This window comes from Gambusia affinis, linkage group LG09 (assembly GCF_019740435.1).
Source record: "Gambusia affinis linkage group LG09, SWU_Gaff_1.0, whole genome shotgun sequence".
NCBI lineage: Eukaryota > Metazoa > Chordata > Actinopteri > Cyprinodontiformes > Poeciliidae > Gambusia > Gambusia affinis.
In genome coordinates, this window is record NC_057876.1 from 2,402,266 (window position 1) to 2,459,276 (window position 57,011).

Sequence of the window (57,011 nt, forward strand, 5' to 3'; positions counted from 1 at the left end):
CTAGGAACTCCAGTTGTGATTCTGACTTATCACAGCAAGTAAGATTAAAAGCACCTTAGCATTGCACCAGGATATTGCAACAATGTATTAGGTGTCAGTATGTTATGACTCACAGGGTCATTTGTAACTTTGACATCCTTAAATTACTTGGACTGAACATGTTTATCATTTGTGGTTGAAAATGTGACTTGGAATTGGCAAGTATCTCAACTGATCCAGTCATACTGTTTCACGACACTCCTAGTTCTTAATATTCCAAAATATAACGTCCAAACGTTAAGATTTCATGATATTTTCTCAAAATAACAAAAGCTGCTTGTTTACATTTGTAATTTCCTTTCTTTTTTTTCTTTAACTAGACTTTAGATGCCTTGTTTGAAAAGCAGAATCTGTTTCTGTGAGGTGAAGGTGCGGATGTGTAGCGTGTGTCGCTCCTCAGAGTGGCTGAAACGCATATTGGATGTTTAGGAAAATATTTGCATCCATCAAGGCGGAGTTGTTTCCCTGACGACGTTCTGTTCCCATCCACTTCCAGCAGCGTGGCTTCATAGACGCAGTGCGTGTGCACTTGACTGGCCCGCCTGCAGACCAGATGCATTTCCTGTTGAAAATGTGTGATTCACCGTGAATAGAGTCAGACATAATGTCCACATCCTGTTGAGCTGCTGAAATGATCAACTGCATCAAAACCCACATTCATCTGGCAAAAAGGAAAATAGCAGCCATGAATCCAAATACAGAGAAAATCACAGATGAGCATTTTCATCCGCAAAATAATTCAAAAGTCAACACTGCAGTCTTCTGCAGTACTGCACTCTGAGTAAATGCATTGTTAAAGCCATAAAGACAGTCATTACTTTAATGTGTTTATCCAGCAAACTGCTATTACCACATTGGACATTAATTAATCACTCATAATGTGTTGTGTATTTTAAAGCTACTTAATAAGACAAATAATCTGCTTGACCTTTTTACCTTGCCTCACTCAGGAAAAGTGATCAGACGACAGAACTGCAAAATGTCAACTAAAACTCCCATCAATTATTATTATTATTATTATTATTATTATTATTATTATTATTATTATTATTATTATTATTAAATGTGTCCTGTCTGGCGGTGTGGAGCTCAGAGTCGTTGTCCTTCCAGGCTCCACTCCATGTGATGGTGAAACTTTATTAGCAATTTGACTTTAAGTTTATTTCAAATGTAACAGACGAGAAAAAGAAAGGAGAAAAGAAAGAGAGGTAGGTTTAAAGAGGAAAAATGGAGAGAAAGACAAGGAGAACACAGGTCAACGCCATAGAAATCTGCCACTAGAGCTGCAGAAAGAGACAGAGATCAAACAACATTTAGTCAGACCGCTTTAGAAGATGTTTATCATTTATTAGCACTTTCTGAGGGGTAAAGGCACAGAAACTGTTAATCAGGAACTGCATGTTTGCTTTCAGACCGACGCTGTGATTTATTCTTGCTGGCGGTTTCACCATGCCACTGTATGGAAGATCACTAGTAAGGAAGATGATGGATAATATAGTCTGAGTTTTGTGCTTGATGTACATTAAAGGACTTCATGATGTTATGAAGTAATGACACAAGTTGCACACGATCAAAGAAAGACAAACTGCGTGAAAAACTACAAGAGGCAAGCTGCACGTAGCATTTTTTCAGCTAAATAAAATTAAGGACAAATTTTATGATGTGAGCTCAACATAAATGCATAAAGCAACACAAAGACACAATTTGTAATTAAATTGTAAACATGCTGTACTTACCTCATTCGGCTGACACTAATGAGAAAACAGTGTCTGCTGTAAAGAAACGGCCTAGAAAAGCATCTCTACATACAGTTAGCTATTCCAGCCTAAATAGCATCTGAATGCTAACCAATTAGCAGCAGCACAGACGCTAACACTAATGTCAGAGGTCACATTTCTAAAGACGTTCAATGAATGATCAGGAGTTCCTGAAACTCTGGAAAGATAAACGGATAGAATAACACTTTGACCCAATTTGATGGTGGAAGAAGCTCAGTAACGACATATTTGTTATTGAGCGAATATGTCTATGTATTAAATAATTTAGCAGCAAAAAAGGTTTTTAGATTTGAAAATGTTTATTTTGTGGAAATTGATCATTTTGCTGTTTTTTATTTTAATCTGCTTCCTGTCTTTTACTTTCAGATTTTCTTTCTTCTTGTTCTGTGTTGCTTCATTGAGGACCTTTGAATAGTTCTCTGTATAAATAGTGCCGTACAAATGAAGGCAGAAATGCTGAACACACATGCACATATGGAGTTTTCTCACAAGGACCAGAAGAATGCAACATGTTTCCTGACAGAACAGCTTTTCCTCCACACTCACACCGGCTGAAAGGCTCCAGGCTCTGAGCTGTTTTCACGTCGAGGTGCAGAAACCACTTTCATCAGAAACAGTTTTATGGGGTAATAGATAAACAATGCTACAGCTATTGTTGATAGCCAGTGATTGCGCTTTTTGAAACAATCTGTATTATACTTAAAACACAATGCACTGCCTCACTAAAGTGTCCACACCTTTAACAAATTGTGTCCAACAAAGTCAATTTATTTTACTGGGACTTTCTGAGACAGGCCAACACAAAGTAATGCGTAATTGTGGAGCGTAAAGTAAAAACTCACACATGGTCATCAGACTGTTAAGCTTATAAACGTCCATTTTAATGCTTGTGTAAAATGTGTAAAGAGCACATTGTAGTCTGGTTGTGTCAAAACTCACAAATGTTCAGTGGGTCTGAATACTTTTGTAAGACACTCGTCCTGTGAGCTGTGGCTTAAAGCTCAGTGATTATGTTTCCTCATCTCTCTGCACCAAAAGTCACCAATAACAGTGGGTTTTGTCTTTCATTAGGGGAAGGTAATGTTAGGATACCTGGAACAAACAGAGAAAGGAGGTCACACAGGAGGAGGGAAGCTGCGCCTCCTTACATTCAGACATACAATAGATCTAAGCAAACAGCAGGTTACACTGCAGATTGTAGAGCAGAGAGCAAAAACAGCTGCTGCTGATGTACGGCTGCTCCGAGGTAAAGCCCAACCCTTCCCTCCGCTCGGTGTGCACTTCTGTCAGAGAGAGACTCCACACATCAGGGGATTGGATGAACTGCAGAGAGGAAGCAGAGGATGGATGTGACCGCATTGACAGCGGATAGACAGCTTCACTACTTTGCCGCAGCTGTTTGTGTTGTAGGAAAGCGGCTGATTGTGCACTTTTCTCCCCCACAACAATAAAAAAATAGAAACTTAAAGCTAATGAGGCACACTCTGCAAGAGGTTGCCACCCGTTTGCACGAGTAGGCCTTGGAACATGAGTGCCGGTGACAGACAGTCCTCAATATTTCACTTTTCCTCCTGGTGTCCGCACCGCTCTTCACGCCGTGATTGATGGATTTGAGCCCGGAGTGCAGACGGTTCGCCTGCAAACCGCCGGGCCGCCGCAGCTCTTGTCACCCCGGCATCACCGCCACGTCTGACTCACTCAAAGACTCGTCGTTCAGCTGGACGTTTTTAATCACGCTGCGTGACAGTTGCCTCGCGTTGCATCAATGGCGCACTTCAAGACAGAGACTCGACTGTTGTGAGTCCATGGAGTTAAAAATAATGAGAACTTGCTTTTAGCCATAATCGACAAAACAATGAGATTCATACTGAATTCAAGTTGCTCTGCAAATTAGAGTTTGAGAAGACTCCACTGGAAAATCTCCATTCCCACAATATTAGCGAAAGGACGGCAAGCTGGTAAAAAAGGTAAACACAAATAAATGATTAAAAGAGTCTTAGCTACGTACGCATCAGTTCAACACTTTTTACTTTCAGTCAGTCTAACAAATGAACAATTCATGTAAGATTCATGATTTATTTATTTATTGTTTTTTTTTGAAGAACCGCTAAGAGTTCACGCTGTCTTTGTTGTTGGCCTGCTGTTCTGTGTCCCTTTGTTTGGTGGGCCTAAGCCGACGGGTGGGCCGGGAGCCGAGCGAGCGTGACACATAACAGAGCAGAATATTCTTTTGAAGAAAACCGTATGTCATTAATTATTCTGGGTAAATGCTTGATCCTGCATGGTGTTATTGTTAGCACTGAAAGGTGGCGAAGCCTCGAGGAAGAAGCTGAAGCAGAATGCTGATTTGGGAGTTTAATTAAAGAAGAAGGATCTGGAACGTGACGATGGAATCTGAATGAACACAACACCCGCTGGCGTCTTAGAGACCAGACGTTTACATGCTCTGAGTACAAATACACACACCTTTTCCCTCAGCGTCTGACGTCCAATCAGACCAAAATTCTCTTTTGTTTAATTCAGTTAAAATTGTTTATTTGCCAACTGCCAAACTTTCTCTGAACTCAGATGGTTACATGCAGAGTTATTACCGTCACATATGGTGATGGTATCACAATTACCATATGTGGTGATGGTGGTAACATTACCATCACCACATAGCATTTTTCTTCCTGGTTGATGTCTAAAAAATGTGTGTATCTTTTTTATTATTGACATTGTAAAGTATGGAAACTTCACAGCATTCTTGAAGCAACGTGGATTCTGTTCTCTCCACTATTCCTCTGGACTAAGTTTTAAAATAAAGAATAAAGTAATAAAAAAATAATAATTTCTAAAAGATGACTTTGGACACTGAGCTTCTGTCCAGTCCTGTTCAGCTCAGGTAAAGACTCAAAACTGCAGTTATTCCTGTTATTTCACTTTTTCCTACCATATTTCATCCTCATCATACCACTATAATGCCAGGATGCAGCACTCTGAGAACAGTTAGCATTTTCAGCAGTGACCTTTATGTTGGTGAGAATCTGTAACGATGCAAATCTACAATATGTGTATTGTGATACAGTGATAATCAGCAAAACTATTTAAATTATTTCACCTTAGCAGTAAATGAACTTCAACTCCATGATATTTATTAAGGTTCACTGTCATGTTAACTCTTTTACAATCCTAATCACACGTATGCCATCTTATGCATTTGATACAACTGGGGAACAATGAAAACGATGCTTTAATAACAAAAATAACAAAACTTTCAACTTGATGGCTCCACAGTCTTCAGAAAGGTTTGAAACTACTATGGAAAACTGCACTAAACTGCATTACCTTCACTTGATGTCACAAAGTAATGACGGCTTCTGAGAATACAATAGACATCAGGGTTACCTATTAATGTTGCTTCATAATTAAACAGAAATGAAAAGACTTTCACAGGGAAAGCATGCGGGACTTCACAGAGTACTCCACTGTAACTCACCGGCGCATGAAGTCGTGTTTAATTGGCTGGCTGTGACCCTGAAAATGTTTCCCCTGATTAAGCCCACGTGTTAAAGGAAGAGTCAGAGCGGGACACAGCAGACTAATTGAGACGAGTTACTGAAACGATTCGCCCTGCATCTTACATCATATAAATGAAGCAGTAGCAGTACTCGCTGTGATCTGCACGTTCTTTAATTAATTTAGTCAACTTTACAACAATTATCTTTAGACTTCTGCAGCAATTTACTGTTTTCAGTCGAATGTTCACGCAAAACCTCCGGAGGAGAAAGAAAGGTAGGTTGTGAACAAACAACTTTAATTTCAAAATGACTCCTCCACCTGGTTGCACAGATACAGAAGTGTTGTTTATGTTTATAGGAAACAATCACTTACTTTAGTCAAAGCTATCAAAGAACATCCAAGACAAACCTTTTTTTTTCCTTTCATTATCTTTATGCTGTTGGAATTAAAAGGGGCTGCTTGAAGTCTCGGCTGTGTTTCATGTGCTTTGGTCTTATTTCTCAGTGTGCATCTCTAATGTGGAGTTAAAAAATGGAGTTCAGTTAAACAGGTGTTTGATCTTTATGTCCAGTCTCCCATCTCTGTCAAGCGTACATTCACTCACAAAAACAAATACCCATTAACCTGAAGAATGAGTGGCTCTGGAACACAAGCTGCTGCCTCTGGAATGGGAGGAGAGACAAGTTTTATCAGTCAGTTTCTAGAAGATCTGGCAGTGAGTCAAAATACTACACAGGGAACTGTGAACACCAGCACAGAAATTCATCATTTGTATATTTTTTAAGTTAATGCATAATTGTGAGCTTGCAGTAAATGTTCAACAAAAAAATGGTGAAATGTAAAGTTAATCTTAACTTTACCAGAATAAAACCCCATTGAAATTAAAAACTCCTTTTTCAAGAGCGTCCTGTCAAATTGTGTTCAAGTGACTGCTAACTCCCACCTGTCTTACTTCTTCTAATTCCTGGTAAAACCTCTGACATCAACATTATTATCCTCCTGCTTCCTATAACACTCACCAGCAGGTTTGTCCTGCAGCGTTTGTCTGGGGAGTAGAAACGTTAATAAACACTTTTTAATCTTACCTGAGTTGTGGTCTTGAGTTTTGTGTCTGGAACACCTAAAACTGGCTGGACTGACCTGATTCACATGTGCCGAGCTTTTAGATTCTCAGGAATACTTTAGGTTGTGACTCTATCACCGAATTTTCCCCAAAGTGCTGAGCATATTTATCATATTTAGTAATCAGGTTACAAATTACGTTATTTTAGTTGGGTCAGTAAAAGTGACTGGCACAACAATTACACATGTTCAATTCACATGTACTTATCCTGATCAGTGTTTATTATTTAATTATAGAGATCCAAGTTTCTAACATTTATTTAAGACTTTGTTAGAAAACTTTTTTTTTCCCTCCTAAAACATTTTTTTGGATGAGAAATATTAACGGAAATAAATTGATAAAGTCACAAAAATGTCATCAATTTAGTCAAAAGACAGAATTTTTCTAGATCAAATTCGAGTGAAAACTATTGAGAAAAATGGATTTCATTTTAAGTGCAAAGGAATCCCAGTTTAGTTGAACAAACATAGAAACTTTCAAATATAATGTTTTTGTTACTTTGTGGATTTACTCCTCCACAGCCTTAATTTACAGTCCAACATTTCCTGAATCAACATTAACTGAAATTGTTCCCTTTCAGCAAAATATTTTCTTATTTAAAAGTGCTTTCCACCGTTCCATTCAGAAAAAATAAAAAGATTATAAAGTTCTTTGGAGAACATCTGGAGCTTATGAAAACCCCAACATTTCACGTCTTTAAATGAATAATTTTAAACAAACCAAATTTCATGGTCTATTGAGAAGCAGTGTTCTCCAATAACTCTGAATGATGTAAGCTGTTGCAATAGGCTCTAGTGATTTCCACGCCTCACTTTTCAGGACTGAGGGAGAGTTTTCTGCTCTTTGAACTGAAACCGGCTCGGTTTCCTCTGACTTCTCAGGCCGGGCCTTTCTGCTCCGGGCAAAAGTCGCTCTCCGTGTGAGTGTAGGTCTCTCTCTGTGTGTGTGTGTGTGTGTGTGTACTTCACAGTTTCACGGCTGTGACCAGGTTCTCACAGCACTGAAAATACTTCACTTCCATCATCACAGGCAAATAGAAAACAATATTTTTTATTGTCTGCAGCAGACAATAAAACTAGTTGCTAAGTAAGTAAACTTTTATCACCTCAAGTCAAATGAAGGAACGTGCCTGAAACATCCTGACAGTAATCAGCCTCAGAGAGTCCAGTTACGTTATATGGATGAAGCTATCATCCAAATAAAGTAACCGGTATCCGCTTTATCCTCACTGTAGTCTGTGAGAAAACTTCAGCTGCTTGTTTAGTTTATTGACCTCGGATGGATTTGTTTCTGTCTGCGTTCTTTAGTGACACTAATGAAGAGCTCTGCAAACAGATGATTCTTTTTAGTGTTTTCCTTCTCTGAGTTTCTTCCTGACAGTGAATGAACTTCCCCAGTTGATTTTTCCTACCAAAGAGCTAAACTGATGGCGTTGCTCAGTGGTGGCAGGAGCACTTTGAAGATTCCCTTCATCCATTTTCCATGAGGTCTCAGAATCTGACACCTCAGGGAAGATGAGTCCATTGCCATGGTACAGGTTACAGGAACACCATGCTACTTTGGCAACTTGCCAACGTAGCCAGGTCTCTAGAGAGCAGAACTGATTTGTTTTCATTTCTCTTGTACAGTTCATCGCGAGTTCAGCCTGAGCTACGAGCAAGGAGTCTTTGTCCAAATGGAAAACGGGTCACACTGCTTCTAGAAGACAAAACCCTTTGAGTAAATCTTGAGATCCAACGTCAGGCCTCAACAGAATCATATTTGTCAGATCTCAGATCTGACTGCGCCTGGAGAACACTGGCTGTGTTTCAATCCGATTGTTATGCGAATTTTAAGAAAACCTTTGAAATGTTGCAAAAAGAACAAATAAACTAACGGAAGTCACAAAGAAACCACTCCATGCTTCAAAGAACCATTTTGAAAGTTTCAAAATGTTAAACTTTGTGTTTGAATTCAGAGTAAATCTGACCAGTTCTAGGAGGTCTGGGAGGAAAGTCAAAGCTGATTAACACACCAGCTTTTATTGGCCAGTCACGCTTCTGTTATTAGTTTCAGCCAATAACAAATGAACACATGGCTAATTTGTGTCACTAACTCTTTGCTGTAGTTGGGGGAAAAACATGTCAGGCCAGGTTTGTTCACAGGTTTAGGTGAATGCTCAGCTATATTTGGCCCACAGTTGGCACAGATAACTTTTATGATAAAGAGGGAAGGAATGAGAATTTGTAACATCGTGCAACTGAGTACATTGCATAGATGGATTCTTTAGCAGAAAGAGAACAGCAGGTCTTAATGCCAACGGGAGTAAATCCTTACATTGGAGACGACATCATCCCCCAGGAAGACATCTGTGAAAAGAAAACATGGCAGGACTACTAATATGACCAGAGGAATTAAAGTCTGCAGGAATATTTTTCAGTTTCTCAGGGCGTATTTCAGAGTTTTTAGAACACTATTACAAAACATAGCATGTCAGACCTATTGGTCTGACTGGTCTAAGAGACTAAGAGTGGAATATGATGGTAACGAGGCGGTGAGCAGCGCTGCGCCCCACACTGACAGGCTGCATCTAGCAACTGTAAAACCAAAAATAAAGTAATTATTTACATCAAGCTTTCTTTGGGCTGATAGAAAACATTGTCCAACTGTTTGGAATTATTATTTTCGTCTGCTTACCTGGATGGAGGGATAGCAAAGTGACCTTTAGAAAAGATTGGGTTCTTTTGAATGGCTTTAACTGGAAATGTAGGACTGGAGTCTCAGCAGTTAGAAAGTCCCATTTATTGTTTTTTACAATGTTGCCTGACATTTAATGTAATGTAATGTATAGCATAATAACATAATTGATCAGGTTTGGGGGCAGTTTTCTGAAACTTTTCCTCCATCATCGCATTTGCAGTGTCATCATTCAAATGTCCTAAATTTTTTCATTATTATTCTTATTATTATTAATTATTATTATTATTATTATTATTATTATTATTATTATTATTATTATTATTATTATTATTATTATTATTATTATTATTATTATTATTATTATTATTATTATTTCTATGTGTTTACTTTATTAGAAAGTTTGGGATCCATGCTCTCACAATGCTTCTGGGGAGACTTGTTCCTGGTTTCATGGCTAATGTTTCTATAAAAGAACCAAAACAGAGAGAACTGCATATTTAACATAAAACTAATCAAAAATTCAGAGCTAAACTTTAAAATGCTGACCACTGAGCTTCGTGTAATGAGATAGGTTCTGGGCCAAAGCTGTCTACATTTGCCTAATTGAGAAAAGAGTGTGCATGCTCCCTCACAGCGGGGGTCCGCTAAATTAGCCCCAAACAGTTCAGGTGATATAACAATGAAAAATGTATGTATTAATTAAGTAGGAAACAAATTGCGAAACAATTTAAATTAAATGCAGCCGACCAGTCAAGTTTTCTGCCTCATTTATCAGGATCGTTCTGATTTTTTGTGATCATATTTTTAATATTAGAAAAATTAAAAAAATATGTGTGCATATGTTTGATATTAAAAATAGGCACACATATTGGTTTAAAGTTTCTTTGTCTTAAAATAGGAATGAATTTCCAGTAAAGGTTAGAGAGAAAGGTTTCATAGTGATTTTACAGCTCTTGGAGCCAGAAAGAGATTTTTAAAGTCTGTTCATGTTCAGGTGTAGCAAACTGAATAAAATGCAATGTTTCCTCCCTCCAACAATCTAGCAAAATCCCAGTTGCCACATTTCACATCTGAACTTTTTCACAATTTTTACCTCAAGAGTAATATTATTATAGCTGTACTAAAGACATTAATAATTGTGTTTGGTTGCATTATCACTTATTTCATGATGGTGCAGCCTTCAAAGACTGCCAGGTACCCAAGTTCTAATTCCAGCAACTGTTTCTGAGCAGCAAAGCATTGAGCAGACAGATCCTCCTGAAGAGGGGCAGCACATGACGCCATAAAACACTGAGGGGAATCTGGATGAACTGCATTCAAAATACAATCAGACAGACTGTGTGACCACACCATCAGAGGATCAATATGCTCCGCTCTCAGTGAGAGACAGAAAAGCAATGTCATCTCATAACACGGAACAGAAGAAATCAATCAGCCGAGGTCCTGTCATAGACTGTCTGGCTTTAGTCACTGAGGATGAGTAGCTTCTGTGAAGCACTCAGGAGGAGGAACATGGCCAAATCCAAAACGGTTAGCAGTGATGTATGGGTGTTCGGTTTTAACAGAGGAATCATCTCTATGTGACGGAGAAGTTTGGACTTCTTCCCAAACGAGCAAAAGATGGAATTTCAGCATTAGGGTTACGTGTACAGAGGCTCCCAAAAGTCCTTTGGTAATATTCCTTACTTGTCTCTTCACTTGCACCTTTATTTGTGATTTTTTGTAACAATAAGACTTCGACCATGCAAATGTGGAAAATACGCAGACATCAGCTGAACCCTGTCTCAGGTTAACCAAAAATGATGATAGATATGAATTTGAAAAAAAAGTTACATTTTAACAAAATCCATATTTGTTGACTACAAACCTCTTTCAACAGTCGGCATGCCCTCCAATATTGGTGTTTTTATTTATAGAATGTGTGTCAACAGTGTTAATTTGACATATTGTTTTCTTATTTGTGTCTGTGGGTGTAGTAACCAAAGGCGAGCAGCAGGGGGAGTATTGCATGAGTCATATAGAGCAAAGAGAAAAAGCTGGGTTTTCGTAAGATAATGCAAAGCTTTGACTGACGTGTTCAGCTTCGCACATAATCTGGGGTGTGATGCTAATTGTGTAAAGTTTTATACTAAATGTGTGAAGAGCTAAAAAAAAAAACAAAACAAAAAAAAAAAAAAAAAAACACACCTAACTGGAAATAAACTGGAAATGAGAACTTTCTTCTCTCAGGCAGAACAGTGAATGTGTGTCATGGGACAAGTTTTCTGCATGAAATTAACTCCCACCAAGGTAACAAGCAGTAGCATGTGAAGGTATGAAGAAGAGAATACAGTCTATGAGCCTTAACATCTGCCAGTTTTCAACATGTGAGATTTCATGCTGTAGAGTCAAAAGGACTTTTTTCTTTTTATAACTTTAGTTAACATCAAATGTTTAAAGCTCATGAAGATTTCAAGAAGTTTCTTTCTCCCTTGTTATAAACTATTTTAACATTTGTTTTGTTCTGGTTTTGAAGCAAAGCCAGCTCCTTTTGACACAGACTCAGTAATTTTTACTTCTCAGTAAAACTCAAACTGCATTGTACTTCAGGCTCATGCAGAAACAGAATCTTTACCTCTCCAAACCTCGCAGCACTGCTCTGCTGGCTGCCTGTCCTGTCTTTATTTCCCCACAGCACCTCAGTGCCCTCAAAAGCCACTGTGTGTGTGTGTGTGCGTGTGTCTGTGTGTGAACTTGTACATATAGAGGACCACTTTCACCATGTTCACCCACAAAGAAAGGTCATTTGCCGAAAGTGAGGACATTTTTCTGATCCTCAGGTTCTTTTTGTGGGTTTTCTTTCCAGTTCTTCTGCGATCTACTGGTTAGATTTATAGGTATGATGGGAAATAGGTTTCGTTAAAGTTAGAAACACCCTAGTAACACTTTGAGTTACTAAAATGAACAGAAGACAATTCAAAGTTCTCAGTTTAATAAAAGTACCAGGATGTGTGTGTGGTCAGCCCACACATCTGAGAACACTCTTAAAGACTCTTGAAGACTCTTGAAGACTCTTGAAGACTCTTGAAGACTCTTGAAGACTCTTGATGACTCTAAGCCTGTCACAAAAAGCAACGAATCAATTAATTGCACAATAAATTAAAACGAGCTTGAAAATTTCCAGCCTAGTGATGAATGTTTTTTGAAGGAAAATTTTGTATTTTTGTTTTGAGACGTCGAGTCAAGAAGAAACCACCCCATGCTTCACATGGCAGTTTTACAGTGTGTCTGAATTCAGATTGTTTACAGTGTAGATCTGATTGACAGGCGGTTGAGTTTCGGGGGTAAGGCAACCACACAGCTGACCCACATACCACCTTTGCTTGGGTAGTGAATACACCTTGACCTTCCCAGTCATGGCTGGGAAGCCAAACAAATCAACAACCTTTGACCCCTGTAACATTAATCAAGTTACAGAAGAAAGTTTCTTCTGAAACTTTGAGGCCTGTTTTCTCAAAAACTTTCTTTCCAGAGTGTTGACATTCTAACAACCATATAATCTTGATTTTTCATGTCTGTGTTTGACATCCGAATCCACACTTTCAGAATATATCAATAGGTTTTGTCGTGGTCACTTCCATTTGTGTGAATGGTCAAACATGTTTCAAAATTTTCTGCAAATTTGCAAAGTGTTAGAAACATTTCCACATTGTCATAATGAGGTATTTGTTTTTCATATTCTGAGAAAATCTGGAAGAAGGCTGTAACACTGTAAAATGTGAAAAACGTGAAGCATTGTAAATACTTTCTGGGTGCACTGTGTGGTGGCTACCTTTTCTCACTGTGAAGCTTTAAAAAGCAGATCTACTGTCATAACTAAATGTATCCTGTTAAATGCCAGAGTCATTTTCTCCATTGCTAAGAAGCTGAATATGATCTACTTTTAGCAAGAGAGTGTGCAAGTCTCCCAGAGTACTTTGTTCATTGGGAAGTCTCATCCATATTGATTTTTCTATTCACAGATATGAGGAGGAATAATTGCCCCCAGAGCTGAGTACTCAGATGTTTTCATTGATTGCTGCAGTTGTGCTCATATTCAGCCTCAATCTCTGCCATTGATTTCATTTTCTGTTTCCACCATGACTACGCACACACTTTACATTAACATTAATTTTTCTCTATCAAACTATATTTTTATTAAAATGTTTCTCTCCATTTAAAAGTTTCTACATCTATAAAGAAGCTGAAACTTGACATCATGCCTCCTTAAGCTCAACGTGTGTGTGAATGGAAGCTAGAAGAAGCTTTACACGTTGAACCTTAATTAGAGGTACAGTCTTCCAGGTATTTAACATTTAAAAGTTTTTAAACTTTATCCAAATGCAAAGAAGAGCTAATTTCTCAAACAATGTTATGCCTCCTCATATTTGATGTGACATGTCAGCCCCTGAGGTCAGAGAGACAGGAAGCGTAGACGACAGTTTTTCCCCTGAATGACCAAAACAGCATGGAAGGTGTAAAGTAACAGGACTTTCCCTGGCCGGGAATCAAACCCAGGCCAGAGCAGTGAGAGCGCCAAATCCTGACCAGTAGACCATCAGGGACCTACCAGGCGACAGAACAAGATGCTTTTCCATCCTCTGCTTGACTTGAAACATGACATTGTGTCTCTTTAAGCTGGATGTGCATGTGAGTGGATATAAACTCAAAAGCAGTTTTACACTTTGACCCTTAAGTAGAGGTAGAGTCATGGCAGGCTGTCTTCTAACCTCCTGAGGGATTATCTTTCACTCAAACGTCAAGTGCAGTTATTTTTCTCGTCCATGTCCCATGCACCGCTTCTTCTCAGGTGAATAGAAAGGGGCTGGTAGTGTGGCCCATTCTGTTTTAACACTTTGATAGTTTGAGCACCATCAGCGAAAACAGCAGCTCCATTCAGGAGTTTTAATATCTGTGAGAAGGATAAATGAGTGTGACCATTTTAAAAGCTTTCTGTGATATTTATAAGTTGCAGGCATCATGGCCAGCAGGTCTGATTCGGTCAGCAAATGTTCTGATTACAAAAAGACCATTGCAGGTGCTAACCACTGTGGATTATCTTTATTTATTTCTACTTTAACTGTCGAATGATGAACTTGATGTTCCCTATGGAAATCTGAGATAGGTGAACTTCTTTGAACAGCCTTTATTTGCACAAGTCTCACAGGGAATCACAGATAAAATATGTTGTGCTTTTAGATTAAGAATCACAAGTGAGTCGGTGGCCTTGAAACTAGATATTATTAAACCTGACTTCTTATTGGGTTTGGTATGCCTGTGTGTGAGAAGCTGATGGAGCTGTGAGGCACACACTGTATGGAGTGGCCTCTGGTTGGGTGCGTTCTGAGGTTTGCATGCATTCACACTAAGTGAATTGCATGACAGAACAAACACATGGAGTGTTTGTATTAAAAAAAATTAACTCAGGAAAAAAACTCTAAAATAAGCTCAACAAAACAGAATAAACATAAGACAGGTATGTAGGAAAGTTTTGACGGTTGGATGATATTTTAAATGTGTGTGGAGAGCCATGCCTCAGACCCAGGTGACTGTTAAACCACAGAACAATCAATCAAATGAGAATAAAACCAGGCCTGTCAACAGCTCTGAGATTTATACACACACCTCTCTCCCTAGAAACCCCATCTTACTGTCTCCTATCCTTTCAGGGTAATATCCCTCAATCCATCATTTGGCTTCTCTCCTCCATGCGTCTCCCAGCTTTTAGCTCCTCTCACACCAAATGTCAATCCATCATAGCTCCCTGTTTCTCTCCTCACTCATTGACTTTCTCATTGTCTCGCTCCTCTTTTCAAACCACCTCATGTATAATCAATCCCGTTTTAGCGCCTTACCCACACTCCAGCATCTCTCTCTAGTCTGGTGTTATTGACCAATCAATCAGGCCAAAGTTTGGCCTCGCTGACATCCAAAAGATGGAAAAGCACTTTATTGACCTGCTGATGAATTTGATGTATACATGTACCCAAACCTGTAACTTAGTGAAAGTTCTCACACCAGGATAAGTCAGCATTTTTAAGTGGGACCACACTGTTAGGTTACTGCGGCTGTAGCTGATAGAATATGTTGCACTATGAAAGTTCAGAAATGTGACTATGTGCATACATAGTTGCACAATTACTAGACATCATAATGAAATCAGATGGAGCTACAGAAATATATTTATCCAACAGATGTTCAAGAAAACTGCAGCATAAATGTTTTTATCACTAAAGGTGAACTACATATTAAGAAACTAGTGATTACATGTCAAATCACGTTCTTTAAAGGTATATTTATCTGTTAGTTTAGAATTGAGGAAGCTTTAGGAATGACTATAATCTTGTCTTTCCCCTTCTGTAGAAGACTCCAGTGCATGTTTGCAGCTGGTAATTTACTGGGTTTGTTTTGGAGCCTGGCCTCTCGCTGAAATGTAGAGTATGATGATAGAAACAGTAAAAGCTATTGTTTTGTTGTGTTTTCTTTGATTTGTGTGTTGTGTTGGAACCTTAGATTCTCAGAGACGAGCTCCCAATTCTGAGTTGGAAGAAGGTAAAGTCATTTTATTTATATAGCACATTTTCAGCAACAAGGCAATTCACAGGGCTTTACATGGATTAGAAGAAAATACAAAAAAAAAAAAAACCTACAAACCAAACAAAGACCAAAAACCAAAACCAACATCAGTCAGAAACAGTTAGAAAACCAGCACCTTGAACACATGATGTGTGTTACATGATGCAGCTGCATGGTCCAGTGTTTTTCTTCTGCCAGGAGAGACAATGTCAAGGTTGATGGGAAGATGGATGGAGTTAAATACAGGACACTCCTGGCTGTCAGAGGTTCATGGAAAACAACGACCCTGAATACACATCCGGAGCTGGAAGGTTTAGGTCAAAGTGTGTTCATGTGTCAGAGCCCAAACCGTCCACAACTAAATCTAAATGAGAGTCTGTGACAAGACCTGATGACTAATGTTCACAAGTGTTCTCCATCCAGTCTGATCGCAAGGAGACAGAAGACAAATGGATACCACAATTTTCAGATTTTTATTTTTATTTTTTTTTATGTTTTTACTTCTTGCAGCATGATTGTTTCACTCTAAAGTTAAAATTAATGTTAAGTCAAAAGCTACTCAACAGAAACAAATTTGTCATCAAAAATGCGAAGAATAGTCCAGCAGTGTTTCCATCTAACCATCACCAAATTAGAAAGAGTTTTGTAGCAAAAGCCTTTTCCTTGAACACATCTTTATGTGCACAATGATAAATGTCCTCACTTTACAAAAGAATTATTTCTGTTCCTCCCTGGAACATTCACACAAAAGAATGTCTTCTCTGAAATGGCCGTCGACATTAAAATAGCCTCGGTCCTTTTCTGTGCCGCCATATGGGAACCTCACAAAAACGCCTCCAGTACAGAAAAGAGCTGCAAACTCCTCACACACAAGGTGAAAGAGTCAGCTGCATGAGGCCACACAAACTCCAGGTCGGCAGCACCAGTCCCATCCAGGAGGCAGCTGAGCATCATTCATCAGTCAGAGGTCTTGCTAATTAGCTGACACTGCTCTGTAATTACTGTCTGATACCTGAAAAGAATAGCTGCTTCTCACAGCAGCCGTTTGCCCTGCCTCTGTGTGTCTTCGCCTCTGCATGGCAAACCTCATTCATTATAGTGCACAGCTCTTTTTGTCCCTGTCAGTCTCTGGATGTTCCATGTAGCTCAGAGCAGCGCTGTGACTGTCAAACGTCATTATTATTGACCAAGCTCATTGCTTCCTATTTATGCTATCACTTTTTTTTTTCACAAAAAGACCACACTTTCCATTTGATTTTTCATATTTTAGTCCTGCTTGTTGTTTTCCTGCATAACTCTGGTTATCAGAACATTAATAGTTGATTTGTAGTGTTTACCCTGTTACAGCCTGGCGACCTGTCCGGGGTGAACCACGCCTCTTGTCCAGGTACCTCCACACGCACAACTCTCCAAGGACAAACAAGCATAGAGAATGGATGGATGGGTTCTAAGTATTTTAATAAAAATAATTTAGATAAAATTTATAATTAAATCAAAAGATCCCAGAATGTTGCAGTGGAGATGAAAGTTGGAGTGTTTTTAGTGGTTTAGGGGCTTACAGTTCAGCATTGGTACAGGCTAACTGTTGAAAACAATGTACAAATATAGTTTCACTCTTTCAGATTTTAATTTCTGACATTTTTAATATCTTCCCATGAACTAACATATGATAAACATTGCATATGAGATATTTCCCCTTTGGTCTGTCTTCTGTCCTGTGACCTTCTGGTTGTGGCGCCCATGACATCGTTGTGCAGGTTGCACTGTAATTAGCTGAGGAGGAAACATTTCCCACTCCATATATATCCTAAGAAATATCGGCAATATAGTAGATGAACCTATTTTGAACCCGTCCAAAAGCCTTTTTTTTGCTTGCGCATTACTTAAAGTGATCTCATATTTTTTGTCCATCAGCAGTCTGCACGCCAAAAGGCCTCCGCAAAGAAATCAGATATTTTTCATATTTTCTCTTCTCCATTTATCTCTATTTGCACAGTATTCTCCTTTTCCAACTGGCCCTTCGCTTCGGTTTGACCAACTGCTTTTTCCACCTTTTTTCCTCCTTCGTTTAAAGCTGAAAAGTCTGTTGTCTGCTCTTTAAAAGGGTCCATAATGTAACAAAAACCACCTCCCCAGCAGTAAAAATTGTTGGGGAGGAGAAAATAGACAAAACATAGATCCCTCAAAAAGAAAAAGAAAAAAATAATTCAAAAAACACAAGAACGATGAACGAGGCACTGCAAATGAGGCTACTCCCTCTTTAGCATTTAGCTTAGTCTAAATAAAGTGACTGACCCACAGCTAGAGCTGAAAGTTACAGCAAACCCCAAACATCACAGCACGGATCAAACCTTCAAATACACACTTCAAATATGTTTGGCCCCGAGGAAACAGTAGAAAAGATCCTGATGTTGAGCGATCGGCCTTTAGAAAACATAATCTAACTTCATTTTAATGAGATGTTGAAAATGACAACATCCTTTGTCTTTCTTTGTTGACTGGCTGTATTTGAGTCTCCAGGATTACACAGAGTTCTCTCATTGCTGTGTTTGTTTTTAATTCTCTGTTTGAAGGTCAAATCCAAACTTCATTTGTAAGTTCATCTGGAGATTCAATCATTTCTTTACTGTTTTCCACCAATCCAACTAAAACAAACTTTCTGTTCTTTTCTGCGTGCAAACACTGTAAAGATTATAATATGTGTTTAGTTTGTGTTTATACAGCTTTTTTGGGGGTCTAAAAATGAAAACGCAACAGCAGTAAAAATAAGCAAGAAAAGAAGAGGACGAAAAATAATGATTTTTTTTCATTATTTGTCTGTTATTTTCTGTATATAAACTGCAGTTGTTTGTTAATGAGAGTCCTGCACATCAATTATGAGGCAATGCATGCTGAGATTAACACTAGCCACCGCTGTCAGCTGGTGACAATACAGAGTCACTTCGAAAATAAAACAGGAGAAAAGAACGGAGATGGAATAGAAATAATAAGGGAGCCTGGGAAACAGAGTATGCATCATTTTTTTTTTCCATGTTTTTTCTCCAAAGAGTTTTTGTGGCGCTAGTGGCTCGTATTTTTGCGATAGTAGGCAGACAGGAAGGAGGGTATTTAGAGGGGGGAAAGCATGCGGCAAGGGTCGCCGGGACCAGGAATTTTAAACTCACACTTTCAGCACCAGCAGGCGGAGACAGACGGTTCCTGTTTGAGAGTGACAGCAGGTCGTGGCGGTGAAGTCAGGTCACAGGCAGAGGATGCCTCACACTGGACAGCAATACAATCACTTCAGAAACATTTACACAGCTTGCATTATGGGTAACAATGAGGTCAAGAGGTGTTTGCTGGTATACAGGTTGCAGAGTAGGTTGATGTGGAGTGAGTGGGCATTTAAAGGTGTGTGTTGTGGACAGGATGTCCCACGTGTCTGTCAGTTGGATGAGACAATACAACGACATGGTCTAGTATTACAAGTCGTGTTTTAAAGTCATTTTCCAGTCGGAAAAAAACACCAGATGCACAGAACTAACTGGCTAGCATCAGTTAACTTGGATAGCAATCTGTTTCAAAAATGCATGAATTAAATTTAGTGTTTTTTGACAGTTTACTGGCTTTTGAGAAGAGAATATGGATTTTTTTCTTATTTTAACTGCATTGATTAAAATATATATTTTACCATGCTGGTTAGTTCTGCTTAGAAGCTTTGCTTAAGTTTTGTAGCACCAACCAGACCTTTGCCTCGGGCAGCTAGCTTGTTAGCTGCAGGACACAGACACCATTTTCCAGACACTCACAGATGGAACATCTGCCACGCAAGCTGTATCTGACTTCTCTCAGATGCACACAATCTAAGAAAACTCCATCAAGTTCAGGTAATGCTAAGCTGGATTTCCATATGGCAGTGCTTCTCTATTCCGGTCCTCAGGCCCCCCTGGCCCTGCATGTTTTAGGTGTTACCCTGCTGCCACACACCTGGATTGAATCTATGAGTGATTAACAGGCTTCTGCAGTACTTGATGCCTGCAGAAGTGGTGATGCAATCATTTGGATCAGCTGTTCTGAAATATGGGCACATCTAAAACATGAAGAGCTGGGGGGCCTGAAGATTGGAAGTGAGAAACACTGACATATGGCATAGTCTGTGTCTAGCAGCCTTCATTGAACATTTTGATTGTTTCATAATGGGATCACCATCACACCACTCATCATCAATTATGCTTTGGTGAAATCGTGTTAACTTTGCGCGGCGGTGGTGGTAAAGCGCAACCCCATGTCAGGAGGCCCCGGTCCGGGACACATCTGTCACGGGTTCAAGTCCCAGCCTCATGACCTTTGTTGCATGTCTGCCCCTCTCTCTCTCACAACCTGCTTTCCTGTCAGGAAAGCTGTTAAAGGTGACTAGAGCTGACAAAACATTTTAAAGAAGAATGCTAACTAAATGTTTTGAGTGTGAAGGTTGGTTGGGACTTTCTCTAGTATTTTTGACAATCCCCTGAAGAATGATGGGTCTCATGGGGGCCAAAGCTCGGTCCTAATGTCCCATTACAAAGTAAAGGATTGGTTTAGACGACATGTGTCAAACTCAAGGCCTGGGGGTCCAATTCTGGCCAGCCATAGCTGTTGATGTGGCCCCCTAGACTCCAAATTACATCAATAAGTCCCTCCAGTTTTTCACAAATTCTCAAAATTCATACAAAATTCACACAAAATCAGCAGATTCCCACATTTTTTTTTTTTTTTTTGGTTTTTACTGCAGATTTTTCTCCAAATTGGCCAAAAAATATTGGCTTTAAGTGACTGCTTTCTCATCCTTACAGAATGTCAAGTTATAGGCTGTGATTGATAAGGTAATTAATAAAAAGTCACATTCATTAGCGCAGATATTGTAAAAATTCTGTAGAAATGTTTCTAAATTTGCACCACAAAATCTTTGATTGCAAAAGACCCCACCAAAGCAATCACAAAATCCTGCATGGACGGATCAGTGTGAAAAGATGTTAAATATTGTTTAATTTGAAGAAGCACTTATTGAATGCTGAAACAGCTATTTATTAATGTTTTTTAAAAACCTTAATGGGTTTTATCAATACATTCTGTCACATCTGGCCCTTTAAGAACATTCAGGTTTTTGATATGGCCCAAAATGAAAATGAGTTCAATGCCTCTGGATTAGACGTATGAATTAACCTAAGGTTGAGGTTAAGGGTAGGAACATCCTGGTAATACGTTTGTGCAAATGCTAGAAAACAAAGGAAATACAAACGTGTGTTTAAATCACTCTGGGAGCATATTTGTCTCTCTTGCCTGCCTTTAATGTGCACAGAGGCCCTGCACTCCTTCCTCTCTCGTGATTTTTGAAAGCGTTCCAGCCTCCATGGGTTTCATCTATCATTTGAATCTGTGTGAATGGGTGTGAGGGAGAGTGTTTTCATAATCCATCCATTCAGCCTAGAATGTGATTAATGCTAAGTGATGCCAGAAGCATTATCCGGATCATGACAGAGCAACACAACACCTCCGTCCTCCCAATGAGCACCCAGTGCTCTGTGTGTGTGTGTGTATGTGTGTGTGTAGTTAGAAAGGTTTTTATTGTAAAACAGTCAAGAGCTTTGATCAAGTTTTCCTAGAACTGCAGAGGGAGTAATTTAACTGAAATAAACTATATCAAATGCTCCACACTCAGCTGTACCGAGTTGCTGCAGCAGATAGGAAGTGGCAAATAGAAGTTATCGGAAAAACATTTCATATTTGCTGTTTTAGTTCATTCATTAATAATTCATATTAGGCTATTATTACAAATGCATTGATAAAATACTTTTTTCTGTGGTGTCAGAATGAGTTATAATAACCTCTTACAAAAACATCTGAGAGAAACGCAATAGCTTATTATATGGTTATATCAGCAAATTAATAGCAGTACTTTTATTCATATCTATGAGTCAAGAGCAAAAGAATAATTCTAAACCAGTTGACAGAATCCCAAAACCTGTGTGTGCAGGATATGGATTGGCAGAGTTAGGCTGTTTTTCATGGAGGAATTTGTGGAGAATAAGTTAAGTGATCATTATAAGACAAAAAAAGAAAATAAGCTGACCTTGAAAACAAGCTGGAGAAAGATTGTTTTCAAATCTTTCCCCAACTTGCTCTGGTCTTTGGATTAGCTTGAGAAAGATATACATATACCCCATCTAACCAGACATCACTTCTGTTCATCCTGTTCATTTAATTCACAATCCTTGAGCTGTGCAGATAATTACCCAGAGAGCACATCCCCTCCTCAAAACAAAACAGTCTCCAAACTCTGTAAAGTAAAGAGTAAACCTTGACTTACAAACATCAGATTGAGCAGCTCTGCACTGGCCATATTCAGAGCTTTATGGGATGAAATATGCTTAGTCACAACTGTTTGGTTTTCAGACTGGGGTTTTAAACCTAAACACATGAGAAACAAGTCCTTTATGAGAATACTGGAAACTGATGATTAAAATTTCTGCTTGTAGCATTGATTCTAAAATTTGTGGTCAAATCACATTCTATACAGATTCTTTTATTTAGTTTTTTATTTCAGTTTCAGCCGCCTGCATGCAGGATCTTGTTCGTTCAGTCATGGTTCACATCTTGTTATGTAGGTCAGGCTAGAACAGAGACACAAGAAGATTAGATACAAATTAGAAATTTATATAGATAAAATTTTTACTTATACTAATTTATGCAAACTATGGACTGAGAACCTTTAGAAATGTAAAATAAATATAGCCAAGATGCAGTTAGACAGTGGTGGGAAGTAACAAAGTACAAATACTTTGTTACTGTACTTAAGTACAATTTTCATGTATCTGTACTTTACTTAAGTAGAATTAATAATTGATACTTTCAACTTTTACTCCACTACATTTTACAGTAAGTATCTGTACTTTCTACTTCACTGCATTTCTACAAAACTGTCGTTACATCCAAGTCGTACTGCGCTTTTTTTTGGTTGTTGTTTTATTGTTTTCAGTTTAATGTGAGGTTCAGGGACTTAACGTGGTAATGTAAAATCCAAGCAAACCATAGGATATGGCGACATGTAAGTTCAACAGCGCTTCACTTTCACAGACGATGGGGACTTCGTCCAAATTTTAGCTTTACTTGGAAAGGAAGCTTGAAGAAAGGTAAGCTATGTGGACCTTATGTTAGCAAAGATAACTGTAAAGACACTTATGGTGCATCTGCGATGACAAAAAGTTGTCAGTCATGCGCTAAATTATTGTGCAAAGGTGCTGACTGACAAGTCACATATATGGGACAACGGTGTGACCAAAGTCCGCTATATAGTGATATAACATTCACAAACGATCCAATTATTCTGTATAGATTTTTACTAAGTCCTATAGGACTGAAGCCTCACTGAAAGCCGTTCTTTATTCTTGTGTTGCTCTGCGTACACTGCAGTAGCTATTATCATTTTATTTAATTAATATATATATAGATTTATTTAATTGGTGAATAAATAAAACAAGAATGCAAAAACAGAGAGCATGCTCATTGCTCTTTGATTGTTTTCGTCACCATTCATGGTGGCATACAGGGTGAGAACAGTCACGGTGCTCCTTCTGCTTGGTTACTTCTTGCTTGTTGCGCCTTGGACAGTGTTCACAGGTGAGCGTTGTTTACTGTTAATTCATTGTCTTCATTGCTATGTTTAATGGTGCAGACAGTTGTGGTTTCTGACATGGGCAACAACTGAGGGCATTATCTTTTTAGGGATGGCAGGAGACATCCACAGACTGTGGCACAAAGATGGAAACAAAGCAGAAGGAAGAGTTTGTATTGATAATGATACTGGTTACATTTATTTCAACTCTAAGTATTTAATACCCTGAATCACATATCAAAGTCTAAACTGTCATAGAGAGTAAACACAATAAAAACATGCTTTATCTGTAACATTGTTAATTAAAATGGCACATTACTGATGCATTAAAATTTTATACAATAAATACAGTTAATGATATTGCATTAGCAATTAGGTAACACATTCAGCAAGTACTTTTACTTTTAATACTTAAGTATTTTTAAAAGCCAATACTTTTTTACTTTTACTCAAGTAAAACTGTTAATATGGTACTTTTACATTTTTGTCTATGTATTTGTACTTTTACTTACTTAAGTACATTGTTTGAGTACTTTCTCCAGAACTGCATTTAGAGCAAATTGACATTGTTTTTATAGAAATAAAATTCTCTTCAGCTAAACTTCAAAATAATGCCATTCTACTTTCAACTCCAAGTTTAATTTCGTACTTAAAAATGTCATGTTTTACAAAAAAAACAACAACAAAAAAAAAAAACATCAATGACATAGATCCACAAAACTTCAAAGAATAAAATGAACCACCAGACCACATAGCTGCCTGCTATTCAGGACCAGAGTTCTTTGCCTGAAGCATGTTGTGTACCAATCACATTAGTGCCATAATGTTCTAACCACTGGCCCTGGGTGTGTGAGTAATTGTTACCAAACATATTTGTGATTTTATGCGCGTACAATCCCATCACCGTGTGTAGAGCTGTGTGCCCTGCTGTGCAGCTCCGTGGAAATATATTGTTGGTCAGATCACTGTCAGGTCTCATCACTGCCCTCGGGGTGAGCAGACCTTGCTGACCGCAGCCCATGCGCCTGGAAATCCCTAGAGAGGGCTGAGCAAGCAGGTTCAGCCACCGATTTCATTTTCTCTTTCCTCACACGTCTCTCCAAACGGTCAACAAACCAGATGTGTGCCACGCATTCGATGTTGGATTGCTTGGCTTATCTTACAATGTCAAAATATTAGTTCTCTAGTAAAAAAATAAAAATAATTGCCTACTGCCAAAAATATCTTTCTCAAAGCAAGTTTAGAAGTAAAAGAATAAAAAAAATAAATAAATAAATAAAAAATAATCAAAGAATGGAACTACTTTTTTTATCAGAAATAATTATTGACTGAAAACAAGCTCCTGTATGTTTATGAACAGTTACTTGTGAGTTAGCTTTCTCTTTCTTTTAGTATACATCAGTGGGGGTACCGTCGTAATGTTTACTTTTTGTATAGTAAAACTTTAACAGCACATGTAAGTGACCAGGTTCTCTGGATTGTATGTTAATCATAACTTGGGATGAGGTAATTACCTTTCCCTTTTCCATTGCATTTTAGTAGCATGTCTGAATTTTATTTCTCAAAACATAAATTTAACTCAAAGAAATGCAGTCAGGAAACAACATTTCAGATCTGCCTCATACCTCAAACTGTTTCTTCAACTTTGACATTAAACAGACAACATTGACCAACACCAAAGCAGGCTACATACTGTGTCTTTATAGAGCTAACTCAAAGTTATCCACCCTACTGTTTCAGCATCAATTACTTGATCAACACTTAAAGCATGGTAAACTTCACAATTTCATTGAAATGTCAAACTTAAATGAGAATATAAATCAATGTCATTGTGTATAATTGTGTTTTTCAGTAAAAGTAATTACATCATCTTCAGACCACTGAGTACTAGTTCACCTCTGATAAAAGCGTGCAGTGCACAGGACATGGGGGACTGTAGCTGTGCAAAAAAATGTGCTTGACCACTAATCCACTAGAGAGGTAATCAATCACAAGGCTACAAAAGCGGATATTTATGATTTTCATACTCTGAGGTCTAGAAGACGGGACATTCCCTGACAGGGAATGTTCCGTTCCTTTTCACCTGCCATGTTGTTTTGATCATGTTCAATACCTGTTCAGGGAAAGTCCTGGTAGGACTGCACAGTGGCACAGTTGGTAGCACTGTTGCCTTGCAGCAAGAAGGTCCTGGGTTCGATTCCCGCCCCGGGGTCTTTCTGCATAGAGTTTGCATGTTCTCCCTGTGCAAGTGTGGGTTCTCTCCAGGTTCTCCGGCTTCCTCCCACAGTCCAATAACATGACTATCAGGTTAATTGGTCTCTCTAAATTCTCTCTAAGTGTGTGCGTGTGCGTAGGTGTGTGTGCGTGTGCGTAGGTGTGTGTGCGTGTGCGTAGGTGTGTGTGCGTAGGTGTGTGTGTGTGTGCGTAGGTGTGTGTGCGTGTGTGTGTGCGTGTGTGTGTGCGTGAGTGTGTGCGTGTGCGTGCGTGGGTGTGTGCGTGTGCGTGTGTGTGTATGATTGTGTGTCGTGTATGTCTCTGTGTTGCCCTGCAACAGACTGGCGACCTGTATAGGGTGTACCGCGCCTCTCACCCGGAACGTAGCTGGGGATAGGCACCAGCAACCCTCCCAACCCCATTAGGCACAAGGGTGAACAGAAGATGGATGGATGGAAATTCCTGGTGATTTTCACCTAGGACGTTGATTTGATCATGTCTTTAAAGCAGTCTAGGTATTGATCATCAAAGACCTCTTGCAGGCTACTTAGAGACACAAAACGTCCTGATGGTCTAGTGGTAAGGTTTCAATGCTCTCACCACTGCAGTCAGGGAAAGTTCCCTACCTTCCCTACCTGCTCCATTGTTTTGATCATGTCTTTAAAGCACTCTAGGTATTAATTGACAAAGAACTTTTGCTACGATCACAAATACAGAAAAGTCCCTGATTGCCTAGAGTTCAGGATTAGGGACTTTAAAGGTCTCACCGCCATGGCCCGGCTTCAATTCCCGGTCAAGGAACTTTCCATAACATTTTCACTTTCCCCCTTCTGTAGCTCATGTTAAGCCTTGTAGGTACTGATCACCTAAGATCTCTCTATTGTTATAAAGACATCAATATCCCTGATGGTCTAGTGGTCAGGATTTGGCGCTTTCACCGCTGTGGCCGGGGTTTGAATCCCAGTCAGGGAAAGTCCCATTTATTGTCTTTTTCATAATGCCATTAAATTTGTATAGCTATTGACAATCTAAAATCTCCTCCTATTATTACAAAGCGATTAACATCCCTGATGGTCTAGTGGTCAGGATTCAGCGCTCTCACCACCGAGGCCTAGGTTCGAGTCCCGGTCAGGGAACTTTCCATTACATTTTCACATGCCCCATTGTTTTGATCATATATTTTAATCCTTGAAGGTATTGATTATCTAACTCCTGTCTATTGTTACAAAGACAGCAAAATATCTGATGGTCTAGTGGTCAGGATTCGGCGCTCTCACCGCCGCGGCCTGGTTTCGATTCCCGGTCAGGGAACTTTCTCTGACATTTTCCCCTTCCCCCTTCTTTAGATCATGTTTATCCTTGTAGGTATTGATCATCTAAGTTCTCTCCATTGTTAAAAAGACTTCAATTCCCTGATGGTCTCGTGGTCAGGATTCGGCCCTTTCAAAGCTGATACCTGGGTTCGATACCTGGTCAGGGAAAGACCCGTTCATTGTCTTTTTCATAATGCCATTAAATGTCTATAGCTATTGACCATCTAAAATCTCTCCCTATTATGACAAAGCAATTAGCATCCCTGATGGTCTAGTGGTCAGGATTCGGTGCTCTCACCGTCGCGGCCCGGTTTCGATTCTCGGTCAGGGAACTTTCTCTGACATTTTCACCTTCCCCCTTCTTTAGATCATGTTTATCCTTGTAGGTATTGATCAACTAAGTTCTCTCTATAGTTAAAATTACATCAAAATCCCTGATGGTCTAGTGGTCAGGATTCAGCGCTTTCACCGCTGCGGCCTGGGTTCGATTCCCGGTCAGGGAACTTTCCATTACATTTTCACTTTCACCCTTCTGTAGCTCATGTTAAGCCTTGTAGGTATTGATCACCTAAGATCTCTCTATTGTTACAAAGACATCAATATCCCTGACGGTCTAGTGGTCAGGATTAGGCGCTCTGCCCGGGTTCGATTCCCGGTCAGGGAACTTTCTCTTACATTTTCACCTTCCCCCTTCTTTAGATCATGTTTATCCTTGTAGGTATTGATCATCTAAGTTCTCTCTATAGTTAAAATGACATCGAAATCCCTGATGGTCTAGTGGTCAGGATTCAACGCTTTTACCGCTGCAGCCTGTGTTCGATTCCCGGTCAGAGAAATTTCCATTACATTTTCAACTGCCCCCTTCTTTATGTCATGTGTTAATCCTTGTAGGTATTGATCACCTAGTTTGTCTCTATTGTTACAAAAACATCAAAATCGCTGATGGTCTATTTGTTAGGATTCGGCCCTTTCGCAGTTGCTCCCCCTATTATTACAAAGCCATTAAGATTCCCTGATGGTCTAGTGGTGAGGATTCGGCGCTCTCACCGCCGTGGCCCGGGTTCGATTCCCGGTCAGGGAACATTCTCTTACATTTTCACCTTCCCCCTTCTTTAGATCGTGCATTTATCCTTGTTGGTATTGATCATCTAAGTTCTTTCCATTGTTAAAAAGACTTCAAGATCCCTGATGGTCTCGTGTTCAGGATTCGGCCCTTTCATAACTGCTACCTGTGTTCGATACCCGGTCAGGGAAAGACCCGTTCATTGTCTTTTTCATAATGCCATTAAATGTCTATAGCTATTGACCATCTAAAATCTCTCCCTATTATTACAAAGCCATTAGCATCCCTGATGGTCTAGTGGTCAGAATTTGGCGCTCTCACAGCTGCGGCCAGGGTTCGATTCCCGGTCAGGAACTTTCTCTTACATTTTCACCAGCCCCCTTATTTAGATCATGTTTATCCTTATAGGTATTGATCATGTAATTTCTCTCTATGGTTAAAATAACATCAAAATCCCTGATGGTCTAGTGGTCAGGATTCGGCGCGCTCACTGCTGTGGCCAGGGTTCGATTCCCGGTCAGGGAACTTTCCATAACATTTTCACTTTCCCCTTTCTGTAGCTCATGTTAAGCCTTGTAGGTATTGAACACCTAAGATCTCTCTATTGTTACAAAGACATCAATATCCCTGATGGTCTAGTGGTCAGGATTCGGCGCTCTCACCGCTGCGGCCAGGGTTCGATTCCCGGTCAGGGAACATTCACTTACATTTTCACTTTCCCCCTTCTGTAGCTCATGTTAAGCCTTGTAGGTATTGATCACCTAAGATCTCTCTATTGTTACAAAGACATCATTATCCCTGATGGTCTAGTGGTCAGGATTTGGCGCTCTCACCGCCGCGGCCCGGGTTCGATTCCCGGTCATGGAACTTTCTCTTACATTTTCACCTTCCCCCTTCTTTAGATCATGTGTTTATCCTTGTAGGTATTGATCATCTAAGTTCTCTCTATAGTTAAAATGACATCAAAATCCCTGATGGTCTAGTGGTCAGGATTCAGCGCTTTCACCGCTGCGGCCTGGGTTCGATTCCCGGTCAGGGAAATTTCCATTACATTTTCACCTGCGCCCTTCTTTATGTCATGTGTTAATCCTTGTAGGTATTGATCACCTAGTTTGTCTCTATTATTACAAAAACAACAAAATCGCTGATGGTCTATTTGTTAGGATTCGGCCCTTTCACAGTTGCTGCCAGGGTTCGATACCTGGTCAGGGAAAGACCCGTTCATTGTCTTTTTCATAATGCCATTAAATTCGTACAGCTATTGATAATCTAAAATCTCCCCCTATTATTACAATGCCATTAAGATCCCTGATGGTCTAGTGGTCAGGATTCGGCGCTCTCACCGCCATGCGTCTGGTTCGATTCCCGGTCAGGGAACATTCTCTTACATTTTCACCTTCCCCCTTCTTTAGATCTTGCATTTATCCTTGTTGGTATTGATCATCTAAGTTCTTTCCATTGTTAAAAAGACTTCAAGATCCCTGATGGTCTCGTGGTCAGGATTCGGCCCTTTCATAGCTGCTACCTGTGTTCGATACCCGGTCAGGGAAAGACCCGTTCATTGTCTTTTTCATAATGCCATTAAATGTCTATAGCTATTGACCATCTAAAATCTCTCCCTATTATTACAAAGCCATTGGCATCCCTGATGGTCTAGTGGTCAGAATTATTGGCGCTCTCACCGCTGGCCAGGGTTCGATTCCCGGTCACGGAACTTTCTCTTACATTTTCACCTGCCCCCTTCTTTAGATCATGTGTTTATCCTTGTAGGTATTGATCATCTAAGTTCTCTCTATAGTTAAAATTACGTCAAAATCCCTGATGGTCTAGTGGACAGGATTCAGCTCTTTCACCGCTGCGACCTGGGTTCGATTCCCGGTCAGGGAACTTTCCATTACATTTTCACTTTCCCCTTTCTGTAGCACATGTTAAGCCTTGTAGGTATTGATCACCTAAGATCTCTCTATTATTACAAAGCCAATAAGATCCCTGATGGTCTAGTGGTCAGGATTCGGCGCTCTCACTGCCGTGGCCCGGGTTCGATTCCCGGTCAGGGAACATTCTCTTACATTTTCACCTTCCCCCTTCTTTAGATCTTGCATTTATCCTTGTTGTTATTGATCATCTAAGTTCTTTCCATTGTTAAAAAGACTTCAAGATCCCTGATGGTCTCGTGGTCAGGATTCGGCCCTTTCAAAGCTGCTACCTGGGTTCGATTCCCGGTCAGGGAACTTTCCATTACATTTTCACTTTCCCCCTTCTGTAGCTCATGTTAAGCCTTGTAGGTATTGATCACCAAAATCTCTCTATTGTTACAAAGACATCAATATCCCTGATGGTCTAGTGGTCAGGATTCGGCGCTCTCACCGCTGCGGCCAGGGTTCGATTCCCGGTCAGGGAACATTCTCTTACATTTTCACCTGCCCCCTTATTTAGATCATGTGTTTATCCTTATAGGTATTGATCATGTAAGTTCTCTCTATGGTTAAAATAACATCAAAATCCCTGATGGTCTAGTGGTCAGGATTCGGCGCGCTCACCGCTGTGGCCAGGGTTCGATTCCCGGTCAGGGAACTTTCCATAACATTTTCACTTTCCCCTTTCTGTAGCTCATGTTAAGCCTTGTAGGTATTGATCACCTAAGATCTCTCTATTGTTACAAAGACATCAATATCCCTGATGGTCTAGTGGTCAGGATTCGGCGCTCTCACAGCCGCGGCCGGGATTCAATTCCTGGTCAGGGAACTTTCACTTACATTTTCACTTTCCCCCTTCTGTAGCTCATGTTAAGCCTTGTAGGTATTGATCACCTAAGATCTCTCTATTGTTACAAAAACATCATTATCCCTGATGGTCTAGTGGTCAGGATTTGGCGCTCTCACCGCCGCGGCCCGGGTTCGATTCCCGGTCATGGAACTTTCTCTTACATTTTCACCTTCCCCCTTCTTTAGATCATGTGTTTATCCTTGTAGGTATTGATCATCTAAGTTCTCTCTATAGTTAAAATGACATCAAAATCCCTGATGGTCTAGTGGTCAGGATTTAGCGCTTTTACCGCTGCGGCCTGGGTTCGATTCCCGGTCTGGGAAATTTCCATTACATTTTCACCTGCCCCCTTCTTTATGTCATGTGTTAATCCTTGTAGGTATTGATCACCTAGTTTGTCTCTATTGTTACAAAAACATCAAAATCGCTAATGGTCTATTTGTTAGGATTCGGCCCTTTCACAGTTGCTGCCAGGGTTCGATACCTGGTCAGGGAAAGACCCGTTCATTGTCTTTTTCATAATGCCATTAAATTCGTACAGCTATTGATAATCTAAAATCTCCCCCTATTATTACAAAGCCATTAAGATCCCTGATGGTCTAGTGGTCAGGATTCGGCGCTCACCACTTGGCCGTCTGGTTCGACTCCCGGTCAGGGAACATTCTCTTACATTTTCACCTTCCCCCTTCTTTAGATCTTGCATTTATCCTTGTTGGTATTGATCATCTAAGTTCTTTCCATTGTTAAAAAGACTTAAAGATCCCTGATGGTCTCGTGGTCAGGATTCGGCCCTATCATAGCTGCTACCTGTGTTCGATACCCGGTCAGGGAAAGAACCGTTCATTGTCTTTTTCATAATGCCATTAAATGTCTATAGCTATTGACCATCTAAAATCTCTCCCTATTATTACAAAGCCATTAGCATCCCTGATGGTCTAGTGGTCAGAATTCGGCGCTCTCACCGCTGCGGCCAGGGTTCGATTCCCGGTCACGGAATTTTCTCTTACATTTTCACCTGCCCCCTTCTTTATATCATGTGTATATCCTTGTAGGTATTGATCATCTAAGTTCTCTCTATAGTTAAAATTACGTCAAAATCCCTGATGGTCTAGTGGACAGGATTCAGCTCTTTCACCGCTGCGGCCTGGGTTCGATTCCCGGTCAGGGAACTTTCCATTACATTTTCACTTTCCCCTTTCTGTAGCTCATGTTAAGCCTTGTAGGTATTGATCACCTAAGATCTCTCTATTGTTACAAAGACATCAATATCTCTGATGGTCTAGTGGTCAGGATTCGCCGCGGCCCGGGTTCGAATCCCGGTCAGGGAACTTTCTCTTACATTTTCACCTTCCCCCTTCTTTAGATCATGTGTTTATCCTTGTAGGTATTGATCATCTAAGTTCTCTCTATAGTTAAAATGACATCAAAATCCCTGATGGTCTAGTGGTCAGGATTTAGCGCTTTTACCGCTGCGGCCTGGGTTCGATTCCCGGTCTGGGAAATTTCCATTACATTTTCACCTGCCCCCTTCTTTATGTCATGTGTTAATCCTTGTAGGTATTGATCACCTAGTTTGTCTCTATTGTTACAAAAACATCAAAATCGCTAATGGTCTATTTGTTAGGATTCGGCCCTTTCACAGTTGCTGCCAGGGTTCGATACCTGGTCAGGGAAAGACCCGTTCATTGTCTTTTTCATAATGCCATTAAATTCGTACAGCTATTGATAATCTAAAATCTCCCCCTATTATTACAAAGCCATTAAGATCCCTGATGGTCTAGTGGTCAGGATTCGGCGCTCTCACCGCCGCGGCCCGGGTTCGACTCCCGGTCAGGGAACATTCTCTTACATTTTCACCTTCCCCCTTCTTTAAATCTTGCATTTATCCTTGTTGGTATTGATCATCTAAGTTCTTTCCATTGTTAAAAAGACTTCAAGATCCCTGATGGTCTCGTGGTCAGGATTCGGCCCTTTCATAGCTGCTACCTGTGTTCGATACCCGGTCAGGGAAAGACCCGTTCATTGTCTTTTTCATAATGCCATTAAATGTCTATAGCTATTGACCATCTAAAATCTCTCCCTATTATTACAAAGCCATTGGCATCCCTGATGGTCTAGTGGTCAGAATTCGGCGCTCTCACCGCTGCGGCCAGGGTTCGATTCCCGGTCACGGAACTTTCTCTTACATTTTCACCTGCCCCCTTCTTTAGATCATGTGTTTATCCTTGTAGGTATTGATCATCTAAGTTCTCTCTATAGTTAAAATTACGTCAAAATCCCTGATGGTCTAGTGGACAGGATTCAGCTCTTTCACCGCTGCGACCTGGGTTCGATTCCCGGTCAGGGAACTTTCCATTACATTTTCACTTTCCCCTTTCTGTAGCACATGTTAAGCCTTGTAGGTATTGATCACCTAAGATCTCTCTATTATTACAAAGCCAATAAGATCCCTGATGGTCTAGTGGTCAGGATTCGCCGCGGCCCGGGTTCGAATCCCGGTCAGGGAACTTTCTCTTACATTTTCACCTTCCCCCTTCTTTAGATCATGTGTTTATCCTTGTAGGTATTGATCATCTAAGTTCTCTCTATAGTTAAAATGACATCAAAATCCCTGATGGTCTAGTGGTCAGGATTCAGCGCTTTCACCGCTGCGGCCTGGGTTCGATTCCCGGTCAGGGAAATTTCCATTACATTTTCACCTGCGCCCTTCTTTATGTCATGTGTTAATCCTTGTAGGTATTGATCACCTAGTTTGTCTCTATTATTACAAAAACAACAAAATCGCTGATGGTCTATTTGTTAGGATTCGGCCCTTTCACAGTTGCTGCCAGGGTTCGATACCTGGTCAGGGAAAGACCCGTTCATTGTCTTTTTCATAATGCCATTAAATTCGTACAGCTATTGATAATCTAAAATCTCCCCCTATTATTACAAAGCCATTAAGATCCCTGATGGTCTAGTGGTCAGGATTCGGCGCTCTCACCGCCGCGGCCCGGGTTCGATTCCCGGTCAGGGAACATTCTCTTACATTTTCACCTTCCCCCTTCTTTAGATCTTGCATTTATCCTTGTTGGTATTGATCATCTAAGTTCTTTCCATTGTTAAAAAGACTTCAAGATCCCTGATGGTCTCGTGGTCAGGATTCGGCCCTTTCATAGCTGCTACCTGTGTTCGATACCCGGTCAGGGAAAGACCCGTTCATTGTCTTTTTCATAATGCCATTAAATGTCTATAGCTATTGACCATCTAAAATCTCTCCCTATTATTACAAAGCCATTGGCATCCCTGATGGTCTAGTGGTCAGAATTCGGCGCTCTCACCGCTGCGGCCAGGGTTCGATTCCCGGTCACGGAACTTTCTCTTACATTTTCACCTGCCCCCTTCTTTAGATCATGTGTTTATCCTTGTAGGTATTGATCATCTAAGTTCTCTCTATAGTTAAAATTACGTCAAAATCCCTGATGGTCTAGTGGACAGGATTCAGCTCTTTCACCGCTGCGACCTGGGTTCGATTCCCGGTCAGGGAACTTTCCATTACATTTTCACTTTCCCCTTTCTGTAGCACATGTTAAGCCTTGTAGGTATTGATCACCTAAGATCTCTCTATTATTACAAAGCCAATAAGATCCCTGATGGTCTAGTGGTCAGGATTCGGCGCTCTCACCGCCGTGGCCCGGGTTCGATTCCTGGTCAGGGAACTTTCACTTACATTTTCACTTTCCCCCTTCTGTAGCTCATGTTAAGCCTTGTAGGTATTGATCACCTAAGATCTCTCTATTGTTACAAAGACATCATTATCCCTGATGGTCTAGTGGTCAGGATTTGGCGCTCTCACCGCCGCGGCCCGGGTTCGATTCCCGGTCATGGAACTTTCTCTTACATTTTCACCTTCCCCCTTCTTTAGATCATGTGTTTATCCTTGTAGGTATTGATCATCTAAGTTCTCTCTATAGTTAAAATGACATCAAAATCCCTGATGGTCTAGTGGTCAGGATTCAGCGCTTTCACCGCTGCGGCCTGGGTTCGATTCCCGGTCAGGGAAATTTCCATTACATTTTCACCTGCGCCCTTCTTTATGTCATGTGTTAATCCTTGTAGGTATTGATCACCTAGTTTGTCTCTATTATTACAAAAACAACAAAATCGCTGATGGTCTATTTGTTAGGATTCGGCCCTTTCACAGTTGCTGCCAGGGTTCGATACCTGGTCAGGGAAAGACCCGTTCATTGTCTTTTTCATAATGCCATTAAATTCGTACAGCTATTGATAATCTAAAATCTCCCCCTATTATTACAATGCCATTAAGATCCCTGATGGTCTAGTGGTCAGGATTCGGCGCTCTCACCGCCGCGGCCCGGGTTCGATTCCCGGTCAGGGAACATTCTCTTACATTTTCACCTTCCCCCTTCTTTAGATCTTGCATTTGTCCTTGTTGGTATTGATCATCTAAGTTCTTTCCATTGTTAAAAAGACTTCAAGATCCCTGATGGTCTCGTGGTCAGGATTCGGCCCTTTCATAGCTGCTACCTGTGTTCGATACCCGGTCAGGGAAAGACCCGTTCATTGTCTTTTTCATAATGCCATTAAATGTCTATAGCTATTGACCATCTAAAATCTCTCCCTATTATTACAAAGCCATTGGCATCCCTGATGGTCTAGTGGTCAGAATTCGGCGCTCTCACCGCTGCGGCCAGGGTTCGATTCCCGGTCACGGAACTTTCTCTTACATTTTCACCTGCCCCCTTCTTTAGATCATGTGTTTATCCTTGTAGGTATTGATCATCTAAGTTCTCTCTATAGTTAAAATTACGTCAAAATCCCTGATGGTCTAGTGGACAGGATTCAGCTCTTTCAACGCTGCGACCTGGGTTCGATTCCCGGTCAGGGAACTTTCCATTACATTTTCACTTTCCCCTTTCTGTAGCACATGTTAAGCCTTGTAGGTATTGATCACCTAAGATCTCTCTATTATTATAAAGCCAATAAGATCCCTGATGGTCTAGTGGTCAGGATTCGGCGCTCTCACCGCCGTGGCCCGGGTTCGATTCCCGGTCAGGGAACATTCTCTTACATTTTCACCTTCCCCCTTCTTTAGATCTTGCATTTATCCTTGTTGTTATTGATCATCTAAGTTCTTTCCATTGTTAAAAAGACTTCAAGATCCCTGATGGTCTCGTGGTCAGGATTCGGCCCTTTCAAAGCTGCTACCTGGGTTCGATTCCCGGTCAGGGAACTTTCCATTACATTTTCACTTTCCCCCTTCTGTAGCTCATGTTAAGCCTTGTAGGTATTGATCACCTAAGATCTCTCTATTGTTACAAAGACATCAATATCCCTGATGGTCTAGTGGTCAGGATTCGGCGCTCTCACCGCCGCGGCCCGGGTTCGATTCCGGGTCAGGGAACTTTCTCTTACATTTTCACCTTCCCCCTTCTTTAGATCATGTGTTAATCCTTGTAGGTATTGATCACCTAGTTTGTCTCTATTGTTACTAAAACATCAAAATCGCTGATGGTCTATTTGTTAGGATTCGGCCCTTTCACAGTTGCTGCCAGGGTTCGATACCTGGTCAGGGAAAGACCCGTTCATTGTCTTTTTCATAATGCCATTAAATTCGTACAGCTATTGATAATCTAAAATCTCCCCCTATTATTACAAAGCCATTAACATCCCTGATGGTCTAGTGGTCAGGATTCGGCGCTCTCACCAGCCTGGGTTCGATTCGGTCAGGAACTTTTCATTTCACCTTCCCCCTTCTTTAGATCTTGCATTTATCCTTGTTGGTATTGATCATCTAAGTTCTTTCCATTGTTAAAAAAACTTCAAGATCCCTGATGGTCTCGTGGTCAGGATTCGGCCCTTTCATAGCTGCTACCTGTGTTCGAAATTGGTCAGGGAAAGACCGTTCATTGTCTTTTCATAATGCCATTAAATGTCTATAGCTATTGACCATCTAAAATCTTCCCTATTATTACAAAGCCATTAGCATCCCTGATGGTCTAGTGGTGAATTGGGCGCTCACCGCATGCCAGGGTTCGATTCCCGGTCACAGAACTTTCTCTTACATTTTCACCTGCCCCCTTCTTTAGATCATGTGTTTATCCTTGTAGGTATTGATCATCTAAGTTCTCTCTATAGTTAAAATTAAGTCAAAATCCCTGATGGTCTAGTGGACAGGATTCAGCTCTTTCACCGCTGCCTGGGTTCGATTCGGTCAGGAACTTTCCATTACATTTTAACTTTCACCTTCTGTAGCTCATGTTAAGCCTTGTAGATATTGATCACCTAAGATCTCTATTGTTACAAAGACATCAATATCTGATGGTCTAGTGGTCAGGATTCGCCATGCTGGGTTCGAATCCCGGTCAGGGAACTTTCACATTTTCACCTTCCCCTCTTTTTAGATGTGTTTATCCTTGTAGGTATTGATCATCTAAGTTCTCTATAGTTAAATGACATCAAAATCCCTGATGGTCTAGTGGTCAGGATTTAGCGCTTTTACCGCTGCCTGGGTTCGATTCCGGTCTGGGAAATTTCCATTACATTACCTGCCCCCTTCTTTATGTCATGTGTTAATCCTTGTAGGTATTGATCACCTAGTTTGTCTCTATTACAAACATCAAAATCGCTAATGGTCTATTTGTTAGGATTCGCCCTTTCACAGTTGCTGCCAGGGTTCGATTCCTGGTCAGGAAAGACCTTCATTGTCTTTTTCATAATGCCATTAAATTCTAGGTATTGATAATCTAAAATCTCCCTATTATTACAAAGCCATTAAGATCCCTGATGGTCTAGTGGTCAGGATTCGGCGCTCTCACCGCCGGTCGGTTCGACTCGGTCAGGGAACATTCTTACATTTTCACCTTCCTTCTTTAGATCTTGATTTATCCTTGTTGGTATTGATCATCTAAGTTCTTTCCATTGTTAAAAAACAAAGATCCCTGATGGTCTAGTGGTCAGGATTCGCTATCATAGCTGCTACCTGTTCGACCCGGTCAGGGAAAGAACCGTTCATTGTCTTTTTCATAATGCCATTAAATGTCTATAGCTATTGACCATCTAAGAATCTCTCTATTATAAACCATTAAGATCCCTGATGGTCTAGTGGTCAGGATTGGCGCTCACCGCTGGCCAGGGTTCGATTCGGTCAGGAATTTTCTCTTACATTTTCACCCCTTCTTTATATCATGTGTATATCCTTGTAGGTATTGATCATCTAAGTTCTCTCTATAGTTAAATTACAAAATCCCTGATGGTCTAGTGGACAGGATTCAGCTCTTTCACCGCTGCAGCCTGGGTTCGATTCTGGTCAGGGAACTTTCCATTACATTTTCACTTTCCCTTTCTGTAGCTCATGTTAAGCCTTGTAGGTATTGATCACCTAAGATCTCTATTGTTACAAATACATCAATATCTCTGATGGTCTAGTGGTCAGGATCGCCCGGTTCAATCCCGGTCAGGGAACTTTCTCTTACATTTTCACCTTCCCTTCTTTAGATCATGTTTATCCTTGTAGGTATTGATCATCTAAGTTCTCTCTATAGTTAAATGACATCAAAATCCTGATGGTCTAGTGGTCAGGATTTCGCTTACCGCCAAGTGCCTGGGTTCGATTCGGTCAGGGAAATTTCCATTACATTTTCACCTGCCCCTTCTTTATGTCATGTGTTAATCCTTGAGGTATTGATCACCTAGTTTGTCTCTATTGTTACAAAACATCAAAATCGCTAATGGTCTATTTGTTAGGATTCGCCCTTTCACAGTTGCTGCCAGGGTTCGATACCTGGTCAGGAAAGACTCATTGTCTTTTTCATAATGCCATTAAATTTATAGCTATTGATAATCTAAAATCTCCCTATTATTACAAAGCCATTAAGATCCCTGATGGTCTAGTGGTCAGGATTCGCGCTTCACCGCGTCTGGTTCGACTCGGTCAGGGAACATTCTCTACATTTTCACCTTCCCTTCTTTAAATCTTGCATTTATCCTTGTTGGTATTGATCATCTAAGTTCTTTCCATTGTTAAAAGACTTCAAGATCCCTGATGGTCTGTGGTCAGGATTCGCCCTTTCATAGCTACCTGTGTTCGATACCCGGTCAGGGAAAGACCCGTTCATTGTCTTTTTCATAATGCCATTAAATGTCTATAGCTATTGACCATCTAAAATCTCTCCCTATTATTACAAAGCCATTGGCATCCCTGATGGTCTAGTGGTCAGAATTCGCTCTCACCGCTGCGGGCCAGGGTTCGATTCGGTCAGGAACTTTCTCTTACATTTTCACCTGCCCCTTCTTTAGATCATGTGTTTATCCTTGTAGGTATTGATCATCTAAGCCTCTCTATAGTTAAAATTACGCCAAAATCCCTGATGGTCTAGTGGACAGGATTCAGCTCTTTCACCGCTGACCTGGGTTCGATTCCGGTCAGGGAACTTTCCATTACATTTTCACTTTCCCTTTCTGTAGCTCATGTTAAGCCTTGTAGGTATTGATCATCTAAGATCTCTCTATTATACAAAGACATCAGTATCTCTGGTCTAGTGGTCAGGATTCGCGCTCACCAGTTGGGTTCGATTCGGTCAGGGAAAGACCAGTTCATTGTCTTTTTTGATAATGCCATTAAATCTGTACAGGTATTGATATTCTAAAATCTCCCTCTATTATTACAAAGCAATAAGATCCCTGATGGTCTAGTGGTCAGGATTCAGCGCTCTCACCGCCCGGTTCGATTCGGTCAGGGAACATTCTCTTACATTTTCAACTTCCCTTCTTTAGATCTTGCATTTATCCTTGTTGGTATTGATCATCTAAGTTCTTTCCATTGTTAAAAACTTAAGATCCCTGATGGTCTAGTGGTCAGGATTCGCCCTTTCAAAGCTGCTACCTGGGTTCGATTCGGTCAGGGAACTTTCCATTACATTTTCACTTTTTGATCATGTTAAGCCTTGTAGGTATTGATCACCTAAGATCTCTATTGTTACAAAACATCAAGATCCCTGATGGTCTAGTGGTCAGGATTCGGCGCTCTCACCGCAGCGGCCTGGGTTCGATTCCCGGTCAGGGAACATTCTCTACATTTTCACCTTCCCCTTCTTTAGATCTTGCATTTATCCTTGTTGGTATTGATCATCTAAGTTCTTTCCATTGTTAAAAACTTCAAGATCCCTGATGGTCGTGGTCAGGATTCGGCCCTTTCACTGCTACCTGTGTTCGATCGGTCAGGGAAAGACCTGTTCATTGTCTTTTCATAATGCCATTAAATGTCTATATTGACCATCTAAAATCTCTCCCTATTATTACAAAGCCATTAGCCCTGATGGTCTAGTGGTCAGAATTGCGCTCACCGCTGTGCCAGGGTTCGATTCGGTCGGAACTTTCACATTTTCACCTGCCCCCTTCTTTAGATCATGTGTTTATCCTTGTAGGTATTGATCATCTAAGTTCTCTCTATAGTTAAAATTACGTCAAAAGCCCTGATGGTCTAGTGGACAGGATTCAGCTCTTTCACCGCTGCGGCCTGGGTTCGATTCCCGGTCAGGGAACATTCGCTTACATTTTCACTTTCCCTTTAGCTCATGTTAAGCCTTGTAGGTATTGATCACCTAAGATCTCTCTATTGTTACAAAGACATCAATATCTCTGATGGTCTAGTGGTCAGGATTCGGCGCTCTCACCGCAGCGGCCCGGGTTCGATTCCCGGTCAGGGAAAGACCCTTTCATTGTATTTTTCATAATGCCATTAAATTCGTACAGCTATTGATATTCTAAATCTACAAAGCCATTAAGATCCCTGATGGTCTAGTGGTCAGGATTCGCGCCTCACCGAGGCCGGTTCGATTCGGTCAGGGAACATTCTCTTACATTTTCACCTTCCCCTTCTTCTTGATTTATCCTTGTTGGTATTGATCATCTAAGTTCTTTCCATTGTTAAAAACTTCAAGATCCCTGATGGTCTCGTGGTCAGGATTCGCCCTTTCATAGCTGCTACCTGTGTTCGATCCGGTCAGGGAAAGACCTGTCATTGTCTTTTTCATAATGCCATTAAATGTCTATAGCTATTGACCATCTAAAATCTCTCCCTATTATTACAAAGCCATTAGCATCCCTGATGGTCTAGTGGTTGAATTCGCCTCACTGCGGCAGGTTCGATTCCGGTCAGGAACTTTCTCTTACATTTTCACCTGCCCCTTCTTTAGATCATGTGTTTATCCTTGTAGGTATTGATCATCTAAGTTCTCTCTATAGTTAAATGCCAAAAGCCCTGATGGTCTAGTGGACAGGATTCAGCTCTTTCACCGCTGTGAGATTCCCGGTCAGGGAACTTTCCATTACATTTTCACTTTCCCCTTTCTGTAGCTCATGTTAAGCCTTGTAGGTATTGATCACCTAAGATCTCTCTATTGTTACAAAGACATCAATATCTCTGATGGTCTAGTGGTCAGGATTCGGCGCTCTCACCGCAGCGGCCCGGGTTCGATTCCCGGTCAGGGAAAGACCCTTTCATTGTATTTTTCATAATGCCATTAAATTCGTACAGCTATTGATAATCAAAAATCTCCCCCTATTATTACAAAGCCATTAAGATCCCTGATGGTCTAGTGGTCAGGATTCGGCGCTCTCACCGCCGCGGCCCGGGTTCGATTCCCGGTCAGGGAACATTCTCTTACATTTTCACCTTCCCCCTTCTTTAAATCTTGCATTTATCCTTGTTGGTATTGATCATCTAAGTTCTTTCCATTGTTAAAAAGACTTCAAGATCCCTGATGGTCTCGTGGTCAGGATTCGGCCCTTTCAAAGCTGCTACATGGGTTCGATTCCCGGTCAGGGAACTTTCCATTACATTTTCACTTTCCCCCTTCTGTAGCTCATGTTAAGCCTTGTAGGTATTGATAATCTAAGTTCTCTCTATAGTTAAAATGACATCAAAATCCCTGATGGTCTAGTGGTCTGGATTCAGCGCTTTTACCGCTGCGGCATGGGTTCGATTCCCGGTCGGGGAAATTTCCATTACATTTTCACCTTCCCCCTTCTTTATGTCATGGGTTAATCCTTGTAGGTATTGATCACCTAGTTTGTCTCTATTGTTACTAAAACATCAAAATCGCTGATGGTCTATTTGTTAGGATTCGGCCCTTTCACAGTTGCTGCCAGGGTTCGATACCTGGTCAGGGAAAGACCCGTTCATTGTCTTTTTCATAATGCCATTAAATTCGTACAGCTATTGATAATCTAAAATCTTCCCCTATTATTACAAAGCCATTAAGGTCCCTGATGGTCTAGTGGTTAGGATTCAGCGCTCTCACCACCGAGGCCTAGGTTCGAGTCCCGGTCAGGGAACTTTCCGTTACATTTTCACCTTCCCCCTTCTTCATGACATGTGTTAATCCTTGTAGGTATTGATCTACTAGTTTGTCTCTATTGTTACAAAAACATCAAAATCGCTGATGGTCTATTTGTTAGTATTTGGCCCTTTCACAGTTGCTGACAGGGTTCGATACCTGGTCATGGAAACACTCGTTCATTGACTTTTTCATAATGCCATTTAATGCGTATAGCTATTGACCATCTAAAATCTCTCCCTATTATGAGAAAGTCATTAACATCCCCTATGGTCTAGTGGTCAGGATTCTGTGCTCTCACCGCTGCGGCCCGTGTTCGATTCCCGGTCAGGGAACTATCTCTTACATTTTCACCTGCCCCCTTCTTTAGATCATGTGTTTATCCTTGTAGGTATTGATCATCTAAGTTGTCTCCATTTTTAAAAAGACATCAAGATCCCTGATGGTCTCGTGGTTAGGATTCAGCGCTTTCACAGCTGCTGCCTGGGTTCGATACCTGGTCAGGTAAAGACTCGTTCATTGTCATTTCCATAATGCCATTTAATGTGTATAGCTATTGACCATCTAAAATATCTCCATATGACAACAAAGCCATTAACATCCCGGATGGTCTAGTGGTCAGTATTCGGTGCTCTTCTCACCGTGGCCTGGGTTTGATTCTCGGTCAGGGAACTTTCTCTTACATTTTCACCTGCCCACATCTTTAGCTCATGTGTTTATCCTTGTAGGTATTGATCATTTAAGTTCTCTCCATTTTTAAAATGACATCAAGATCCCTGATGGTCTCGTGGTCAGGATTCAGCGCTTTCACAGCTGCTGCCTTGGTTCGATACCTGCTCAGGGAAAGACTTGTTCATTGTCTTTTTCATAATGTCATTTAATGTGTATAGCAATTGATCATCTAAAATCTCTCCCTATTACGACAAAGCCGTTAACATCCTTGATGGTCTAGTGGTCAGTATTGGGCGCTTTTACCGCCGCGGCCTGGGTTCGATTCTCGGTCAGGGAACTTTCTCTTACATTTTCACCTGCCCACTTCTTTAGATCATGTGTTTATCCTTGTAGGTATTGATCATCTAAGTTCTCTCCATTTTTAAAAAGATATCAAGATCCCTGATGGTCTCATGGTTAGGATTCAGCGCTTTCAAAGCTCCTGCCTGGGTGCGATACCCGGTCAGGGAAAGACCCGTTCATTGTCTTTTTCATAATGCCATTAAATGCCTATACCTATTGATCATCTAAAATCTCTCCCTATTATGACAAAGCCATTAACATCACTGATGGTCTAGTGGTCAGGATTCGGTGCTTTCACCGCTGCGGCCTGGGTTCGATTCCCGGTCAGGGAACATTCCATTACATTTTCACCTTCCCCCTTCTTTATGTCATGTAATCGTTGTAGGTATTGATCACCAAATTTGTCTCTAGTGTTAGAAAAACATCAAAATCGCTGATGGTCTAGTGGTCAGGATTCTGCGCTTTCACAGCTGAGGTCCAGGTTCGAATCCCGGTCAGGGAAAGTCCCGTTCATTATCTTTTCATAATGCCATTAAATGTGTATAGCTATTGACCATCAAAAATCTCTCCCTATTATGACAAAGTCATTAACATCCCTAATGGTCTAGTGGTCAGTATTCAGCGTTGTCACCGTCACTGTCACATAGGAAATTGTTTTGATCATGTCCTTAAATCCCTCTAGGAATTGATTGTGAAAGACCGCTTGCTAGTTTTACAGAAACACAAAGGTCCCCGATGTCATGATTCGACAACCTGTGTTCATTTCTCAATGAGGGATAGTTCTTTTCCTTTACACCTGCCCTGTTGTTTTGTTCTCGTCTTTAATGCCTTCCATGTATTGATTGTCAAAGACCTCTTGCTGGCTTCACAGAGGTAGAAAGTTTCCTGATGTTCTTGTGAATCAAGATTAGGTGCTCTCATCATTATGGCCGTGTTTCAATTCATGGTCAGGGAAAGTTCTTTTCATTGTCTCCTAGAACATTGTTTTGATCATGTTTTTATTGCCCTCTAGATGATGAAAAATCTTTTGCTAGCTTTATGGCGACACAAATGTTCCTGATGGACTGGTGGCTTGGATTTGGTCCTGTCACTGCTGCTTCCTGGTTTATATTCCCACTCACGGATTGTTCTTTTCCTATACACCTTTCCTGTTGTTTTGATCATGCCTTTAAAGCAGTCTAAGTATTGATTGTCAAAGACCTCTTTCTAGCTTCCCAGAGACACAAAGGTTCCAGATGTACTAGATGTTAGGATTAGCTACTCTCACTACTCAGAAGCTTGCAGTCTCTTTTTGGTGGATAGCACTCCCATTTAACCCTCATGATTTATAGCTTTTTGGACAAATTACATTGTCTGTCTGGGGATGTGTCATTAGAAACCTGCTTATTGCCTGTTTCAGTTTTTAGACCCCAACATTAGGAGGAGCAATCATTTTTTTAATTTTTCCAAAAACACTATAGTAACAGCAATTTTTTCCAATTACAGAAAACAATGGATGGCTTTCTTTTGTTTGGTTACATGGACAAAGCCTAGCTAACTAACAGTGAAGATGATTTCAATCTGCTGCTGCTGGAAAAAAAACAAAACAATTAAAGACAATTGGCTGTTTGTTGTAGCGTGAACTTGTCCTGTTTTGCAAATGAGCCAAACCATGATGTCAGATGAACACTGTGGTCAGAAAATTTTGTAGAAAATACAGTTTTCTTTTCAAATTTATTTATTTTTGCCCTCCAGGGGGTATTTTTGTGGGCTCTAGTGTCCCTTATAAGACAGTAGGAAAGGGGAAAGACATGCGGCAAATGTCAGGCAGGTCGAGGAATTGAACCCACAACTGCCACGTCAAGGACTCAAGGCCTCCAAATGTTGGTTGCGCTATCCCCTACGCCACCACAGCACGCCCTAAATGATTGCTTTTTATATGAGTTGTGTTTGACTTCCTTTTTAAACGCCACTGATCCCTGCAAAAGCTACCTTTGAGTTTTATTTACCTAATTGAAAAAGGTTTACGAAGTTCAGTTTTCATTGCTAATGTCTATTCAGGACAGCTCTACAATGCCTCACATTAAAATGTAAAATATCTACTAAAACTGGCCTTCAGTTAGGAAGATAAAAAATACTACTTCTACTTGAGTAGGATAACATTTGTGCAAAACCTTCAAGCCTTTGTAGAGGTTCATAATAATTAGACGTTTCTTCACACATCAAATGATCATAGTCAAGTTTGTTTCTAGCCAATTGACTTAGTTTAGATTTGCATTTGTGTTGCTCTAAGAATTTCCTTCCACCATTCTCAAACTTCTCAGTAAGTTGATTTAATCAGCTGATTCTATAACCAACAGACATTGGCTAAGTCTGCCTCTTCAGTTTGACTTCCCCTGCATATTAACAGCATTGGAGAAGTGCCTCCATGGGCCTGCCAAGCCGATCAAGGCCCACACAGGTCTGACAAAACAGAGACACCTTTAATAATAAATGACACAAGGGTTCACATGTCCACCGTTGTCCTCTGGGGCCGGATGTGCAGACATGGGTCACAGCATCACATTGCATGAGGAGAGGAGAAGTTGATTAGGTGATGTGCTGCAGCCTGGTCCAGTCAACTCCCCCAGTACGTTCCACGCCTCAACCCCTGGTACAGTTGGGAGCTGTGGAATACAATCAGAATGCAAAAATGAAGTCTGACAAAATACACAACCTAAGATCATCCCGTTCCTCGAACTCATCTCAGCCTCCTGGTAAGTCAACATGGTGATTATTTTTCAATTTTTTTAAATTTATCTGATGATTATTGAGATATGACTAAAATGACTCAACCTTACTCAGTTACTTATATGCAGTGTTACAGAGGAGAATAAAGAGTGTGTGTTAATGACGTGGTTTGAGGCAAAAGGGAAACAAACATCAGTAACTAACATTTTCTTAAACTTAGGTGTTATTTGGAGTTTGGCTGCCTGGATTACAGATTTAATGCAGCTTTGAGTTGTGATGACAGATCTACTACTTGCATTATGCACTGTAGTAAAGTGCTAGTACTCTGTAATTCACATGTCATTTTAGAACCACAAATTTCAGTGTATTTTAGTGACCTTTCTCAAAGGCAAACACTAAAGCGCAATTACAACTATTCTTTTAGGAAATGCAAATCTAGAAACTATAATAGGGCAGATTAATGCATCATCTCAGCCAGAATGCTTGAAGAGAGCCTTGGAACATGTTTTCAAGTCTAACCTGTCAGTTGTTATCCTGGCTCAACTTACATCAATCAAATGTATGACTCATCTAAAATGTGATGACATGCTGAGCAGGAAACACAGTTATTCATCTGTATTGAATCAGAGGAACATCTAAAACATGCTGGAAGCCCTCTTAGGAAGTGGAGTTTAGCCACTGATTGTTTTCGATCTTTAAATGGAAGGTTGGTTTTTGAGGTAAATAATGTAAAAACCACAAATTTCCCAGGCAAAGAAACAAAAAGCTGAAAAAAACAACATGATTTTTTGTTTAATTTTGTCATGGATATTCAAAGTAATCATTCCTCTTTAAAAGATGAATAAAAACTAGACTTCCACAATATATTTACAAATTCTTCTCGGTTCTTTATTATTTCTTGCCAAAGTCAGTAAAAGCCATCAATGAAGGCTGAAAAGAGTGACTTACAGCTCTGGAGCCACAAGTTGATGACCTCTTTTATAAACTATGCCACAGTTTGGGGTTGATGTCCTCCTGGAAGATGAACCTCCACTCCCAGTATTCTGCAGACCCAAACAGATCCTGCACTTAACTCCTGCCATCTTTCCCATCCATTCTGTCTGTCCGGTCCCTGCAAAAGTTAAGCATTCCCACAGCATACTGGTGCCACTACCGTACACAATGCTCATGAAGTTTTGACATTAGTTTTGCACAACATATTATATTTTACTTTTTGGTCAACCTGAGAACCATCTTCCACTTCAACCATCTTGAGTTTGACGGCAAACAGAAGATGTTTGATGGCAGTTCATTATTATTTAGAGGAACACGAAAAGGTGCTAAATACTTTCATACATAAATGCACACACTTTTCAGAGTTTTGATTTATCTACCACAACACTGTAAAAGATTAGATGAAAAAGCTCAACAGACTGAACAGGAAACAGGAAGTAAAGGAGCTCATTGGGGTCACAGTGGGTAATGATGAAGGATATTGTAATGACAAAACTGAAAAAAAAAAAAAAAAAAAAAATTACATTAGACATCAAACAGGTGGCTGATTGGCTACAGGCAGCAGCTGTGAGGAGAGACCAGACAGGCAGGCTGAGGGAAGGAGGATAATAAACGTGAAGGTAACTGAGGAGGAAAAAAAGAACAAAGGGGAAAAACACTGAGATAACAGAAATAAAAAAGTGAAAGCATAAACAAGGAAACAACCCAAAAACACAATAGAATTATTAGCAAAAGGCAAAAAGTAATTTATTGCTTAACAAAAGCATTTTTCTTTCTTACTAAGAAATTGTTTGCATGACAAGAAAATTTTTGTTGCGTTTCCACACAATAAATAGGTCAAAATGATAAAAGGAAAGCAATATATCTATGATGCAAAGAGAATGAAACAGGCTTGAACAGCCACTGAGTGTAAAACAGGCTCACAAATAATCAGCTGCAAACATTAAGGACAAAATAAGACTGCAGATGTAACAAGGGCAGAAAATCTGTCACTTATCTATTACTTTTACGTTTTGGGTGTAGTTAATGTAATAATCCCCTATTTTAAACATTTTGTCATTATTTTCCTTGCTGGCGGACATTCATCTCAACATCTGCTTTCAAACCACTGTTTTGTTGTGTTTCAGGCTAGTTATGTAACCATAGTAACCAGTTCTAAAAGACTCTTGTAAACATTTTTATATATATATATATATGAATGTGCCAATGGCAGCTACTTGGTACAGGTGATTACCTCCTAAGCTAACTTGTTGTATGTGGTCATTATTGTGACCTCTATTGCACATGCGAGACGCTTTCTGGTTGTTTGCAGTTCACATTAGGAAATTACATTCAGGTTGGCAATAATTGGAAATGTGAAAAATCAAACATACCCATTAGACTTTCACAAAAAATCGGAATTGAACATTATAGCAGCAGTCTGATCACAGCCACTGCCTTTCTTGCTATAGCAATGCTTCTTGGCAATAAATCTTATAACGTTGAATGTTTCCCCCATGGTGTCACATTTGTGAGGATTGATTTGTTGGTTGAGCAGCAGTGATGTGGAATGGCATGTCTGTTATCCCCACTCTTGAGCCACCCAAAGAATAACAGAACAATGTCCAACCTCGAGTTATTTTTCAGTAACAGTGAGCTGATGCGACGCTGTTTAAGCTGAAAAGTCCTCAGAACATCGTGATGCAAGACGTCAAGAGAAAGCTGAGACAGATGACCTGTTCATTCAGTTTGAACTCAAGCGAGTCTTACTTCTGTTCTTTAAATACATGAGCTTCGGGGTTACTGGGAGGTGTTCCATGAGTAATATCTGTGCAATTTATTTTTTAACAAGAAAAACATGTAACACACCCTTATTACAAACACTATATAACAGCAGATTTTCTTTCCCCATCACTCTTTCTTAGCATAGTGTACAGATATTTATCCAAATGCATGTAATGGATGATCATTCTGCAGGTTGGCCGTACAAGTACAAGTGATTATACTGTTATGAAATCTGTTTTCAATGTGGGGATGCAGGAATATATCTAGAAACTTTTCACTCAGGTTATCCCATGGTCTTAAGTGGAGTGAAATGTTTTCCATCTATTCTTTCCTCTTTTTGCTTTGATTTTCTGAGCCTGCTGGATTACACAGAAGAGCGGAACAATTAGAACCTGTACCCTGTGATTCCTGTGATTGGAGGGGGAATCTTTGGTTTTGGCACCTCAACAAGCACATGGTAAAGTTTGAAAGAAGTTGTTCTGTTGCATTCTGAGCAACAGAACAACTGAACAATTTCATAAAATAATAGCGTTCTGAGAAATAGAAGCAGCCATTAAATATATATCTATATTAAGAATTGGGTATTCTACTTGGAAAAACATTTTACATGAGTGAGTGTATTTATTTGTTGCTAGTGATAATCATAATCCATTATTCTGAGGAAATATCAATGTCTGCTCATTGACTATCATATTTCACTAGTGAGCATACTGATATTTGTGCATAAATGTGTTTGTGTGCCAATGGGTGAATGTGGTTGTAGTGTAAAGCGCTTTCAGTGGTCAGTATGACCTTTCTGTCTTTTTTCTTTCTATCCTTTCATTCTTGCAGTATACCTCCATTCATTCATTGCCCTCATTCCTTCCCTGTGTCCTTTATTATCTTTTTTCTTTGTCATTTCTTCCTTTTCTGTATCTTTGCATCTTCCTTTTCTTCTTAACTTCCTTAGATCCTCCATCGATCTATTGTTTCCTCTCAAAGGATTTTTTTTAGTTTTCATGGTGAGTCTCTATATACAGTACAGACTAAAAGTTTGGACATACCTGTGTGTCCAAACTTTTGGTCTGTACTGTTTAAAGCTTTTCTATTTAAGAATTATATGCTAATATTTCACACTGAATTTTATTATTTCATATTTTCTACAACACAAAAAGGATTCTGGGATGTTGAGTCTGCAAAATGGAATTTTAACAATGAAAATCAGCAGTGAGCTGGCAGAGCTCAGTGCAGAGTTCCTGCTAAAGACGGTCTGGATCCTTTGCTTGTTTCCATTCTGTCCTAACGCTGTAATCTGGAGTCCACGGCCAGCTAACATGGCGACTAAGAAAGAGGATTACTGTACTGAAAGTGATATCATTCAGTCTTTACTCGTTCCATCAGCTCAGCTCAGTTCTCAGAATTCTGAAGAATTTTTTATTTCCTTTTTTTTAATTTCATGTAACCAATAAATGATGATGGAGTTGAAGAGCAAATTCTGCCGGTTTAGCTGATTTCTTATGCACGGATGAAAGCACTTTGAGATGTTTTAGTTTTTCTGACTTTTTCATGAGCTCAGAGTTAAAATGAGCTGACAGGCCACATCTCCACCACCCAACCCAAATCATCTTGTTTGCACTGAGCTGATGAAGCTGCGCACCACGCTTGAATCGACCAACATCCCCGGACCCGTTTTCTCTGCCATTTCCCCTTAAAGCAAATCTGCTGTGAGCCGATATAATGTCCCAATATTTCCATGTGCTTTGAACTGTTATGGTTTTCACATGACAGCCACCAACTGTCAGCTGTTTCTTGAGATTTTTGACCAGGAAAGTGGAGCATAACTGAACAGTTGAATGAAACAACTTCAAACTTTTTAGCAGAGCACTCAAGCTCAGTCAGCTTGGTCTCATAAATACCAATGAATAATAATAAATTATAAATATCATAATTGTAATACAAATAAATAATAAAATAAGCCTCAGTCTAATTGGTCAGAATCTCCGTCAACATCTGTTTTAAGTATGGTCACATTTCTGAAGGCTCTTGCTTGCAGCTGACCGGTGCAGCGGTCAGCACAAACACTTTGGAGGCTGGAGCTCAGGTGGAATTAAAAAGCATCTTGCTGTGAGATTAATCACAGGCATAACGTGAACATCATGCATGCATATCTGTTTCAGGAGCTGTCTGATGCAGACGTTTAAAAGGCAGTGTTATGTAAATTTAACTGTTTTAGCTTTACAACGTGTTATAATGTCTTTCCCTCATCAAATACATGCCTGGAGTGTTTCTTTGATTCTTTAATGCATGTTTGAGAAATCATTTAATCTTCATGGCGACCATTAAACCATGCAAAACCCTTGGGTGGACGCCTTTGAGGACAAAGCTCCTCCTCAGAGCTGCAATTTCCAAGTTTCCAAGCCTCCGCCTCACAGAGCTGACCTCCGTCATGACCCCAACAGTCCGCCAGACTGTTCCTGGTGGAACTGGTTCTGTTCTGGGGATTACTCTGGAACATCAAGAAATAATTGCTCAAAGAATTATTCTTCATAAAACAAAGAATATTACACACAAACCCGAGAGTAACCTGAGTTTTACTGTCATACAAAAACAGAGTGTCTTCAGTCAGAAGCTTCTCACAGCAGTAGGAAACAGACTGTTACAGTGAATCTTTCCTGCACACAGAAATCAGCAGCTGCAGCAAAACTTTGACTTGGATGACAGGAGTTACAACAATTCTAAGATGTTTTAATGGAATTGATCTGAATTGAATTAAAATGATGTAGCTTTTCTTCAATCCACAGACGTGTTTTGATGTGGCATTCCAGATTGACCAGCCAATCAGTGGCCACCATGCTCCGGCAGTGATGTCATACTACAGCTCATACTTAGTTAAAAAAATAACGGATACATTATCGTTTAAAAAAAAAAAAGAAAGAAAAAAAATACACACTGAACTGATGACTGGGGTGAGAAATACTCTCAGAGGAGAATTCCTTCAGCAATATCATGTGACAGGTTCACAGGTTTCTCATATTGGACGACTCTACAGGGCTCTATTACAGATTTAATTGCGTCTGCTTGATTCTCACATCTGCATAATTTTCAGCTCCTTCACTGCTGAAAAGTTGAGCAAATGCGTCATTCACCTCTGGTACTCTGTCATCTTTATCATTCCAGAAAAGTGCTGCTTTCACTGGTCTGTGTCTATTCCAGGTATTACATTACTATGGACAGATGATTTTTATTCTTCTGTCAAGTTTCTTTAAAAAAAAATAAGCCCTGAAGGAGCTTATCTCATTTACATTCACTGTCTAATTTTCTCATCTCCTCCTCGCTGTCATGGCCTCTCAGCGCCTGCTCTGTTCTCTCGTCAAAAGGAATTGAAGGAGTTGACATCAGGCAGGAAGAGTTTGGCTGGGAAAGAGGGGAATAGAGTCCTGACCCAGATAGCGGGACAAGCTGCCCGTCCATCGATCCTTCCATACCCCGGCAGGCCTGACACATGCTAAAAACATACTCAGTAATTTACTTGCATTCAGAGAGGAGGGGGGGGAGGCTGAGTTGGGTTTAGGCACAAAATGCACCACACTGAAACAGAACGCCCTCCACTGGTGAAAAAGAATGGTTATCGATTAGAAAATTGTATGTAAGGGCAAACTTCAAACAAGCACTCACTGTAATGTCTGATACTGCAATATCTGTCTTAATTTGAATAAAAAACATGTGAAAGATAATGGGATTATCTGGTACTCTGTAGGAATGCAGACTGTATTGATTTTATAATGTCTCTAAATCAGACATGTTTGATGATGCAGATGGAATGGAAGTAGCAGGAGGGTTTTTAATACGCGGCTCATGTTGGAGAAAACAAAATGGTTTCATTTTTCAAGTTATGAGAGATATATCAGCGTTGTTGTGCAATGAACTGACAACCTTACTGGGACACCTGCTGGCCCTCAAGTCTGGTTTATACTTTAGAGGAGGATCCAAAATATCAATAGCAAGTCAGTGTCAGTATCAGTTAATGTTTTAAAATGCTTTAGTTTCAGATTTATTCTTGAAATTTTGTCTTATTTTCGAGTCCTGCCACTAACTTTCTTTCGAAGATTTTTGCTATCATATTTTGCATTTAGTAGTAATCAGTTGTCATTTTGACATTAAAAACGTTTGTGTACATTTTCTGTCAAAGAAAAAAAAGGAAAATCCCTTGATTATGATTGACTTGTAGCAGCAATAAACAGGGATAAAACATCCAAGGGGAAGAATACTTTTCATAGACCCTTTTTATCTGACATTAGTTGTGAGTCAGATGGATGTTCCATCTGGCCCAAAACCGGTGCAGCCTCCATGCCACTCCCTCCTGTCCCCCTATCTCTCCTCCCTGCTCCTCTGGCCTTCCTGCCCTTTTAAACTGCAGCTTATTAGTGTAATAAATAACTGTGCTTAGAGGACGTTTTAACTGTGACGGTCTACTGGGTGAAATAGTGACATTACAAGTATGTTCTAGTGTTCACAGAGGAAATCTTATATTTGTCTGCTCCTGTGTTTCCTTTAGAGAGATGACAGGAAGCAGAGGAGGAAATGGAGCGGGCCGGGAGACATAGAAGAAGGACACAAGATAAAGAAAGCATGAAAAAATGAGAAGAGGAGAAACACAGAGGTGAAAGATGGGTAAATATGGTGAAAAAAGGAAGACAGACAGATTAGTCATCTCTGGACACACACATATTTAATGAGACACAATCAAGCACACAGAGCTGACATGTTCTTTCATGCACATTTCTGACTTCATCTCATTTCACAAACACACTCAGTCCAAGTCAGATATGTGTGTTTGTCTGTGTGTGTGCAGGGATCTGTGTGTACGTCAGGCTTCCCGTGGGTTGGCACACAGACGTTTGGCCTGTCTGTCTTCTTTCCACATGATCGTCTGGAAAATAGTCCCACAATTCCCCTCCTCCTTCCCCTCATTGACGTCCACACGGCGTGTAGTAGTTGTTCTGGACGACCTTCCCCTGCAGCACAGCGGGCTGCTCACCTGTTGAACGCTGCATTTTCTCAGCCCACCCACTCATCCAGAATAAACACGCTCTGAAAGACGTTTAAAAATGAAACACGGCGATCCCTGTGAACACGACGCATTATAGACGCCGTAAATCCTCTATGCACTGCCGCTGCAGCTGCATGAATCAAGTATGCTGACTATGATTAAATGATAGCTGGAGAGAATATGTTGCTCTGTGGTTGGTTCTCATCTGGGCTGCTTGTTCAGGCCTTCATGTGGTTGATTTCTTTGACCAGCGGCGGCAGAAACTGGAAGTAAATGTTCCTCAGCCGGTTTGTTGTCGTTTTGTGTTTCTGTATTCGTTCACAGGAGTGTAGCACTAGCAATTTGTTGCAACTTTGCTTTCCACTAATTATCAATGCAAAATGTGAAACAAAAAAAATCATCTCAGTTTTAGAACAAAGATTTATGTACTGTACATTTTGCTATTACAGTAGCAGCAGGTTATGCTGAAACATTACAGCAGGTTATCCAACTTTTAAAAAATTAGTTAATTTGTTACACATAATCAAGTTAAGTTTATACAAGCAAATATATTAAGGATAAGCCATCATATTAAACAAACTTAAAACATTACATTTGGCAAATTTCCATTTAATACCTGGGAAAAAATTACCTACATTATTTTTGAAGTTGGAGCTCCATTCTTTTCTTTTTATCCACATATAAGGAGAACTGATACCTGGTACTCATGAATGTAAATTAGTGGTGGGATAGTAATTGCTGTCTTTAATTATTAGAGACTCTGCTATCCTCCTGGCATAGAAGCAGGAGGAGGGCCTAAGCATTGTCAATCATACTTGTGTACTGGCTGCTCGTTGTGCTAACAGCAGAAAAACAACTCACTGTTCCAGGTAAACCGTTTATCCACTGTCATCGGTTGCCATGCCAACTAGCCTCACAGCATTCGTAGCAGTTTATGTTGTATTGGTGCAGCTGTAGGGTTTCTGCTTTAGAAAGAATGATGGAGGGGATGTGAGTGGGCGTACACGAGGGTTATTGAGAGCACTGGGACACTCTTTGCTCTGATTGGTTGTTTCTAACTGCATTATTTGTTTAGGTTAGCACTGGGAGCACTGGGAGAAGGCATGGGAGTTTGATTTGTTTTCAGGTTATATGTCTGACACTGTCACAACATAATGATAATTTCAGCAAATATGTAAAAAAAACAAACATATTTTTTAATTATAAAATTTTTATCCTGCACCTTTAACTGACATAAAATATTAGCATTTTTATCAACCTGGCTACTGAGTGTTGCCTTAGCAAACATGCCCACATTCTCTCCCTACACAAATCTCCTTCGCAACTTGCATCTTGTACATCTGCACAGCGTGATTTGTACACACTGCTTAAATGTGTGTGTTAGTGACTGCGCGCGTGTGCGTGCATGTGTATGTGTATAGTAGCCATGATTAAATCATGACCAGTTTGAAGGCTGCTTTATAAATGTCAGAATATATTAGATTCAGTTGTTCCACTCCGGGGTTTTGCCTGTCCAACGGCGCATTCATCTTCCAAAGCAGCTCTGTGTGTGCCTGAGTCAAGCAGGGAAGAGAGAAAAAGTGACAAATGCTAATGTCAAAAGTGCTACTTTAAAAATGTTCCCTTTTAATGTGAAACTGTTCTAAACTGGCCGTTGTCATGCTGCTCTTTTTAGACAACAAAATCGGACCAACTGTAAACAAAAGCAGGAAACAGAATCTTTACGGCAACCATTCATTCTTTTTTCTACAACGGCAAGAAGAAATTTTTCTTCAACTGAATTCTGTTGTCCGCCTGTATCAACTATCACTACAAGTCTGCACATACTTGTCAGGGGGGTAGCAGACATATTCATATTCATGATGCAATAGAACCACTCTTATTCAAGGATGGGATGATGATACAGCATCATCAGTTAATGAATTTAAAAAACAAGAAATGGTTGTCCAAGTTTTGCTCTAATGTAGATTTTCTCTAATCCACAAAAAACAAAATGATGCAAACCGGCTTATATACATACAGTGCTGTAAAGATTTTTTTCTTTGCATATTTAGATGGGTTAATGTCAAACAGGCCAAATTAGGATCTTGTCTTATTTAATTAATTCCTTGTTGTGAATAATAAGCAGAAACAAATGAAGTTAATATGTTAACTTTGGTTCACCAGCAGGTCCAAAACCACATCTCTGACTTCCCAAGCAGCCAATCTTTGCTAATAACATTTCCAATAGCACAGTTCTTCATGATTTAGCAATAAGAAAGAGTCTGGGCAAAAGTGGCATGATGGTAGTTTTGCTTTTGAGAGTTCCAAAGCAAAACCAATGTTGACCAAGACAGACAGACAGGTCTTTCTCAGATTTTCTAAAACATATCATGGCGATCCCCAAGACCTTTGGGAAAATATTCTGTTGACTGATGTCTTTTCTCCAGAACCTCCAAAGGTTCTCCATTGGGAGGTTCAGACACATTGGTCTTGTGCTCACTGAATTGCTCTTTTTATAGTTTCAGATCGGATTTGGATAAGCACTGCTTAGCATGAATTTAATTTTCATCCATCCATTTTCCATCCTGAGCTTCCTAAGGAACATAGGGATTTTTTTTTTCCTTTTGCGTTCCCTTACGTTACGTTTTGCGTTCCCTCACAATAAGCAAATATTGCTTTCTGCAATCGTAGAGATGGAACTGCACATGAAAACAGCCCTTTATTAACCAGTCAGACTTCCACCACAAGAAAGACAAAAACTCCATAAAGTCATATCTAACTGTTAGATATGACTTTATTACTCCATGTATTTTTTCTTTCTTTCTTTCTTATGGGAGGTTTGTTTACGTCTTAGAAGGGAGATGGAAAGCCCATGCTTGACCTGTTTTTCTTTTGCATTTTGCACATAGTTGTGTGCTGCATTTCTATCCTAAAAAAAAGGATAATAAAACTTGATATATTTCACAAACAAGACATTAACATACATAGGAAAACTTTACATAGCAGAAAGTATGTACCATCTGTACCACCGACGCTCTACGTAACACACCACAGGCAGGATGATCAGTTACGATTGTCGCAGCAACAATCTTACAAGTCAGGACGTTCTAAGATAGTCATAAGGGGAAAATCGGGGCAAAAAAATTTAAAATTGTGTCATGTGACCTCCTCCACACCCGTCCCCCCCGGGCCGCAGTAAAGGTCCGCGGTAATAAAAAGTTTGGGGACCACTGCTTTAGGGGGCTCCATAAAACACAAGGACTTCAGTGGCTGCCCTGGACAGGTGGCCTCTCCATCACAGGCAACACAGACACACAACATCAATACCATCTGTACCACTGCACAGCCTGACTCTAATTTTCATTTGAAAGGAAGATAAAGGTAAAACTTTTTAATTCATTATTTTAATAGTCTAAAAACTGAGATATATTGTTGTTTTTTAATCTTCCTCTGGTCTGGTAACATGCTCCCCCATCATCAA

At 40.2% G+C, this 57,011-nt stretch overlaps 31 non-coding genes across 31 annotated transcripts; all 31 read left to right on the forward strand.

The window, feature by feature from the left end:
* Window positions 1–27,302: 27,302 nt before the first annotated feature.
* trnae-uuc lies at window positions 27,303–27,374 on the forward strand. Its single transcript has one exon. It is a non-coding gene; the product is annotated as a tRNA-Glu (tRNA).
* A 506-nt stretch (window positions 27,375–27,880) lies between these two features.
* On the forward strand, window positions 27,881–27,952 carry trnae-cuc. Its single transcript has one exon. It is a non-coding gene; the product is annotated as a tRNA-Glu (tRNA).
* Window positions 27,953–28,558: 606 nt separating this feature from the next.
* trnae-cuc lies at window positions 28,559–28,630 on the forward strand. Its single transcript has one exon. It is a non-coding gene; the product is annotated as a tRNA-Glu (tRNA).
* A 99-nt stretch (window positions 28,631–28,729) lies between these two features.
* Window positions 28,730–28,801, forward strand: trnae-cuc. The gene has a single exon. It is a non-coding gene; the product is annotated as a tRNA-Glu (tRNA).
* A 101-nt stretch (window positions 28,802–28,902) lies between these two features.
* On the forward strand, window positions 28,903–28,974 carry trnae-uuc. Its single transcript has one exon. It is a non-coding gene; the product is annotated as a tRNA-Glu (tRNA).
* A 775-nt stretch (window positions 28,975–29,749) lies between these two features.
* trnae-uuc lies at window positions 29,750–29,821 on the forward strand. The gene has a single exon. It is a non-coding gene; the product is annotated as a tRNA-Glu (tRNA).
* Window positions 29,822–29,920: 99 nt separating this feature from the next.
* trnae-cuc lies at window positions 29,921–29,992 on the forward strand. Its single transcript has one exon. It is a non-coding gene; the product is annotated as a tRNA-Glu (tRNA).
* A 271-nt stretch (window positions 29,993–30,263) lies between these two features.
* Window positions 30,264–30,335, forward strand: trnae-cuc. Its single transcript has one exon. It is a non-coding gene; the product is annotated as a tRNA-Glu (tRNA).
* A 101-nt stretch (window positions 30,336–30,436) lies between these two features.
* trnae-cuc lies at window positions 30,437–30,508 on the forward strand. Its single transcript has one exon. It is a non-coding gene; the product is annotated as a tRNA-Glu (tRNA).
* A 270-nt stretch (window positions 30,509–30,778) lies between these two features.
* On the forward strand, window positions 30,779–30,850 carry trnae-cuc. Its single transcript has one exon. It is a non-coding gene; the product is annotated as a tRNA-Glu (tRNA).
* Window positions 30,851–30,951: 101 nt separating this feature from the next.
* On the forward strand, window positions 30,952–31,023 carry trnak-uuu. Its single transcript has one exon. It is a non-coding gene; the product is annotated as a tRNA-Lys (tRNA).
* Window positions 31,024–31,797: 774 nt separating this feature from the next.
* On the forward strand, window positions 31,798–31,869 carry trnae-uuc. The gene has a single exon. It is a non-coding gene; the product is annotated as a tRNA-Glu (tRNA).
* A 260-nt stretch (window positions 31,870–32,129) lies between these two features.
* Window positions 32,130–32,201, forward strand: trnak-uuu. The gene has a single exon. It is a non-coding gene; the product is annotated as a tRNA-Lys (tRNA).
* A 265-nt stretch (window positions 32,202–32,466) lies between these two features.
* Window positions 32,467–32,538, forward strand: trnae-cuc. Its single transcript has one exon. It is a non-coding gene; the product is annotated as a tRNA-Glu (tRNA).
* A 438-nt stretch (window positions 32,539–32,976) lies between these two features.
* trnae-uuc lies at window positions 32,977–33,048 on the forward strand. Its single transcript has one exon. It is a non-coding gene; the product is annotated as a tRNA-Glu (tRNA).
* A 260-nt stretch (window positions 33,049–33,308) lies between these two features.
* trnae-uuc lies at window positions 33,309–33,380 on the forward strand. Its single transcript has one exon. It is a non-coding gene; the product is annotated as a tRNA-Glu (tRNA).
* A 265-nt stretch (window positions 33,381–33,645) lies between these two features.
* On the forward strand, window positions 33,646–33,717 carry trnae-cuc. The gene has a single exon. It is a non-coding gene; the product is annotated as a tRNA-Glu (tRNA).
* A 438-nt stretch (window positions 33,718–34,155) lies between these two features.
* trnae-uuc lies at window positions 34,156–34,227 on the forward strand. Its single transcript has one exon. It is a non-coding gene; the product is annotated as a tRNA-Glu (tRNA).
* A 99-nt stretch (window positions 34,228–34,326) lies between these two features.
* trnae-cuc lies at window positions 34,327–34,398 on the forward strand. Its single transcript has one exon. It is a non-coding gene; the product is annotated as a tRNA-Glu (tRNA).
* Window positions 34,399–34,497: 99 nt separating this feature from the next.
* Window positions 34,498–34,569, forward strand: trnae-cuc. The gene has a single exon. It is a non-coding gene; the product is annotated as a tRNA-Glu (tRNA).
* Window positions 34,570–34,670: 101 nt separating this feature from the next.
* On the forward strand, window positions 34,671–34,742 carry trnae-uuc. Its single transcript has one exon. It is a non-coding gene; the product is annotated as a tRNA-Glu (tRNA).
* Window positions 34,743–35,007: 265 nt separating this feature from the next.
* Window positions 35,008–35,079, forward strand: trnae-cuc. Its single transcript has one exon. It is a non-coding gene; the product is annotated as a tRNA-Glu (tRNA).
* A 438-nt stretch (window positions 35,080–35,517) lies between these two features.
* On the forward strand, window positions 35,518–35,589 carry trnae-uuc. The gene has a single exon. It is a non-coding gene; the product is annotated as a tRNA-Glu (tRNA).
* A 99-nt stretch (window positions 35,590–35,688) lies between these two features.
* Window positions 35,689–35,760, forward strand: trnae-cuc. Its single transcript has one exon. It is a non-coding gene; the product is annotated as a tRNA-Glu (tRNA).
* Window positions 35,761–36,032: 272 nt separating this feature from the next.
* Window positions 36,033–36,104, forward strand: trnae-cuc. Its single transcript has one exon. It is a non-coding gene; the product is annotated as a tRNA-Glu (tRNA).
* A 3,589-nt stretch (window positions 36,105–39,693) lies between these two features.
* On the forward strand, window positions 39,694–39,765 carry trnae-cuc. The gene has a single exon. It is a non-coding gene; the product is annotated as a tRNA-Glu (tRNA).
* Window positions 39,766–40,336: 571 nt separating this feature from the next.
* On the forward strand, window positions 40,337–40,408 carry trnae-cuc. The gene has a single exon. It is a non-coding gene; the product is annotated as a tRNA-Glu (tRNA).
* Window positions 40,409–41,120: 712 nt separating this feature from the next.
* On the forward strand, window positions 41,121–41,192 carry trnae-cuc. Its single transcript has one exon. It is a non-coding gene; the product is annotated as a tRNA-Glu (tRNA).
* Window positions 41,193–41,284: 92 nt separating this feature from the next.
* trnae-cuc lies at window positions 41,285–41,356 on the forward strand. Its single transcript has one exon. It is a non-coding gene; the product is annotated as a tRNA-Glu (tRNA).
* A 272-nt stretch (window positions 41,357–41,628) lies between these two features.
* On the forward strand, window positions 41,629–41,700 carry trnak-uuu. Its single transcript has one exon. It is a non-coding gene; the product is annotated as a tRNA-Lys (tRNA).
* Window positions 41,701–43,313: 1,613 nt separating this feature from the next.
* trnae-uuc lies at window positions 43,314–43,385 on the forward strand. The gene has a single exon. It is a non-coding gene; the product is annotated as a tRNA-Glu (tRNA).
* The last annotated feature ends 13,626 nt before the right edge of the window (window positions 43,386–57,011 follow it).